General features: G+C 43.3%; 1 long non-coding RNA gene across 1 annotated transcript; it reads left to right on the top strand.

Annotated features, from left to right (window-relative positions):
• Positions 1-7,457: 7,457 nt before the first annotated feature.
• LOC135982175 (uncharacterized) lies at positions 7,458-32,941 on the top strand. The gene is made up of 2 exons (XR_010599383.1): positions 7,458-7,948; positions 32,442-32,941. It is a non-coding gene; the product is annotated as an uncharacterized LOC135982175 (long non-coding RNA).
• Positions 32,942-60,948: the final 28,007 nt, after the last annotated feature.

Genomic DNA, 60,948 nt, shown 5'->3' with positions numbered 1-60,948 from the left:
GAAGTATGGGGAATAAGCAGGGAGAACTCTAAATGCTAGTAAATAAACATAATTATGACATAGTTGGCATCACAGAGACTTGGTGGGATAATACACATGACTGGAATATTGGTATAGAAGGGTAAAGCTTGCGCAGGAAGGACAGGCAGGGAAAAAAGGGAGGAGGTGTTGCCGTATATATTAAAAATGTACACACTTGGACTGAGGTTGAGATGGAAATAGGAGACAGACTTATTGAAAGTCTCTGGGTAAGAATAAAAGGGGTAAAAACCAAGGGTGATGCCATAGTAGGGGTGTACTATAGACCACCTAACCAGGAAGAAGAGGTGGATGAGCCTTTTTTAAAACAACTAACAAAATCATCCAAAGCACAGAACTTGGTGGTGATGGGGGACTTCAGCTACTTAGACATCTGTTGGGAAAATAACACAGCAAGGCACAGGTTATCCAACAAGTTCTTAGAATGTATTGGAGACAATTTTTTATTTCAGAAGGTGGAGAATGCTACTAGGGGAGAGGCTGTTCTAGATTTGATTTTGACAAATAGGGAGGAACTGGTTGAGAATTTGAAAGTGGAAGGCAGGTTGGGTGAAAGTGATCATGAAATGATACACTTGATGATTCTAATGAATGGTAGGAGGGAGAACAGCAAAATAAAGACAATGGATTTCAAGAAGGCAAACTTCAGCAAACTCAGGGAGTTGGTAGGTAAGATCCCATGGGTAGCAAGTCTCAGGGAAAAAACAATTGAAGACAGTTGACAGTTTTTCAAAGAGACATTATTAAGGGCACAAGAGCAAACTATCCCACCGTGTAGGAAAGATAGAAAGTACGACAAGAGACCACCCGAGCTTAACCAGGAGATCTTCAATGATCTAAAAATCAAAAAAGAGTCCTACAAAAAGTGGAAACTAGGTCAAATTACAAAGGATGAATATAAACAAATAACACAAGTCTGTAGGGACAAAATTAGAAAGGCCAAGGCACAAAACGAGACCAAATTAGCTAGAGACATAAAGAGTGACAAGAAAACATTCTACAAATACATTAGAAGCAAGAGGAAGACCAAGAACAGGATAGGCCTGTTAGTGAGCAGGGGAAATAACAACAGAAAATGTGGAAATGGCAGGGGTGCTTAATGACTTCTTTGTGTCAGTTTTCACCAAGAAGGTTGGTGGTGATTGGATATCTAACATAGTGAATGTCAGTGAAAATGAGGTAGGATCAGAGGCTAAAATAGGAAAAGAACAAGTTAAAAATTACTTCAATAAGTTAGATGTCTTCAAGTCACCAGGGCCTGATGAAACGCATCCTCAAAGAGCTGACTGAGGAGATATCTGAGGCATTAGCGATTATCTCTGAAAAGTCATGGAAGACGGGAGAGATTTCAGATGACTGGAAAATGACAAATATACTGCCAATCTATAAAAAGGGAAATAAGGACAACCCGGGGAATTACAGACCAATCAGCTTAACTTCTGTACCCAAAAAGAAAATGGAGCAAATAATTAAGCAATCAATTTACAAACATCTAGAACAGCGGTTCTCAAACTGTGGGTCAGGACCCCAAAGTGGGGGGGACCAAGTGGGACTTGCTGGGACCTAGGGCTGAAGCTGAAGCCCAAACTCCACCCCCACCCAGGGTTGTGGGTCGCAGGCTACAGCCCCTTCTCCCCCACACCTAAGGCAGCGGGGCTCTCTGCCCTCCTCCCGGGGTCTCTGCCCCCTTTCCGGGGTCATGTAGTAACTTTGTTGTCAGAAGGAGGTCGCGGTGCAATGAAGTTTGAGAACCCCTGATCTAGAAGATAATAAGGTGATAAGTAACAGTAAGCATGGATTTGTCAAGAACAAATTGTGTCAAACCAACCTGATAGCTTTCTTTGACAAGCCTTGTGGATGGGGGGGGGGGGGAAGTGGTAGGTGTGGTATATCTTAACTTTAGTAAAGCTTCTGATACTATCTCACATGACAGTTGCAATGGGTTGCAAGTGCTTTGGAGGATAGGATAAAAATTCAAAATGATCTGGACAAACTGCAGAAATGGTCTGAAGTAAATATGATGAAATTCAATAAGGACAAATGCAAAGTACTTCATTTAGGAAGGAACAATCAGTTGCACACAGACAAAATGGGAAATGACTGCCTACGAAGGAGTACTGCGGACAGGGATCTGGGGGTCATAGTGGACCATAAGCTAAATATGCATCAACAGTGTGACACTGTTGCAAAAAAGCGAACATCATTCTGGGATGTATTAGCAGGAGTGAAGACACGAGAAGTAATTCTTCTGCTCTACTCTACTCTGATTAGGCCTCAACTGGAGTATTGTGTCCAGTTCTGGTGCCACATTTCAGGAGAGATCTGGACAAACTGGAGAAAGTTCAGTGAAGAGCAACAAAAATTATTAAAGGTCTAGAAAACATGACCTATGAAGGAAGATTGAAAAAATTGGGTTTGTTTAGTCTGGAAAAGAGAAGACTGAGAGGGGACATGAGAACAGTTTCCAAGTACATAAAAGGTTGTTACAAGGAGGAGGGAGAAAAATTGTTCTTAACCTCTGAGGATAGGACAAGAAGCAATGGGCTTAAATTGCAGCAAGGGAGGTTTAGGTTGGACATTAGGAAAAACTGTCAGGGTTGTTAAGCACTGGAATAAATTGCCTAGGGAGGTTGTGGAATCTCCATCATTGGAGATTTTTAAGAGCAGGTTAGACAAACACCTGTCAGGGATGGTCTAGAGAATACTTAGTCCTGTCATGTGTACAGGGGACTGGACTACATGACCTCTTGAGATTCCTTCCAGTCCTATGATTATATGATTCTATGACAATGACATGTGGAGCAGGTGAATGAAAAACAAATGCATGGGGGTATAGAAGGATGAGATAATAATACATGCATGCATTTGCACAGACCAGCTATGTGCACAGTGTAGCTGTCATAATCAGAGATGGGTCTAGTCTGCAAAATTTGGTGGTGATCTTCTGCAATGTTCAGCATGAGGGTTGGATCTGAGACCTGGCGCCTAATTAAAATGACCAGTTAATGCCTCAACTCTTGCAAATCAGCTCTCTCCACAGCTCCTTATGAGTTACAGAGAGGACACCACATCACTTTTTTTCTGATTGAAGAAGATAAATTAGTTACTGCCCCAGATAACATTATTATAAATAACTTTCGGATCCTGACTTGCAGTAGTTGAAGGTGTTAAATAAAATAAATGAAAGATGTTTTGCTTTCATTTGGTTGAAAAATGCCAAGATTTTAGAATCTTAAAAAATATTCATGCTGATAGCTTCTAAGTTATAAATAGCAAAGCTGAATACATTTGGCTAAAGGTTACATTCCAGTGGGTACTTGTAAGAGAAAGGATCAAGGGAGAATGTTAAACTCACAAAATGTATGGTAACCCATTGGATGGATGTGTTGGTGGATGAGAAGCACAAACTGTATAACACGTGATTGTCAACTAATCTCTCAAAGATTTACTTCTCCAGAAGTCTCTGTCCTGAAAGCAATATATATTTGGATGGCTTTTAAACATATTCTCGGAAGTTTAAGTCTGCCTCGTCATTACTTACTGGAATCTATGTTTTCATTAAAGAGATTGGGAGTAGCTCAAGCTCCCCTTCATATCTTGGGTTTATTTTGACTTAGTATAAAATCTAAAATATTTATTCGTTGCTTCTTTATATGGACCAGGATGAATTTAGGGCCTGAACTCACAGGATTCTTAACAACGCCCTGTGACATCAGTAAATATTATTATCCCCATTTTATAGATGGGGAAATTGGGACAGACAGGCAATGACTTTCCTATGTCATAGAAAGTTGCTATGCTGTGCTGGTATTAGAAATTAAGATTTCTCACTCCCAGGGGCTTGCACTAACTGTTAGAATGTGCTACCATTCCATCTCATGATTTCACATTTACTGACCTTGATGCAAAAGAGGCAGAGTGCAAGAGGTGCTGATTGACAGACTGCAGCTGCTGAGAGTGCCTGTGGAGGTGAGAACGAAGCACAAGTGAGATAAAGTAGAGCTAGAAAAGGCTGTGACTTAAAAACAAAAAGTTAAATCTTACACACAACCCTGGCTAATACTTTGGAACCAGTGGTGGCTGGCCAGAACTGTAACAATAAGCTGCTTGACTTGTGTGTGTGTCAAACAAGAAACTGGGCTTCCATATTCCGAACACCTTGTAACCAGACATACCAAACCCGCGAAAAAAACGCAGAAATTGGGCTTGTTTTTGGCTTAATAGGCTTGTGAGTTGCTTGTTGGCTAGTTTTTGGCTTGTGGCTTGTTGCTTGTTTTGCTTGTAGTAGCTTGTTGCTTCTTTTTTTTTTGATTGGCTATCGGCAAGCAGGTGCAATGGGGGGGCAAGCAGGGGCAAGCAGGTGCAAGGAGCAAGCAGGGGCAAGGGGGGGCAAGCAGGTACAAGGGGAGGAGAGAGTTGGGGTGCACAGCAGGCCCACCAGTCCCAGACTGCATGCCAGGGGGATCTAGTCACATAGAGCGTTGGGGTTCTTAGGGATTGGCTTGTTTTGGCCTTGTTTTGAAATGGTATTAGCTTGATTTTTGGCTTATTGTGAAAGTCGGGGTGCTTATTTACCATGTGAAAGTTGGCAACTGTGCTTGTAACCTCAGGAAGACCATGTAAAGAGGGGAAGGGAAAGGGTACAAGAGTCTCATTTTACAGTGAGAAAAGCATAGATCAAGATTTTGGTGGCCAGTCCTTTTTAGCACTGGTGCATGCAAATGATGATCACCCAATTATTAAGGTGGAATGAACAGCTGAGCTAATCATTGTCCCAAACATTCATTTTCAGCAGTCTGTGGCAGTCTGGCCCAGCAGAGGATGGGGGCATCTTCAGGGCAGCCTGTTTATTCCCTGGGGAAAGGGAGTGCTTCATTTTTCTCTGCACAGAGAGTTTGGGCGTGTCCACACCAGGAAATCACATCATGCTAGAAGACACCCCTGAGCAATCATGGTTACTGACATAATATTAAACACAGTGCAGATGGGAACTGCTATGGTTCACCAGTTGTCAGCTGACACGCTATTAAGCAGTCCCAGCCGGCGGACCGGCTTTGAGAACCGTTGATCTAGACCATCCCTGACAGGTGTTCGTCTAACCTGCTCTTAAAATCTCCAATGATGGAGATTCCACAACCTCCGTAGGCAATTTATTCCAGTGCTTAACCACCCTGACAGTTAGGAAGTTTTTCCTAATGTCCAACCTAAACCACCCTTGCTGCAAGCCCATTGCTTCTTGTCCTATCCTCAGCGGTTAAGAGGAACAATTTTTCTCCCTCCTCCTTGTAACAACCTTTTATTTACTTGAAAATTGTTATCATGTCCCCACTCAGTCTTCTCCGATCATCTAGTCTGACCTCCTGCATTTCACTGGCCAAAGAACCTTGCCCACTAATTTCTGCATCAAGCCCATGACTTCTGTTTGAGCTATCACATATCTTTTAGAATGTGACTTTTCAGACTTTACATTCTGTCCTGATCTAAAGACTTTAAATGATGGAGCATGTAAGGTAAATTGTTCCAGTAAATAATTACTGTCACTGAAATCTACAGTTAATTTCTAGGCTGAATTTGTCTAACTTCACCTTCCCACTATTGGATTTCGTTGCCTTTTTCTCTGCTAGATTAAAGTGCCCTCTGCTATCAGAAATCTCTTCCCCATTTTTCATTAATTCTGGGGGAGGGGCTTTTTCAATGAAAAGCTGAAACCATAAACCAAAAATGCATCACTATTCAAGTGGCATAATGGGAAACAAGAAAAAGGAGGAGGGAAGGAAAAAAGGGAGAGGAAAGAGGGGGGCATAAAACCTGTTTTTTACCATCATTTTTCTTTTCTTTTTTTTAAAAGTGCTGAGCAACTGTATACTGAAAATCAGATCACTCTGAAATGATGGAGGACTAGAAATGAAATGTTTTCATTGAAAACAACCGATTTGCGGTGAAAACATTTCATTTCTAGTCTTGCAACATTTTAGAGGCCCTGTTGAGGACTGCTGGATAGAGCTAATTTCAGTTCTCCTTGCCCAGATTAGTAGATATATTGGCCTAAATTTTTAAAAGTAACCAGTGATCCTGGGTGCTTCCATTTTTGGGACTTGAAACTGCTTTTAGAGGGGTTTGATTTTCAGTGTACGGTTGCTCAGCACTTACTGAGAACCAGGCTCCTTTTAAGTCTCTCAGATTAGCAATCTAAAAATGAAGGCACCCAAAATGGCTAGTTCCTTGTCAAAATGCAGGCCCTTATCAAATTCTATTTTTAAGTGCCAGCCTGTCCACTTCTGAAATCACACTGGTAAGACACCACAGCAAATAACCCTAACTGCCACCTCTGAAGAGAAATTGTTATTAAAGTAGGAGTCACCTGAGTCACCTTGTACAGAACATCTGCCGGACAGTCTGGCTCTGCTACCGCAGGACATATGCTTGCCAGACTGAGACCTTTGCTGTGACATCTAGTTACATACTGGGAGGCAACATTTTCTAAGATGCTTTGGCAACATTTTTCTGCAGAAGTGTCTGAAGGGGTGACATCACATGCTTGGCAGTGGGTCAAATAGAAATAAACAAAGTCAAAAGAAAATCAGAAGATTTGGGGGTTTTAAAAATAAAGTGTCCTTTAAAGAGTTCAGGGCCAACATTTGCAGCATAAACTAGGCACAGCTTCACTGAAGTGAATGCACTTGCATATGTCTCTTGATGTATGACACAACTCCATGTTACTGAACACCAGTTCACAGAAGTTCACAGATAAATGAAACTGAGTTATATCCCCAGATGCTTTACTCAAGTCTGCACTGAGCACCATACAGCACATTTATTTATGTGTGTGTGTGTGTATATAAGAAATATACACAATGTATATATTGCACCTACCAACATCTGTTTAAGTACATGAAGAAAGATGTAAAGATCACACTCAATATGCCAATAATCTAGACTTAACAGAATGAAAATATTACACTAAATGGACCTCCTGTACATCTACTAAAGCCCTTCCCCCTCAACACACTTTTAAAGTATGTAAATAATCCCATCCCTATTCAACAAAGCACTTAAGCATGTGTTTAATGTTAAGTATGTGTTTAAGGCCCACTACACTTGTAAAGAAACCTATTTTATGGAGATTTTAGATGTTTGTTTGTGACAGGGTGTATTCAGCCTTTGCAACTCCCTGGTGGGGGCCCTATGGTCCTACTACACCTGCCCCAAGAAGCAGCGAATGGAGAGGAAAAAAGGCAGAAAAGATGGGTCCTCCAAGCTTGCCTAGAGAGGACTTTCTCTGGAGCAGACATTTTGGAAACCACAGAGGCCTGGTGCTCCAAGAGCTAGAAGGGCTAGCAAAAGCCAATCAGGGCCCTGCTGGCCCAGATAAAAGGAGCTGCCTGGCTTTAGTAAGTCAGATCCTGGTTGGGATCAGAAGGTAAGGCATGATGCTAGTCTCTGGCTAAAGGTGCTTGAGGGCTAGCCAGAGTTTGTTTTCTGAGTGCATGTCGCATAGCTGAGTTTGCAAGGAGGGCTGGTCAGGTGGTGGCCCAGAGAAGCAGCAGCAATGGACTGAAATTGAATAGTATGTGGCTACTGTGTATAGTGTCCTTGGGTTGGAACCTGGGTTAGTGGGTGGGCCTAGGTAAGTGGCATAAACTTCAAGAAGGGGATGGAGCTTATTTAGGAGCCTGAACAAAGGGCTGGTTTTAAATGGGCTGGGGCTGAAGGACCCCAGTGAGGGCAAACAGCCTGTTTGTTTATTGGACTCTTTAATACCTCAGAAGGGATTCATTAGGTCTTTGTGACTTGGCTGGAGGACCACGCCATTGAAGACTCAACAAGCTCAGCTGGCAGCCTGCAAGGGGCACCAGGAGCAAGAAAAGGACTGTGATACTACACCCTGCTGCTTGGAGGTGCTCTAGAGGTGAGTGCCATGGTGCACTGCTACTCTGTAGTGTCCACTCAGTTCGTGAGGTTGTATGTCACCTGCATTGGTAATACTGTGTCAGAAAATAAGGGTTTTAATTCAGTATAAATGGTGTTGGGGGTTTTAGAGGGAGTTGCCCATCCCCACTCTGCATAGATTGTCTTCCTCAAGGAACCAAAGTTAAAATGCGGTAAAGTTTAGACAGCGTTTGCTCTCTTTAAGAGGTGTGTTGTGTTGGGACTTCTCCCTTTGGTAGGATTTCATTCTGGAAATAGCTTTTCATGCACATGCTTGTGGTTGAATCTATAGCTCTCTCTCTCTACTCACCCTGTCATGGTTAGGGACATGATTCAACACTTTGAATAGCTCTTCTGGGAGTGCTTTGGATTCTGCTATGAAGTTGATGTAGGGTACATTGTTACAGCTCTGGGTATAGCTTCATCTCTCTGCTCACTGGCATAGGATACTGCTCTGAAACAAAGCCCAGTTGACATTCAGACATAATGAAAATGAGGTAAGAACAACAGAGAAAGTGAATAGGCACAGCCATTACTGTTAAGGGCCTCCTCTTTGGAGCAGAAACTGTACATCTCCTAGAATGAAGGCACCCCACTCTCCTGAGCACTGATGAAATACTTAAAATGAACTTTCTCTATTATTAAGAGGTATATTTCTGATACCTCCAAGACAGCTACTATTGTACTGTGATTCTGTGGTAGCAAAAAAAACCCAGGCATCTCACTTGTCACTTATTCCACACACCAGGCTTGCATGAACTTCAGTCATCAGCAATGCCAGACTCTTAGAACACACCGGCTTCTAAAACATTTGAGCTTGTATTGTTGGGGCAAGAGGTCCACAGCTCTCTGCATGCTGATGAGTGTGACATCCATGAAGCCATGGGGTGAGGCATAACTTCATAGTCATCAGTTATGCAGCCATGTATTTATTACATTGAGTTCACTTGTCACTGGAGAACTGTTCAAGAAAACCCATAATCCAACACAAAGAACTGCATCAAGGACAGTCTTTTACTCCTTATCCTGTGATGAATGAGCTAGGTGATCAAGAATGGATGGGACTGGTGGCATGAAATAAGCATGTGGGGGTAATGCCTGGAAGTCAGTGGGACTCAGATTCCTAAGTCACTTGAGTGCTTTTGAAAATTTTACCCATGCTCATAAAGATTTCAGTGCTGTCAGTGTCCATACAAGTGCAGCCAAAACAATTGCACTGGTTGAGAAGGACAGAGATTATCACAGTGGATTTTTACTTTTATAAGTATTGCTTCTTTATATTTTGTGTAGCTTTGCCTAGAGGATGAAATTCATCCCTGGCAGACGGCTAACATAAAGACTTTGTACCACTCAGAGCCAATACAAACACCATTTAAAAAGGTCTTAAGAGTGCCTGGTGCTGGCATTCTTCATGGAGTAAATTTTACACAGAATGAATAGCAGTCTACCTTAAAAATTATGGAACAGAAGCGGCTCTTACTGTTCTTTCACTCTAGAACCCAAACAGAAGAGGTATGTTGCTGACCTGCAGTGGATTTGTTCTTAAGTTTCTATGCAAGTAATATGCAATGCTTTTGATTCAAGCTTTGCTTTTTATTAAAGAGAATCAGTATTTCAGTCTTTATCTGTGTTATTGGACTAGCAGATTATTCCTTTCTAAAATCTAACCAACAAAAAATAAATTAAATTAAACACATGTGCACCAGAGAAGTCAGGCTATACATTAGTTATTTATTTGTGTTACCATGGTGCCTTTGAACTCTCCTAATGGAATAGGATCCCATTGTGCTAGGCACTGTACGAACGCAAACTAAAAGACAGTCCTCACCCCAAAGAGCTTATACTTTCAGTATAGAGTGTGTGTGGACCATGCTTTACAAATGTGAGAGGAGCCAAGTTATTTGGGTTCCACCACTGGCGCTTAAACAAGCTCTATGCTGTCATTGGCAATCCATATGCAAGCCAGACAACCCTTCTATTCATTTTAACATAAAATTGGATCCATTACTGAAAATCTCCATGCGTAGTTACTTTCTTTTCTCTTCCATCTTTTAAGTTGAGATATGACAGAGGTAAACAAAAAATGAATGGCACAGGGAAAGTAATTGGAGCATTCCTGTTGACTCTGTCTCTTAATTAAAGAGTAAGCACACATTTTGTGCAAGTGAGGCACCAGTGAATTAAAATCTGACAAAGGTAAATACCTTTTTACCTACCATAATTAATCTGTGGAACTCATTGCCACAATATATCATTGAGGCCAAAAGGTTACCACTATTCAGCAAAGGATTAGACATTTTATAAGAAATAGTATCATATTTAAAGGGTTGGAAATCCTCATAACTGAGGGCAGAAGCCAACTACAACTCTGAGTAAATTATTCCTTGTCTTCTACATTGTTTCTTGCATCTTTCACTACAGCATTTACTCCCAGCCAAGGTCAGAGACTGGCTACTAGATTAGACAGACCAATGGGTCTCATCCAATATGGCAGTTTTTATGTGATTTATCTGTATCCTCCTGTAATCTTGTCAGTGAAGATAAATAGTGATGAAGGTTTCAGCAGCCAATTTGTTTTGGGTAATTAGTTATTTAACTTGTTGTTTATAAAGTACCAAGGCATGAATATACTCCACTTACCTGCATGTATCTGAATGGGGAGGGTTTAGAACAACAAGTATTTTGGCTTTAATGTATGATGAATAGCTATGGAGTTGAGAGATACCTTTGAAAATAAATATAAGGCCTGGTGCTGTCATGACAGCAGTCTCTGTGCTGGTAGCATAGATATATCCATGCATGTTCAATGCCTGGCCTGTAAAAGCAGCACTGTGGTTGGTAGTATGATAACCCACCCTCTTTTCACCTCTGTCTAATATTCCTACATATCAAACCCTATGGAGGAGGTTTATCCGGTAGTGCTATGGTACCAGAGTCTAGAGAAGATAAGTTGCACTATAGATTCAATTCCCACCAAGGACAGAATTTCTTTTATTAAATTCCATTTTGCACCCTTCCATCTCCTTCCAGCAATGAACACTTGGGGGTGTCGGTGGCTGGAAGGAGCAAGACCCAGCTGGCATACTTTCCCCTGTAAATCCTAAAGACAGAAGATCTAGAAGGATGGAACTCTTTAAACATAAGAATGGCCATACTCGGTCAGACCAATGGTCTGTCTAGCCCAGTATCCTGTCTTTGAGAGGAGCAGTTGGCAGTTTAGAGACTTGGAGCGTGGGGTTGTGTCCCTGACTAGCTTGGCTAATAGCCATTGATGGACCTATCCTCCATGAAGTTAGCTAATATTATTTTTTTTTAAACCCAGTTATACCCTTGGTCTTCAGAACATCCCATGGCAATGTGTGTGCTGGGTGAAGTAGTGCTTCTTTTTTGTTTCTTTTAAATCTTCTGCCTATTAATTTAATCAGGTGACCCATAGTTCTTACATTATGTGAAGAGGTAAATAACACTTTTTCCATACCATTCATAATTTTATAGACCTCTATCATAACCTCCTTAGTTGTTTCTTGTCTAAGGTGAACCGTCCCAGTCTTCTTAATCTCTCCTCATATGGAAGCTGTGCCATACCCCTAATCATTTTCCCCCCCCTTCCCTTCTCTGCACTTTTTTCAATTGTTCCTGTGGGTGAGAAGGAGAAAAGCCAACTCTCTCTAGCTTGATTTACATGAACTATAATGTTTACCCATAATTCCACCTACTGCATTTTGTTGCTTTGGTTGGGATTTGCATATGTTTTGATTGTATTTATTATTACTCCTACTCATGAAAGGAGTACAGGGATTGTGCAGGATTTGCCCGAGAGTGAGTGGGTCACCATGAGTGTACAGGTTATGGACTTTGAGTAATGAAACTCAAGCTTCACAGAGAAAGGGAGAATTGGTCCAAGAGTCCTGTTTTTCCTCTGGGTTCTCTACATGGATGGAATCTGTGGGACCAGACCAGTAGCAATAGTGCTGGGACAGAGCTGACTTTGCAGGAAGGCTTAACTGGACTAGCAGTGGCACAGAGCTGGCTTTACAGTGAGTCCACAGATGACAGTGCTGCAGAGGTTAAATCATTGCATCCCATCAGAGCAGGACTTGGTAGAGGTGTGGAGGAGAGATGCCCTTCGAACTACCCCTGAGACTAACTAGATCTGTGAGTGGGGCGTGAGGTGACAGGGTTTGTGGTGGGACTAAGAGTTCTGGACTTCAAGAAGCTGGACAACTATGAATGGAACTATGGGGTTCACTGAATGCACTGATTTAGGTTGCTCATTTTCTTAAATCTAAATATATAGATGGATTTTGTTTCTTTTGATTTTTTCCCCCCCCCTTTTCCCCAAGTAAAATGATCTTTGTATTCCATGTTCCCAAAGACTGAGGGCTTGTGAGCAGGGAAGAGCCAACTGAAAAAATGACTACGGAGGTTTTATTTTAATTTCCTGCAGCCAGAAGTAGGAGTTTAGCATGAGGGAGAGGGTGGGGGCTTAAGCCATAGTTGTATTTCCTTTAGAAAAGGACCCCTAAACAGGCTGCTGCTTTTGGCACCTGACAGAAAAGTTAGAGCCCCAAATCTTTACAGAATCAGCAGTGGAAGAGGACCGAGTTACAGCCAGTGCAGAGACAGAACAGGTCTACATTACAGAGGGATCAATGCTCTGAGATCGATCAATTGGTGGTTGATTTTAGCAGATCTAGTAAAGACCTGCCAAATCAACTGCAGATCGCTCTCCAGTCAACCCCTGTACTCTATCCATGATAAGAGTAAGGTAAGTCAATAAGAGATTTTTCTCCCATTGACGACCCGCCCCCCCCCCCCCCATGGTGTCAACCCCACGGTAACTCGACCTAAGGTATGTCAACTCAGCTATGTTATTCATGTAGCTGGAGTTGCATAGCCTAGGTTGACTTAACACGGTAGTGTAGACCTAGATAAATCCTATCCCCCATATGCAGAGATGGGTGGTAATGGAGAAGTGAGACCTTACAGCCATTCCACGGTATCTGCCATTGGCATCAGGGAAACTTTCTCATGGGACCCAGGATGCTAGCACAGAAGGCAATTTCCCCATTACCTTTAAGCAGGTAGATGCAGCATTTACCTTGCAAGGGTTATTTAGCCATATGGAATTCATGACTCTAGTTTTATTTTACTATACTTCGCTGATGCTACATCACAAACTTGCAGTGTGTGGGCTATATAAAGGCTCGGATTTTTCCTGTCTAGTTATACAGAGGTAACTCCATTGACTTCAATAGTTACTTTTACCACTCTAAAGCAAAACTAAGGGGTGCACAGCTACCATGGGAATGAGGGCAGTATAAGTACCTACCTAGATAGGCAGGTACAAAGAGAAGAGGCCCACTGGGCTGCCTGCATATCATGTGCAAATCTGTTTCTTTGTATGTATATACTGAGGATACATATAGTGAGGGGGCAGGGAGAGGGTGGGGGCTTAAGCCATAATTATATTTCCTTTAGAAAATGGTAAATTTCGTAAACGTCACAGCTTTAGGCCATTTTGTGTATTACACCAAAATTGGCATAGATCCAGTTAATGCATTACATCTTAGTGCAAGGGGTTACATTTCATCAAAGGAAATTTAACACTGGCCTGAAATATGTTCCAAGTGTTTCCACTCAGTGTTCTTTTATGGTGCTAAATCAGCTTTGAACGGGTTCATATGTAATTAAATTGTTGATGAGCTTAAAAATACCTCCACTTACATTTGCTGTTTTCTTATTTTTATTGCTATAGGAGTTCAGAGCCTCATGGTGTGACACTGTACGTGTATATACAGTGTGAGACAGTCCCTGCTCTGGTGCACTGAGCCTTCCCTATAGTGCTGAAAGGGTTAACATTTACAACACCCCTTTATGGGGTGCAGCATAATCCCCATAATTATGAAAACGAATCATAACTAGCCATCTGGCTGTTATCTCCACACACTGTAGCTGGCAATGACACAAAGGACACCCGGTGGATTTGAGATTTTTTTTTTAATTTCATGCGACACTGAATAATTGTAAAGTTTGGTTCGAGTAATAAATGGGGTTGTTCGTTTTCAGTAAAGCTGCCTGACATATTATTCCCTTTATGGCGTGTTCTGCTAAATTCCAGATGTTGCTGTTTATTCAAGGCAAAGTTCATCCAGAAAAGAAAATGGAGTTGTTGATGGCAGAGACTGCATTCACTCCAAGTACAGTCAGTTTTTCTAGGTATTGTTACATAGAGCTTTACTCTGAGAGAAGTTATTGCAACCTTATGAATTGTTTCTAGGTAGTGAAAATAACTGTCAGTTCCTATTCCGTCCATTAACCTCTTTAATGTGATCTTGTAAAACAATGTGTGGCCTGGGGAGACTGAGGAGAAATTAGTGCACTATGAAATAGATTAGAATCGCTTCTGTATGTAATGGTGAAAGAAACAACCCTTTCCTTATGTCAGTCTACTCCTAATGTAACTGTCCTGGTCTGTGCTGAGAGAATGGGACAAATGGGGGGGAGGGGGAAATAATGGTGTTTGTATTGTGATAGCACATAGGAGCATCAGTCATGGACCAAGTCCCCACTGTGCTAAGTGGTGTATGAACACAGGGCACAATGATTGTCTCTGCCTCAAAGACCTGATTATCACTACAAGTTTTTTTTTTCTCCTGATAATTAAGATGAGCTATTGTCAGCCTCTTAAAGTTGGTAGGGGAACTCCCACCTTTTCATGTTCTGTGTGTGTATCTTCACTATGTTCCATTCTATGCATCTGATGAAGTGGGCTGTAGCCCACAAAAGCTTATGCTCAAATAAATTTTAGTCTCTAAGGCTATGGCTACACGGGCGCTTTACAGCGCTGCAACTTTCTCGCTTAGGGGTGTGAAACTTCCCCCCCCCGAGCGCAGCAAGTTACAGCACTGTAAAGCACCAGTGTAAACACTGCCCCAGCACTGGGAGCCGTGCTTCCAGCGCTGTAAGCTAATCCCCCTCAAGGAGGTGGAGTACCTGCAGCGCTGGGAGAGAGCTCTCCCAGTGCTGGCACGCAACAACACTTGAAACTTCAAACTGCTCCGTGGCAGTGCTTTGAAGTTTTGAGTGTAGCCATGGTCTAAGGTGCCACAAGTACACTTTTGTTTTTTAAAGACCTTAGTTTATGTAGAAGGGCTTGTCTACACAGGGATGCTCAGAAAAGTTAATTTGAATTCATTTTTAATGTAGATTAGTTCAACCTCATTAAATCCCTGCGTGGGTGCTCTTACTCAGAATTAGTGCCCTTAATTCGGTTTAGTTTCCATACATCTATCTAAGTAGAATCTCTGTACACTTTGAAAACCGCATCTATGTCCTACAAAATACCTAATCTTAAAAGTGCAGTCTCACCAGGAAAAGGCAAGTCAGGCCATTGAAGAGCACTGCTATGCATCCTTTCTCTAGAAGGAGCAGGAATGGCCAGGTGAACAGAGGAAGGGAGTCCCAAAGTTGATATGGGGTAGATGGTTAACGTAGACATCAAAGGTAATGTTACTACATTGCCCATTGCTTTCAAAGTAAATAGTCTGCCCTGAGGATCTGGCCAATTACCCCTTGTGCAGCCAAGCTAGCATAGCTCTCCCTATGCTACTCATTCCCCTATAATGGGTCTGCTGGATGGGAGGGAGCATGTCCAGAACACTGCACCTCCGTGATCATGGGCTGCTAGAAGAGTTCTTCCAGCCAGTGTGCATTAGAAGGGTATGTCTACACTGCAGTCAGAGGAGTGGCTATAGCATGCGTTCTGTACTTGGGAAACAGTCAGATAATGTAGTCTTATGTTATGATGATGACACTCCTTTCCATACCAGTAGTAACTCATGAGGCTGTTAAACAGCAGCTACTAAAGTTGGACATTTTTAAATCAGCAGGTCCAGATAATTTGTATCCAGCCATTTTAAGAGACCTGGCTGAGGAGCTCACTGGACTGTTAATGTTGATTTTCAAAAGTCTTGGGACTCTGAGGAGTTCTAGAAGACTGGAAGAAAAATAACATTGTGCCAATAGTTCAAAAGGGTAAACAGGATGACCTGGGTAATCATAGGCCTGTCAATCTGACCTTGATTGTGGATAGTAGCTGATATGGGACTTGAATTAAAGGGTAATATAAATAATGCCAATCAATAGGTTTATGGAAAATAGATCATGTCAGTCTAACTAGATATTTTTATGATGAGATTACAAGTTTGATAAAGGTAATAGTGTTGACATAATAGTCTTTGTAAGGCGTTTGACTTGGTACCTCCCCCTCACTCCCAATATTTTGATTAAAAAACTAGAATGATATGAAATGAACATGGCACACACTACATGGATTGAAACTGGCTAACTGATAGGTCTCAAAATGTAATTGTTAGCAGGAAATCATTGAGCAAGTGTGTGGTGTCTTCCCCCCCCCCCCCCCCCCCCCCCCCCCCCCCCCGGGATGTCGCAGATATCAGTTCTTGGCCCTATGCTATCTTAAAATTTATCAATGACCTGGAACAGAAGATAAAATAACTGAGAAAGTTTACAGATAATGCAAAGACTGGGGTGTATGGTAAATAATGAGGAAGACTATTCACAAATACAGAGCAATCATGATCGCTTGGTAAGCTGGATGCAAGCAAACAATGTGTTTTAAATGTGACTAAATGTAAATGTGTACATCTAGGAACAAAGAATGTAGGCCATACTCCTGAGGGCACTCTGCACAAAAAATTAAATTCTGGGCCAAAAAAATCTGCACACAATATTTTAAAATTCTGCATGACCGCTCTTGTGGCTTCCATTTGCTTCCCCGTCAGTCATTTTTCTGTGGGGAAGCAAAGAAATTTGCAGAGAACATAAATTCTGCACATGTGCAGGGACGCAGAATTCCCCAGAAGTAGTGACTAAAGGACTAGAAGACATGATCCAATTGAAGCTCGAAGTTTAAGCTAGACAAATCCAGACTGGAAGTAAAGCATACTTTTTAACAGTGAAGGTAATTAACCATTGGAACAATTTAGCAAGTGTGGTTAGTTCTCAACCCCACACAAATAAAGATTGCCAGTGGATTTTTTTCCCCCCCTGCTCTAGTTCAGGGGTAGGCAACCTATGGCACGCATGCCGAAGGCGACACATGAGCTGATTTTTCAGTGGCACTCACTCTGCCTGGACACTGGTCCGGGGGGCTCTGCATTTTAATTTTTAAATGAAGCTTCTTAAACATTTTAAAAACCTTATTTACTTTACATACAACAATAGCTTAGTTGTATATTAAAGCCTTATAGAAAGAGACCTTCTAAAAATAATGTATTACCAGCACACACAAGCTTAAATTAGAGCGAATAAATGAAGACTCGGCACACCACTTCTGAAAGGTTGCCGACCCCTGCTCTAGTTCAAACAGGAATTAATTCCAGGAAGTTCCCTGGCCTGTGCCATGCAGTGTTGTGTTATGCAGACTAGATCACAATGGTCCCTTCTGGCTTTGGGCTCTATGAATCCCTGAACCAGCTCAAATAACAATAGCAGCGAAGCCACAGCATCCTGGGCTGTACACTCCTGCTTGGGACACTGGGTATGCATTTGCATGGCTAACCCTTACTGCCGTGGCCTCACTGCTATCATTATTCAAGCTAGCTAGATCGAAACTGATTCAGGTAGGTCTACCTGAATGGAGACATACCCTTAATTGGATCAGGAACCAGTTTAGTCCCTGACCAGTCCCTGTCCTGGGAGCAGAGTCAGAATGATGGCTTTGAGCCACATTTGCCTCCGCACCTCAGCTGAGCCAAGCCTGTGGGTTTTGTTCAGACTTCAGCTGTGCATAAAAGAATACGGGGGCACAGTGAGAAATCCCAGAATCCCCAAGCAGTCTATGTTGCAGGAGTAGCACAGGTACAACAGCCACGTGCTACCTGCTATCAATAGCTAGAGGCGATTGCAAGTTAAAATCCTGATTCAGCCCTTCATCCTTGTCAGGTGAATTAACTCAGCCCTGTACAATGGTGTGTTTAGATGCTGAATGGGGAAATGCACTGCCTGCTCGGGGGCATCGCTGTGCTGCCAGTATAAGAAAGGAGTGAGGGAGACAGATTTTTCTAGTCCAGTGTCCCAGAGTTCCTCAAGCTATTGGGAAATCCTAAAGGATTTCTCCTCAGGGAAGGAAGGAGGAGAAGCTGTGCCTGACACCTGGAGAAAGGAGAGGTGACAGATGGCATCACTCTATGGAGCCACCTGCCTTTGGATTGGAGAGGGACAGTAATAACAAATGGACAGGGGCTCAAACCCCCAAACAACATGTAGCACTACTATGCGCAGATCTCCCTTACCTTGGGCAAATACCTGCGCAATCACGCTCTCACTTATACTTTGGCAACACCGCTAGAGATCTTCGGGCCAATACAGTCTCAGGCTACATCTACACTACGGGGGGGTCGATTTAAGATACGCAAATTCAGCTACGCTATATTCGACGTATCGCAGCCAACTTACCCCCCTGTAGGGACGGTGGCAAAATCGACCTCTGCGGCTTCCCGTCGACGGCGCTTACTCCCACCTCCGCTGGTGGAGTAAGAGTGTCGATTCGGGGATCGATTGTTGCGTCCCAACGGGACACGATAAATCGATCTGAGAGGTCGATTTCTACCCGCCGATTCAGGTGGGTAGTGTAGACCCAGCCTCATTGAATTGACCTTGCTCTGTGCAGACATTACAGTTTTGTATTTACACATGTTGGTGAAGCCTCATGCACAGTTCTAGTAGTGCTGTTACTTGTACAGCTGGTTGAAAATCTTACTGACAATGTTTTTCTGTCAGAAAATGCTAATTTGTCAAAATTGAAACATTCTTGGGGAAACTGACCAGTTTCAAAGCATTTTGATAACCCTGAAATTTTCTATTTTGACATGGGAATGGAATGTTTCACTTTATTTCAAAAATTCTTTAGAATGTTTTAAGGTAAATATAAAAAAAATTAAAAGGTTAAAATTGAAACAAAAAACTAACAAACCAAAAGAACCCACAGTTCAATTGACCTGATATAAAGTTTTCTTGGGGCGGGGGGGGGGGGGGGGAATTGGGAAAATCTTTGTTTTCTTTCCAATTGGGAACCCGAAAAAAAAACCACACACCAAAAAAAAACAGCAAAAAAAAAAAAATGCTGGCAAAAATGCATATCAAAATGCTTTGAAATTGGTCCGTTTCCCCAAGAATGCTAACTTGTCAAAACTGAAACATTTTCTGACAGAAAAACATTGTCAGTAAGATTTTTCAACCAGCTGTACAAGTACCACAGCACTACTAGAACTGTGCATGAGGCTTCACCAACATGTGTAAATACAAGGTCCTAGACCCCAAGGGACCATCTGCCACCATTTAAATTAGAGTAGTTTCATATGAAGTATAGGAAAAGGCATGACTCACATTAAAGCAATGAGTGATGGATGCCAGGAACCTTGTTAGGTCTGAGGTGGGTATGAGAGCAGGGGTACATTGTTGGCAGGCAAAGCCTATCTGAAAGTGATGAGTTAGTCTTTCATCATGAACCAGCCATTACAGGATTCTCCCATCAATTAACACAATCTAAATTTAGACCATAAAACCAGACCATTATTGTTGACCTATATTCAGTAATTTGTTTGAAAATAACTTTATTTAAATCATAGAAACTATACAATTGGAAACAGGGGATATGACTGCCCTCTCCAAATACCCAAGGGAGGCAAACACCAGGCAGCCTGAAGAGCTATTAAAACTGAAGGGCACAAGAACAAATGGGTATAAATTGGCTATGGATAATTTTAGACTGGAAATTCTAACCAGCAGAGGAGTAAGGTGGTTTGCCCCCACTACTTCTATTGGGAAGCTGTTCTAGAACCTAACTGGTTTAGATGGGGCCTGATACATTTTTGAGTAGGATTATAGGGCAAAGGTGCCTGTGATGCAAGGAGACTAAACTCAATGACCCAGGAGATCTCTTCCAGCCATTTTGACCACCTTTTTTCCCCCTTCAGTGTATCTTTTAATTCTTATTAGTCATGTTTGTTATGGTAGTGCCTAAGGGCCAACCAAGAACAGGACCCCACTGTGTGTGCCGTGCCGTGCCCTGAGCAGAGTGAACACTCTCATGGCAGCAAGTGGCCTTTTAATTCCACAATAGCTTTTGTTTTTATTTTGGAGGGCAAGGGCAGAGAGGGGTTTAGTTAGGAGCAGGGATTTCCCTAGTTAGGAGCAGGGATTTCCCTACACTCCCCTGAATTTCCCCAACAGTCTCCTCTCCTTTCTTCCCACCCCTCTAGTTTTGTGAACTAGTTATATGCAGTGTTGTCAATTTAGTGATTGTTTGGAAATTTGAATTGAAATTTAAAAGCATATAAAGTATGTATTCATGTTTCAAGTGTATGAAAATATGTGAATCTGAAAGTATAATAGACTAGCTTCCTTATACAGCTGTTTTTATGACAATGTCAGTGCATTCATTTTGGTGATGTTGGCCAAATTAATAATTTCAAATTATGATTTTTAAGCAAAGTCTAAATGAGCTCTCCCTGACAGCTAGTGATGGGCTGGTCAGAAAGGCTTCAGGACCAGATTGTATTTACATTCACACCTAATCTACTTAGGTATCCAGCAAACAGAGCTGTGTTGCCCAAGTGATGGGGGGTGTGTGGTTTTTTGCTGGGGTTGGGTTACAAATCACTTGAATGCAGGGTGGGAGGTAATGTGGTGTTCTTGTATGAGAAAAGGGCAGTAGAACTGTACTTAGCCTGTGCTGATTGAGGGCATCAAGAGAGGGTGGGGGGGACTGGTATTTTGCTTGATGGTCTGCCTGAGTCACAAGTACTACTTGAGCTGCCCCTCTCCACTGTTTAAAGACAGAGCTGATTAGGCTCCATAGATAGTCTTTTGGTTTTTTTTTTAAGTGACCACTACAGCTGAAGTCACTGATAATCAGGTCTAAGTGCTTAGACCTGCTGTGGGACATTGTTTCTGTGGAAGAGATGCCCAGTCTCCACTAGCAGCGAGGTTCCCACACAAAGCTCAGCTGAAATCACTGTGAGCTGGATGGAACCTCAAGAGACCAACTTGCAGAGGTCACAGTGGCAGCAGAAGGTGACGGCGCAGGGCCATTGGCAACAGAAGGATGGAGTGAATGGTGGCACAATGAACAGTGAGCAGTTGGAGGAACGAGCAAGGTGCCTTCTTGCCCCACACCTGGGAGGTGAACTCATGTGAAAGCACCTCTGAACTCTGAGTCTCCACTGACCAAGGACAACACCAGCGAGTGTTAATGAGGCTGTTAAGAATGCTGGAGACACCATAGTTCATGCAAACAAACACGGCTGTGGCATCATATTTTCTATTTAAGCAAGATACCACACACTACAAACTGGAGGCCAATGTTAAGTTCACTGTAACTTGTTCATCCTGAAGTTGAACACTGGTTCTGAACAAGACCAGCAAATGCTCACTATCTTTCTGCAAGAAACTCAACTGACTGGCTAGAAGCATGCAGTGCAACAGTGAAAGACTCAACAGTTGAAAAAGTGAAGAACTCTCTCTCCACGTTCAAAAAAAATTGCTACATTGCTGATGAATGCACTGATGCAAATGGGCATAAAATATTAAGTCATTGGGTACGTTATCTTGATGTCAGTGGTAGGCCAGTAGATGCATTTCTAGATGTTCAAGTTATAGAAGACACATGGGCTGCATCTGTGACAATCAACATCTTAGAATTAAATGCTTGCCAATTGGACCCAAACAGATGGCTGCTTGTGCTTTTGACAGAGCTGCAAACTTCTCTGGAAGACATGGTGGAGTACACGCTTTGCTCAGAGAAAAGTGTAACCCTAATCTCTCCTATACATACTGCAGAGACCATCTACTCCAACTAGCACTAGTATTAGCTGCAGACTCTTTTAAAGATTTTTAAAAAGCTTTAAATTTAATATCTTCATTATATTCTTTTCAGAAGGGGTCCAATTAGACTGATTATCTTGGAAAATATGCACTGGGACTGAAGTTCAAATTTTTCCAACCTGGGAAAACCCTCTGGCTTTCAATCATGAGCGATTCTTGGCTGTTTTTAAAATTACTGCAGCCATTATTACTGGCTTTGGAAAGTATCCACCAAGATGGGATGGATCTAAGTAGTGAGGCCAATGGATTACTTTTGCTACTAAGTTCAGAGAAGAATTTTGCCATTCTTTCTTGTAAGTCTACTGTTGAAACCACTTGAGTCATTAAACAATGCCATCTAGGCATCTGCTACAGCAGTAGTAGATCTTTGTCCAGCAATAGAAGCTACCAGGGCCGGCTTTAGCAAGAGCGGAGCCCGATTCCTGGGGGCGGGGCTTGCTGCAAGCCCCACCCCCAGGAATCGAGCCGCACCGCGGGGGGGATGGGGGGGGGGAGCCGCACCGCGCCGCAGGGGGGACGGGACCCGAGCCGTGCCGCGGGGACCGGGCCAGAGCCGCTGGGGCCTGCGGGAACGGGCCGCGCCTCCCCGGAGCCCTTCTCGCGCCCCCACCCCCACCCCAGCTTACCTTGTGCTGCTGGCCCGCCCCTGCTTCTTTTCAGACTTCCCGCGAATCTCTGATTCGCGGGAAGCAGGGGAGGGGGCAGGGCGTTCAGGGGAGGGGAGGAGGGGCCGGGGAAGCGAGCTGGGGGCGGGGTTGATAGCTGCAGCGCGGGGCCCTCTTGGCGCGGGGCCCAATTCAGCCGAATCGGCTGAATCAGCCTAAAGCCGGCCCTGGAAGCTACGTTTGGATCAATCAGAGCTATCCATTTGGAAAAAGTACTGGAAGAAACAAAGACTTCAGTCTAGAAGTTGACTAATGAAGGCATTTATATTGAATCCTTAAGTGAAGAGGATAAGTGTTTTAAGACAACTGAAAAAGTACAGACTTGATTCTTAAAAATCTACAACAGCAACTTCTAGATTCTACTCAACCTCTACATAGCTTTTACAGATCCCTGTCTTATAAAATACCAACAATTGAGTGGAGTGAGTCCCTACCAGCAAGGGGGCTGCCATGTGCTCAGGACAGAATAGAGAATTTGAACAGAGTGGAATATCATGTCAAATCTTCATTCATTCATCTTCAACCTCTTTATCATCACTAGTGGCTTGACCTAATCTTTGTGCTATGTTTCCTGGGATGAAAGAAGTAGAAATTCATCTCTTGCTACTCCCAGTCACAACAGCTACAGCAGAGTGTTCTTTTTTCATCATTGAATAGAATTTTGTGTTCTGAAGGAAGTCGCCTTCTGCCTGATCATGTGAATGAACTAATGAGCATATCAATTGAAGGAATGGAAGTACCAGACACACGAGAAGCCACCAAAGCTGAATGCATTGCATTTAAGAAGTTCATTAACAGAGTTGTGCAAAATTATAACAAGAAATCAAGAAGGAAGTAGATGTAGTGATTCATAGAAGGCTTGAATAGCCAACTTTAATTTGTGTGGTGGTGGTGATTTTAAAACATGCATTAAATCTAATAAAATGGTCATGAAACATTTTTTCAGTTTCTACTATGGTGCCATACAGCCCACCTGCACCGTCAGTCTTACCTCATCAGCCCTGACTTCCCCTACCCCTCCTCCCCCCAACTTCAGTTCTTGGGGAAAACACTGGTTAGGAGGGGATTCCCTAAATGGAAGGGACAAGAGGGACAGGGCAGGAGAGAAGAGCGTAAAAAGGGGAAGTGAGAAGAGACACTGAGGAAGGGTGAGGGACAGGGTTGGAGCAAATAGCACAGAGCAGAAAGTCCAGTCAACTGTAGGAAATTCTCTGATGTCATGGAAGTGCTGTGTCTGTGCACTTGAGTCAAGTGCTGGGGGCTCTCACCACTTCTCTTATTCCATAGTCATTCTGGATAGTTACTGTCCACTGCTGATAGTGTGAGAGGAAGTGATACTTAATAGAATTGCTCATCTACTGGACTTGACTGCCACTTGATCTTGCCTTGTAGAGAACAGTAATGTGGAGGTGCTGAATAACTATCTAGTGTGGGCATAAGACAATGTTCTACTTCAGTTGCTAAAACTAGAGGTAGGGGAATAGTTTGGCTCTGTGGGATAAGGGAGAGGCTGAAACGTCTACACAGAACTAAACATGAGCAGTAGGAGATGTGGCCGAACAGCTGAAGAAAACAGAATGGTAGCAACCTGTATGGTTGCTCTGTACACATGATCACCCTGCTAGACAATTATCCAGGTGTGAGATCAGCAGCCATCTAGCTAGCACGCGCACACACACACCCACACACACACCCTGCACTCATGAGGTAAATCCCCACCAGTGAGAATGCTCTCATTGCTGGTGGTTTGCAATTAAATCCAGAATGCTCTTTTTCAGGTGCTATCATTTCAGACCATCTGTTGGTTTGGAACACTGCCCACTTCTTGCAGATAAATATATCTTTGGGTCTTTCCCCACCACAGTCACTGCTAAGGCCTTGGCGATCTTAACTGTTTTTTCCTTTTTTTATCTATTTGCAAAAACAATAAAATTCCAGAGGAAACAGTGAGTGAACTGTTAACAAGGCTTTTTTCCCCCTCCTTTGTACCTGAATTGTTTTTCATCTGAATATTATTTTAACAAATCCTTTGAGAAATTTGGGGGGGGAGACACTTGCCAAATGACAGTTACAGTATGAGAATAACTGAAAACTGCACTCTGCTTTTTATTTATTTATTAGTGCAGGTGAGACAAGTTCAATTCCTTGCTCTACCATCTTCTTGTGTAACCAAAGGTGAGTCCCTTAGTCTGTCTCTGCTTCAATTTCCCATATAAATCCAGGATAATAGCCCTGCCCTGTGATGTGAGGCTAAATGCCTTGAAGATGGTGCAGTGCTTAGATACCCCACTGATGGACTGTATGGCAGGGCTATAGAGATTCCCTATTCATGCCCACTAGTCAACAGGAGTTACATCCCCACTCTTGTCAAAAAGAGTCGAACAAAATAAAATGATTACTGACTGTATTACTGGGGCCTCTACTGGCCCCCAAGTCAAACTGCAGAGTTCTATTGTACTGTACACACAGAATGAAAAGACTGTCCTTTCCCAAAGAGCTTACTCTCTAAGTAAACGGTTATCCACAGACTGTTTTAAAGGTTAGCCTCCATTGTGAGGAATGGCTACCTGGGTGCCACAGATAGTCTCTCTAGAATCCCCCCTCTCCTCCCACTCTCACTTCAACTTATTTACAGTCCTAAATGTAAATTTGAAACACCCAACTTTAGGCACCCAAGTTTATAAGAGTTGGCTTCATTTTCTGTCTGAGTGAACTCAAGCAATGTACTTGCCTCAGAACAGCATTGTGAGCCCTAACTAAACACCTGTGAAATACAGAATGAAGTATTAAGGCTACCAGTGGCAGAGGTGGGAAGCAACTGCTGGTATTTCTAAGGCTGTGTCTGCTGGCAACTGAACGACAAACTTTTGTCGTTCAGAGGTGTTAAAAAACACTCTCCCCCAAAAGACAAAAGTTTTGCCGATGAAAAGCGCCGGTGTGAACAGCGCTTTGTCAGCAGGAGCACTATCCCGTCGACAGTGCTAACACCGCTCTTTGGGGGTGGAAGTTGTTTTTGCCGGCAGGAGAGAGCTCTCCCACCGACAAAAAATGGCTAAAAGGCGCACCTTTTAGCAGCACGGCTGTAGCGAGACAGCCATGTCACAAAAAGGTGCATAGTGTAGACACAGCCTAATTCCTAGCTCTGCGCTCATTCCTCTAGATCACATAAACTGCAGGGGGCTACCATCAACACCACCACTCCCTGACAATTAACTTCAAGCTACAGGTTCACACGCTTCTGAACTCTCAAACAGTCATGTTTTTATTGAACAATCTTCTGCGTCACCAGCTCTAGCATAAAACTATTTGAACAGAGAATTTTCTCTTCAGTTGTGATGATGACCCTTTATTAATTAGTCTGGGTGGAATGGCCCCTCAGTAAAATAAAAGTTGAGCGCAGGAAATATAGGAGTCTTTCGTCTTCATTTACTAAGAAAATTGAATCTTGCCCTTATTTTCCCAATTCCACTATCCTTCCCACTTAACCTCAGACGATTCCAAACATCCATGGCATTCAAGGAAATAACTGTGATGTCAATTAATGCAAGGTCGGAGGAAGGAGAACAGAGGCATCAGAATGTTTGATTGCCCCCCCCCCCCCAAACAAATATACACTGTGTGCAGCTATTATGTTTTGGTTAAAAAGGGATCCTCATGAGCTCATTCTCTCCTTAAAATCCCCAGATGGAATTTGAGGAAGGACTGAAAAGCACAAGGTTAATCATTTAACCTGTATGAGTAATCGTGAGATATGGGGTTTCCTGCATTCAAAAAGAAAACTAGACATGTCGTAGCTCTTTGTAACAGATGGGAACAAAACATTAACTCAACCCAAAAGTACAATCCATGTGCTTCAGGATGCATCTGAGCAGAACGCCCAGCCTCGCTACAATAGTTAATACCTTACCCTTTAATAAAAAAAAACCTTTCTGCAGTTTCTGCAATACACATTCTCAGAGAGACTTTACAGGCTCTCAACCCAGCACTGAGCCCAAATTTCTCACATTGATATAAATAAGAAAAGTTAATGGAAATCAATGGGCAAGATTCTCAGCAGGTATAAGACAACATAGCTCAACGGAAATTAACAGTGCTATGATCTTCCCCAACTGAGAATCTAGCATGATATTAGTGAAATTATGCTGGTATAAAGCTGGTGTAAATAAGAGGAGAATCAGACCCACTCTCTATTGTTCACAATAGCAGCCAACAACATATGGTCAAAGCAATCAATTCCAGCATGGCTTGAAATTTCAAGCTATGTAAATATCTTAGCACCTGCTCACTTCATAAAAGAACTTCCACTAAATATTATGTGTGTGGAAGAAGCTGTAAGTGAAGACCCACTGCCATTTGTGGACCATGTTAGTATTCAGGAAAGATCTCAGCTAGTGGAGTGCATGACTTACTGTTTGCTCTGAAGTGTGGTATATGGACGGGATAAAATATTGGCCCAAACTGTGCTCAGTTACACCAGTTGAAACCCAGAGTATTTTCACTGATGTCAATGGAGTTACTCATGATTTACACAGAGCAGACCTTGGTGCAAAATTGCATGTCATTGTATACTTTTAGGGTGGGATTTTCAAAAATCCTGTTGGCCTAACCCTTCTCCCATTGAAATTAATGATACAACTCCTAATGACTTCAATAGGAGAGGAATTAGACCAACACTGAGCACACTTGAAAATTCCATCCATATCTACTGCATGCAGATCTAAAACATGGTGGCCTAAGACACGTATTTAGGTTGCTTTACGTGAGAGGAAGCAATTCCACACACTCTGTAATCTTATATCTAATTACTTGGGAAGTTCCATAGCGTCTAGGTCTCGAGGTCACTGTATAAAATGAAACAATGCAGAGAAAATCACAAGTAATCCTCTGGAAAACTAATCATTCTCACCAAAAAACAAACAGAACGCTGAACCAGAAAACAATTCCTTTATATCGAGTGTCTGATCAATATGGCTGCAAACTCATCTCAGTTATAACACCCCAACTTCACACAAGTAGTAACACGCTCACTAGAAAGGAAGGATTATCTTGTGGTGAAGGCACCAGACTGGGACCTGGGAGAGCTAGATTCGATTCCTGGTCCCACCACAGCCTTCCTGTGTAATTTGGGACGATTCACTTTGTGTGCATGTGAAGCTGATGCTGATAAATGGTGATAGCACTGCAGTTGGTCGTTACCTGCAAATAACCAGCAGAGGTGCACATTTACCTACATTGCCCTACCAATGTGTTTCAGATCTGACCTGGAAGGGGCATTTCCTGGGGTGAGAGTGTAATTCAGTCTCCCTGCCCATTCAGTTCATAACTGCTTTGCTTAGACTCTCAATACGTACTGACTATGGTGTGGACACTTGTCCACCGGGAGCTGGACTGAGACCATAGGAGTAAACCACAGAATCATTAGCTCTGGAAAAGACCTATTAGATTGTCTACTCTGTCAGTGAAGGGTCATTCCTTACAATCTATTTTCTAGTGACTTCATATATTTCTCATTTCTTCTTCCATCATTTTTCTTGGGAGATTATTCCAGGGTCACGAATTTCCTTCTGTTATTTTGCCTAAACTTTCCTTTTTCTCAATTTCATCTGATTACTCTGTATAATAGAAATATAAATAACATACAATCGCATTGTACTGTACTAAATGTGCCTCCTTGCTGTCTGCCTTCTCCAATGTCTTGGAGTAGTACTTTTCTGTGAAACTACAAGTCATCTCTATTTATAAACAAATAAAGGCGAAACTATTAAGCTATGTTACATCATTATGCTATTTTTGAGAGACTTCAGTAGTTGTGTTATTGCTGAACTAACTTTACATTGTTAGTCTGGCTCTAACAATATCCTGTTCTGTTGGCTCCATTACTAGCAGATGTCCTGAACAATCTGTTCCTCCATTGTTTTGTTTGGTGTTTCCCTTGGGCAGGAGAAGGTGATTGGCAGCTGAGATTTAGCTGTTTCTGGTTAGTCTTTGTAGACCAAAATGTTGATGCACCATGCAGTTAGGTCAGAGGGCAAGCTGCATTGCATTATGGGAAATGTAATCCTCTAGGGAGCTGGATCAGAGGAGAGAATGGAACTCCAAACTACACCACCAACAGGCAATGAACTGATTACAAAATAATTAAGCTTACTGTTTTGTTTACCTGATTTGCAACTAAATGTTCTGGATTAGTTCAAAAAACTAAATATTCTGATTCAGGTTGCACTGATCTGAAAGAAAGGTTTGATTTTTTTTCCCAATAGAAAAATCAAACATTTCATGCAAAATCAAAATTTTCCCACATAAACTGCATTTTCATTTGAGAAATCATTCTGATGGAAAATTCCTGACCAGCTCTCCTTGTACGCTCTTCAGGGCAGGGACTATCTTTTACTATGTGAATGTACATCTCTGAGCACAATGGAGCCCTGATCTCTGTTCGGGTCCCTAGACACTAACCTGGCATAAGTGATAACGATAACTCATAGACTTTAAGGTCAGACGGAACCATCGTGATCATCTGACCTCCTGCACATCGCAGGCCACAGAACCTCACCCATCCACTGCTGTAATAGAACCCTACCCTCTGGTTGAGTAACTGAAGTCCTCAAATCATGATTTAAAAACTTGAAGTTACAGAGAATCCACCATTTACACTAATTTAAACCTTCAAGTTGACCCATACCTCATGCTGCAGAGGAAGGCGAAAACCCCTCTGGGTTTCTGCCAATGTGACCTGGGGGAAAATTCCTTCTTGACCCCAAATATAGCAGTCAGACCCTGAGCATATGGGCAAGACCCACCAGCCAGACACCTGGGAAAGAATTCTCTGTAGTAACTCAGAACCTTCCCCCCTCTAGTGTCCCATCACCAGCCACTGGAAATATCAAAACTTTCCAAAACATTCACCTTTTCCAGTGAAATACTTCATATTTAGATTCTGCTGGAAGTGAAACTTTTTTGGCGAATTTCGGTAAAATCTCTTTAGCCATATTTTTTGAGTTCAATGAAATAATAGAATTTTGGCAAATTGCAAAAGTGTAACAATTTAATTTTAGAGCTAGCTTTAATAAAAGTCTGACATTTGAAACCTATTGTCTCCTAATTGTGGTCATGTGGCTTTGTCTGGCATGGAATAAGTTGATTTTGATTTGCCAGACCTGATCCACAGTCCATTGGAGACATTAGTCTTTGGATCAAGCTCTTAGATTTGTAGTTCCACCATATTTTTGGAGAGAAAGTTTAATGGATACATACCTCTCTGCTGTTCAGGTCTCTCATATAGACAACAAAAATGTCACCAACAATACTGGTTACAAAGAGGGACTTTAGTCATGTTAAAAGCTTGGAGACTAGCCTTGACATAAGTTTTTTGTTCTGGTTGTTGCTCTTGCCTCATTTATTATAAAAGGACCTGACCCTGAAAAATCTTACTAGCAGTCCATTGACATCCTCAAAACCACTGCTCGGCTATTGCCTAACCCTCTAGGTGCCTTAAGGCAACTAGGCACCTTTAAGTTTTTGCCAGCAGGCACGGGCAAAGCCACCTAAGTTGTGACGCCGCCCCCAGCTCATGAGCTGCTTGCTGGCCCTGCTCCTGCCTAAGCCCCAGCGGGATTCTCAAATTGGGCATTCCCCTGCCGCTCACCTGTGGGGCCCTGAGTATTTCTATGCGGTTGCATCTTGCACAAAAGACCACCGGGGACAAGCAGGATGGGAATTTTGTGTGCATGTTTGTGGCCGAGCATGGATTTGAATCTGGATCTTCCACATCCCAGTTGAGTGTCCTGACTACTTGGCTATAACAGGGTCTCTCCTCTCTTGCTTTTCATGAGATCTGCTTGACCTGGCTTAGGCGCTAAATGCCAGGAGAGGATTCACGGCTGGCAATCTGGAGCAAAGATAGGCACTTAAATACCTTTGTGAACCTGGGCACTAAGCCTGCTCCTTTCCCCTGCACTGCACTCCTGCCTAGTGTAGGTGGCTCCCCACTGAGCTTGCTGGCTTTTGAGGATGCTTTTTGTAGGTGCCTAACTCTCCCCATATGTTGTATGTCCCCAGCTGTGAATTCCACTGGGCAGCAGGTCACCCTAGGAGTCAGGAGTTGCAGATCTTGTCCTTAGTGTCTTTCTCCCTCAGATGTTTCTAGGTCAGAGAGCCCTATTCAAGTCTGCTTGCAAAGCTACCTCCCTCCATATTCAAATCCCTCCCAGAACTCACTTGTGCTGCAAAACCAACCAGAGGACGTGAAGAGGGGAGTAGGTAAATGAGGGGAAAGGGTAAGCTAACCAACAAGTTATAATTTAAAAAAAAAGGAACTGAACCACCAAGGAGAGCCTTAAGAGTGTCTTATGAAGTAACCACTGATCTTATGATAGTCACCCTTTAACTTCCTCTCCCCTTCACTTCCCCTCTCTCATCTATAAATGTCCCTCACATTTAGTTTCATATCTATTCCAGGTTGTCAGCACTTTGGGGGTAGGGACTTTTCTTTACTTGTTCAGGAAGTCCCTAGCACATTTTTGGATGATCAGATGATGATGATGATGATGAGATGATTGATGATACTGATTAGATGGTAAATCAGGCTCTACGCCAGGGGTCAGCAATCTTTCAGAAGTGGTGTGCCGAGTCTTCATTTATTCACTCTAATTTAAGGTTTCACGTGCCAGTAATACATTTTAACATTTTTAGAAGGTCTCTTTCTATAAGTCTATAATATATAACTACATACAACAATAGTTTATGTATTAAAGTAAATAAGGTTATTAAAATGTTTAAGGAGCTTCATTTAAAATTTAATTAAAATGCAGAGCCCGCCGGACCGGTGGCCAGGACCCGGGCAGTGTGAGTGCCACTGAAAATCAGCTCACGTGCTGCCTTTGGCACGTGTCCCATAGGTTGCCTACCCCTGCTCTATGCCCATTTTATTTTTGGTCTCTCTGCTTGACATTACTAACAAAATTCCAATTATTCTGAATTGTGAGAATGGATTATTTGATGTACAGCAGTCACCTAGCCACCAGTAGCAGGATATCTCAAACTCCTGTCACATAGGCCTCCAAACAGCTGTCAGATGGATCAGGCCTGAAACGATGACCTGGAGGTAAAATGCCTTGAATCCCATTACAAATTTCTTGAGCTGTCAGGTAGGCATTTGTTTGCTTTCTGACACTGAAGGATCTAATTATTAGGGATTTATCACTTTTCAGATCACCTCTAATTATTGTTCAGCATTGGTTTGGAGAACAATTCCCAAGAGCTCCTTTCTCTTTTTAGTGTCAGTGTTTCTCTTCATGTCAAATTTCTTTATTATTATTATTATTATTTTGCTTTATTGCTCCAGGAATAAAATCTAGCCACCCACAACTAGAATAATCTTCCTTAATAGAAAATTGTACCTTCTAAATGTAACAGAGCAGATTTAGATAAAAAATAAATATCACATCAACACAGTTCCTAAAAGCAAGACACAAATAATAAAAATAAGCAAAAACAGAATAATTCTGTACCTTCGTCTCAAACATGCATATTCCATTAACAGTATTTCTTTGTTGTTGAATGGGAGATTTATTCTTAAAGATATATCCAATGTACAATTAATCTACCCTCGCTCCAAATCTCTGGGGCCAGATTCTCCTGTTACTTGCACTGTTGTAAGGAGAGCCCCCATTGAAATCACTGATGTAAAGCCAGTACAAGAAAGAAGAATCAGCTCCCGAAGCTTTATAAAATCCTTCAACATATTACCTCTCTAGGCAACAGGTTAAGATCCTACATAGTCTGCATTTATGCTCATGTAACTGATCAGAATTGGACTATTGTCGGTTCAATGTTCATCATAGATGTAGCCACTCGGTACCGATAGCATTTTGTGACTGTTACCATTTGGCCTTACAGGTCCCAAGGCTGGAGTGCAGATGGGAAGTGAAAAGGGCCTAATATAAACATCGATCAGAACTTTAATCCAAAAATGACCAAGTGGTGGGCAAAGGAACAAGCAACAGTTAGCAGGAAATAAATGTAACACAACATATTTCCACCAGGCAAATCTAGGTCAAAAGGCCTCCGATTATTTCATCATGTTAACAATTAATGTTCCAACCAGACTAAGGAATTATGAAAGAATGCAATTCTTGAACTGTGTGCAGTCAAACAGCCATGTTATGAATGGAAAGGGGCATATGTCAACATCAAAGGAATAGCAAAAAAATCATTCAACCAGCCCATTTGGGTTTATCAAATTAGGGGCTCAATTAATTTCAGTAGCCTTTAGTCAAGGCCTTAGATAACCTAATTAAAAGCTTAAACCCTTCTCCCCAGTGTTGAAAATACTCTGGGAGGGGAAAAATTAAAAAAAAAAAAAAAAACCCTCAGCAAAGTCCAGGTAGCCGTGGTTTCTGCACATGGTCTAGGGGGAGGAATTGGAGGCCTTTTGGAACAGACCTTTGTGGACCTGGGCCTCAGCGCTTAAGGTCTTTTGCAAGAGATCTGCCTAATTCTGTGTCTCCTTCCACCTGTTTGTGATGCTCCTGCTTTTATGCACAGTGTCCTGCCCAGGATCTCTGTCTAGGAAGCTCAGCCCTTTAAAGGCACTGTCTCCAATACCACATGGGGAGCTAGATCCTAAAAAGCCAAAATAAAATGCAGCTGCCAGAACATCTCCATGGGGATACAGTCCCCTCTCCAACCTACAGGTGCTATGGTCCCCTTCAACTTTATACTTGTCTCGGTGCACAGTAGGAGTTGAAAGAAGAACAGGAGTACTTGTGGCACCTTAGAGACTAACAAATTTATTAGAGCATAAGCTTTCGTGGACTACAGCCCACTTCTTCGGATGCATATAGAATGGAACATATATTGAGGAGATATATATACACACATACAGAGAGCATAAACAGGTGGGAGTTGTCTTACCAACTCTGAGAGGCCAATTAATTAAGAGGAAAAAAAAGTAGGAGTTGAAGCACCATCATCTCTCACATGGATACTGCTAGTTATTAATTGTCTCCAGGGTAGCAGGCCACACAGACTCAGTCCCAGCCCTGTCAGACCCTCTCAACTTCTGAAGCACAAAACCTGTGGTGTTGCAAGGGAGTAACCATAGCAGGCTTGGGGGTGGGGGTCAGAAGGAAACACACTGCGGAACCCCTTTACGCCAGCTTCTGCTCAACTCTGTAGGAGAGGTGTGGAGGAATACAAGTTCCTGTATTTTGGGGGTGATGTGGCTAATGGGATGTTTTGATGATGGGCACAGTGAGCCTTAGTGACTGGAGCTCCTACTCACTACTTCCATGCATTTTCCCATTGTGGCACTGTGACATTATCTAATTAAAGTATGACCATGCAAATCATTGTTACTACCACTGTTATATAATTGCAACTAATCTTATACAAAGTGTGATGCATGGCTATAAAGGGTTAAGTATCCTGCAGGATAAACAACCCAGATTCAATCTTTAGAGACATTAGAAAAATATGCGAATGGTAATTAGGGCCATTCCATGCTAGATAGGCTAGAACTTTGAAGTGCAAGAGCCTGTACTGTTAGAGAATTAGAGTTGCTGCTAGTTGTATGTGTTTACTTATATCTTGTTAGATGCTAGCCATGTAAACAGACAGTTCCTGTCTGTTACTATAGCTATTGATTCAGAGATCAAAAGAGAATATTAACATTTTAGATTAATCTTAGGTGTAATAATGTCATTGTCTATACGTCTCTTTAAAGTTTGTGATAGACTCCCTAATGGATAAATTGCCTTATGTTAATTTGTGTAGCTAATGCTTAGGAAATAGGTCTACTTCAAGGCTCCATAATTGCCTATTGTTTCCCTAAGAACTCCGAGCTGTCAAAGAAGACCTGGAGCTGTATAAAAACCCCTTTGGTCCTGATCCTCTTTATCTCAGATCCACTTGATGCTTCATGTAGGGGAAGCTTAAACCATAAATCTGAGATCTCCAGTCCTAATCTGGAACCACCCTGAATATGAACATTGGACTGTAACCTATGGATTAAATCTAAGAGAACTCTTTGCAACTACAACTATCACCCTGATCTCTACTATGAATTTAATCTCAAGAACCGTACTCATGTCTGTATGTATATTGATCTTTTAATCAATACTCTCTCTCTTCTTTTTTTAATAAATTTTAGTTTAGTTAATAAGAATTGGCTGTAAGCGTGTGTTTGGGTAAGATCTGGAATATTCATTAACCTTGGAGGTAATGTGTCCAATCCTTTGGGATTGGTAGAACTTTTTTATATGATTAAGATTTTTCAGTAATCCTCATCATATTTGACTTGGGTATCTGGTGGAAGCCTATGGCTGGGCTACTTTAAGGGAACTGTGTGGTTGGCTTCTGGGAAACCAGTAAGGTATTATAGAAGCTGTTTTGTGCTGGTTGCCTGGGACTGACAGTTTGAGGCGTCCCACATGTGGCTCGCCTGAGCCCCTTCTTCCTACTGTGGGGCTCACCTGAGCTCCACCAGTCTGGGCTGGGTCTGCCTGCCCAAGGTCCAGCATTTGCTGTCGAAGCTCCCCCCCACCCTGCAAACATTCCTCTGCACCCTCCCTCCCCCCCCCCCCCCAAAACTGGTCATTTTGTCCCATTTGATCATGCCAAGTGATGATCAGTTGGCAAGAGCAAACAGAACAAATGCCTAGTTTTGCCCAAGAAAAGTCAGGACATCCAAGACAAGGTTTAAAAAGGGGACAGCCCCAGACAAAACAGGACTTTGGTCACCCTAGTATTACAATATGTGAACACTGACTCCTTACTATTCCCAGAAGCCCCTTTGCTTTACCACATACTCAACAGTTAGATAAAAATCACAGGAAAGATATGGATCATTATGCAATTGCAACCCACGTACCTTCTGTGTGTGGTGTTCTGTCCCCTCTAGTGGCACTGAGACCACTTAGAGAGAGAGAGAGCCAGTTGGCTTTTAGCTCATGCGGTAGGCTCACGCACTAAACTCCAGAGGTCCCCCGTTCAATCCCGCCTGCCAACAACTGGGGGTCTGTCGGCGTTACACAATGTCAGAGCATGAGACACTAGACAGCTATTTAGAAATATATAGGAAGCACTAAAAGTGAAATATCCCTCACAGGTATGGGAAGCATCAGAGGAACCTGTTTCTCTCTGGCCTCTGACTACTGTGTTTCTGCTCCAGGTAAGTCAGCATGACATCTCTGCCAATCCTATAGGCTTCATTGCCACTCCAGCCACTATACATAATTGTCCCCTTTAGATAGAGCACTTCCTGCCATTAGGGTGACCAGATAGCAAGTGTAAAAAAAAATCAGGACGGGGTGGGGGGGTGGTAATAGGAGCCTATATAAGAAAAAGCCCCCAGAATCGGGACTGTCCCTATAAAATCAGGTCATCTGGTCACCCTACCTGCCACTTGTGGACAAGATCTGCCACTTCATACAGTGGGGCCAAGCCAAGGAATGTGCAGTGGAGCAGCAGGCAGATTAGCAGAGGCCTTGTTTGCTTTGGCAGGAGTAGAAATAGGAGTCTACTTGGGATCAACAATGGATAATACTTTGCACTTATGTAGCATCAACAGCCTCAAAGCAATTTGAGACACCACCATCAAACAACCCTGGGATGTGGGCATTACAGCAACTATACCAATGAGTGAACTCCAGTACAATGAGGTTAAGGCCATTTGTAGTGTATGTGGACTGATTTTCAGAGGCACTGAGAAAACACTCCATATGGCAGATTCCAGCAGCAGAATTCAATAGGATTAAATTTATGGGGTTCTATAGATATTTAAGAGAAAAAAAAATCAATAGCAATTTATAGAGTTCCACATCCTTTCCATTGGTTTTTTTTTAAACTACCTTATAGCACATATATAATTTTCTATTAATTAAATTCTATAGAATAGTCCAAAAACACCTATAGAAATGTTATACCTTTCTATTAAGTTCTCTGGAACTTTTCCATTAGTCACAACTCCCATTGGAATCAAAGGAATCACTTTTGGGGCCCCCAATCTAATATTTTTAATTGATGCAGAAACAACAAAGATCTGTTGAAGAAGAAATTAGATTTGCAACAAGTGTTATGCCTGGAGGCATTCAACATCATGGTAAAACCTGTGCTTGTCTAAACCCAGCCAAAAGCACATGACCCTTCTAGCTCCGAGCTAGCTGGCAAACACTGGCGTACACAACTAGGTACCAGGCAGGTACAAATGTGAGTCATCTGAAGCACAAGAAGGTGAATAAGTAGGAGATGGTTTCAGCCCAGAAAGGGCACAAACACCACATTTAAGGAAATATGGGTTTACACATAGCTAAACTTTTATCTACTCTCCTTTTCAAGTTTCTTTTTATTTGCCAGTTACACTTTTATTTTTTAGCTGGGCAGAAGTATTGAGTGAAGGCAATACGTAAGCCAGACCCAGGCAGGTCTTTGAGGCTTTGTTGGATCAGGCATATTACTAGGGAGCATTTCAGCTGACCCTCTCGTAGTGGATCACCTGTTGGTATGAGTTATCCATTTACTAATAGAGGCCCTGATGAGTGTCAGTTACACTAAAGCCCCATTTAGCCCATTCTGGCAACAAGCAGGAGCCTTAGTCCTCGTCTTCACTAGGAAAAACAGATGTAATTTGTGTTGAAATCCTAGCGTAGGCAAGGCCGGTTGTAGTTTTAACATGTTAGCTGGTTTGAGATAAATTCTAGGCTCCTCCCTAGTTCACCTCAGCCAGCCAACATGTGTTAAAACTACAACCACCTTGTCTGCCTTAGGCTTTTAAGACAGTTTTTTCTAAGGTGGACATGGTCTTTAAAAAAACAGTCCCCTGAGCTCCAGCGAGCATGGCCCTTCTCCCTATCCGACATACCGTACAGATGTCTCATCATGTGTGGGAATGGGTGTGGGAGGGAGGTGGTGCACCATGAGTAGGAGAGGGCATGATGATAACATGCTGCTTTATAGCTATTCTCTGCTTCCTGAGGGACAATAGCTCCAGGGCTGCTGTAACTTACACCAGGAGCTGGTCAAGTTGTTGCCCATTCTTGCAATTTTATACATTTGGTGTTTTTCTTAAGCCGCCAGCTCTTGGAGTCATGTGATTAGGTGAGAATCTCAGCTTTCACTTACAAAAATTTAAGTTTCTAGAGCTGTGGCTGTAGAGAGAGCTTGAAAACATGAACTCTAAAAGACTCCAAACCCAGAAGACCAATGAAAAGAACCCAATATAATTATTCATGATTATGAGCCAATATAATGATTATGAAAGATTGGGGCTGGCAATACTGAGTGTATGGAGGTGGCTTAAATCAAACTTTCTTCCCCCTAAAACCTCTGTTCTTGCCCCAAACTCAAGAACAAAGTACCTAAGAATTGGGTCCTCGGCATTCATATGTAATCTGACTGCACAGACTACATTCCAAGAGGTCCAATCACTTAAATGACTAGCCGTCCCGGTTCTAAGCAGGATAATTAGCTCTTTCTCCTAGTGTCTGCTGATAGCTACCTGATGCATTCCACTCAAAAATGTGCTGATTGTTTGTATGCTATGCATGGAGTAACAGTTTATGAAGAGAAAGTCCATCAACATCCTTAGCCAGCAGTATGAAGCAGCAATTACAATGTAGTCAGACAGCACGGAGCCTGAGCTTTTAATGCAATTAATTCTGTCATGGCTTAATAAATTCAGTGCCTTGGAGTAGTCAAGACTGAAGTTTAACAAGCACAGCACTGAGAGTTTTGAACATAGTTACCTTCATATTTTTAAGAGAAATCTGCCCTAAGCTGAGGCCTCTGATAAATTGCAAAGAGCAGCAGCCATAAAAGACATTTTTTTTTAATCTGGTATTTCTAGTTTCTCATTTTGTACATGCCTCACAAAAATCTGAGTTTTAAAAAACAAACCAAAATTACATACCATGTCCATGGCGTTTAAGGGATAAAATGTACAGCCCTGCTTTTCCTATGGGAGGTGTATGTGGAGGTGCTGGGAGGACAATGGCTTGGGGTCCTTTACCACTTTTTAGGGCGGGGAGGGATAAGAGATGCCAATACAGCGTCATCATCCTGCTGATGGATGCTGCCCTTTTTCAGTTTTGTGGGATGGGAACACTGGCCAGCTCTGGGGCCTTTGTTGGGAGTGGAGGGACCATTCAGGCAGTTGTGTCATTTCCACACTTAATGGGGTCTGCTAATTCCACAGCACCCCTGTGAGCTACAGAGGGTAATTTTCCCCTTAATTTTACAGATGGGGAAAGTTTGGCAGAGAAATTAAGTGACACGCACAAGGCCATAAGGTGTCATTATCAGAGCAAGGGTTAGAGCTCAGGATACTCCCAGTCCAGAACATTAGACTGCAGCTCTTTGTTGTAACATACAAGATTTTATGAATGTGAACAATTAAAAATCCTTCCCTTCCCACAATGTATGCAAGCCAACTTCATTTTTGCAAAGTTTTTCTGTTATGGGAGATATGGGGGGCATAAAAGTTTCCTGACAACATCACCTTGTGATCCGAACCAAGCTCAGATATCTAGGTGCACTTTTTTAGTTGATTAAATGTATACGGCTACCAATCTCACTGTACAGAGACCTTCCATACCAGAGGATCCCAGAGAACTTTATTAACTATTTGCAATATAGGAATCTGTTGACTCCAGCGGTGCAAGTAGAAATTATTTCTTGCCAGTACTGCATTCATGGGAGGGACACAAGGGAGGGCACATGACCTCCCCATGTGACCCTCCATGTGACTCCTCCCTGCCCCAGCCCAGGGCCCCCACACTCTCCCCATCCCCTCTGACACCCTCCTTTGTATATACAAATGTCAACATGAGTAACTACTTACATTCCCCCTAAATATATAGTCTGTTTATATGGAATATGGGAGTCGGGTGAGGAGCCATTTCAGCATATGTATGACTTATTAAAAGACAAATTTTAAGTAAAACTGTATCCTAAACTGCTTTATGGTATTGTACCCAAACATTGCATTTCAATGGGGGATTCAACTTCCTTTATAGGAAAGGACTCCTGAAACTTTTACCAGCCCACAAAAGTGGTCCATAGTCATGCAAATAGTCCCATTGTCTTCAATGGGATGATCAAATGATTAAGGGTTTACAGGATTAGGTTCCAAGTTTGTAAATTGTTCTGGATGAAACTGACAATGCCTGAGCTGTCAGATCAGAAGGGGCTTCTTTCGAATAATGGTGGGCAAATGCGTGATAAGTCTTAGCTCCGTTGCTAAGATAAGGAAAATATTTTCAGCAAAGTTCTTGGCAGATTCCTGAGGCAGATGGCTGGTTTAAGGCTGTTAGTGTCTGGTATTATAATCTTCACTTATAGTTCTCTCACCCACAAAGCTAGAAAATGAGGCATTTGTTTTCTTTGTTTTGCTGCTCAGTTCCAGTTAACAAAACTCATGTTAGACTAATTTGCCTGCAAAAATGAATTCTAGGTACACTGGGGACAACACCTGATTCCTGTCAGGCTGCAGAACTGGGCTGACATCAGAATCCAAACATCCTCTGGTCAGTGCAAGCAGAAGCATTCCTCTAATGATTTGGACTTGATGTGATGCAGTATGGATGTCATGGATAATTCAGACCAATGGGGAGAAACAGAATAAAAAACACTGTGTTTAAACACCTTTCGTGCCCCCCACCCCTTCCCTCTTGAGGACTCCTGACCAATGTAACAGCACAATATATATGCTAACAAACTTAAACAAAGCCTTTGTTTAAGTCTGTTAGCATATGTATTGTGCTGGTAAAGCCATATAAAGAATGAATGTCCTCCCTAGCCTCATTCTACTCCTTTAAGGAGCAGAGTGCAGCACACACACACCCCGGGGGGGGGGGGGGGGGGGATGGAGGAATAGCCCCAAGTCTTTCCGGTACCCAGTACCTGCTAAAAATCTCTTGCCGGTACTGCATACTGGAGGGTACTGCCCTACTTGCACCCTTGGTTAATTCACAAGTGAAATGTAGCTACTCACAGTATTCTGTGTATGCAGCCGCTGTCTAGCAATACACAGCACCACACAGCTGTTTAAGGCAGGAAGTGAACAAGAATTCCATAGCCAGTTGAAACTGCAGAGAGAATTTAGACCCAGAATTTGGCACTTGAATTAACAGTGCTGCTCGTGAGAAAAGTGTCCTGCAATCTTTAATAACAGCGAATGGTCAGGACCTCAATGCGTATGTCCAATCCCAAAGACGAGGATATTGATTTCTCTAGGGAATTAGGTTATACCAAAGCTGTGCATTTCCCTCAGGCTCAAAGCCTCTGCAGAAAATGACTGCTGAGAGATTTGAAATGGGTATGTCTCATTGATATATTGCCGAAGAAAGCTTATTTGCTGGCAAGCCAGTGCAAACTGGTTTGACTTGACCAGACTTCAGAAGTTAGAAAATGTAGTTTCCTCAGTAAACTTTGACACATGAGACCTCAAATCGTTAGGAACTGCTAAATAACAAAAAACAAATGTCTTTCCTTCTGCCAAATGGCTTTTGCTATATGAATGCCGTGGAAAAAGATACTCTTTTTATGCTACTATATTTCACTTGCCATCTCTAGAATGATAGACCTTATATAGGTAAATGGAAAATAGCGTGCCAAAGATTTATCTTGCTCTAAAGACACGAGGAGTTGAGATAAATCCTCATCAAGCCGAGCTCACATAAGATTAAATGCAATAGAAATAACCAAAAGTTTTCTAATTATGTGGAGATGACAGAGCTGCTTCTGATACACAAATATGTATGAGAACATACATGTTATATACCCTTCTGTGCTGGTACATACCGAAAAAAAAATCTGTTAATTCTAATTCTATTGCCAGGTAACACTGGCAGCACACGTCTGGTGCCAGGCTGAGGCTGTCTTTTTTACATATGCATAAGTGTGAAAAGTGCTACCGAGAAACAGAATAATGGGAGAAATTGTGTCCCATTCATAAGAACATAAGAACCGCCATATTGGGTCAAACCATGTATGGAACTCCTGCCTCCCATGTTCTATAGTTTTTCTGAGGCTGGAGCAACAGATGGGGCATTCTCAGTGTGTGAAACTCTTAGTGATAGTATGTGCAATGCCTAATCCAATATAGGCTTAGCTACAGTCCTACCAAGTTTAAGAGCATTTTGGGCCTGAGGGCCATTTCTACAACCTGGAGGGATGTAACCACCTTTTAGTTAATGGAGTTTGATTAATATGTGAATATTAGAGCTGTTGATTAATCGCAGTTAACTCACGCAATTAATTTTTTAAAATTAATCGCGATAAAAAACATTAAGCGTGATTAATTGCAGTTTTAAATGCACTATTAAACAATAGAATGCTAATTGAAATTTATTAAATATTTTGGATGTTTTTCTACATTTTCATATATATTGTTTTCTGTGTTGCAATTGAAATCAAAGTGTATATTATTTTTATTACAAATATTTGTACTGTAAAATGATAAACAAAAGAAATAGTATTTTTCAATTCACCTCATACAAGTACTGTCGTGCAATCTCTTTGTCGTGAAAGTGCAACTTACAAATGTAGATTTTTGTTGTTGTTATATAACTGCACTCAAAAACAAAACAATGTAAAACTTGAGAGCCTCCAAGTCCATTCAGTCCTACTTCTTGTTCAGGCAATCACTAAGATAAACAAATTTGTTTACATTTACAGGAGATAATGCTGCCCTCTTCTTATTTACAGTGTCACCAGAAAGTGAGAACAGGCATTTCCATGGCACTTTTGTACTGGCATTGCAAGTTATTTATGTGGCAGATATTAGGGTTACCATATTTCAGCAAGCAAAAAAGAGGACGGGAGGAGCCCCGCCCCTGTCCTGCCCTAGCCCCGCCCCTGCCCCACCCACTTCCCGCCCCCCTCACAACCCCCAACCCTCCCCCCCCGCTCTTTGTCCCCTGACTGCCCCCTCCTGGGACCTCTGCCCCTAACTGCCCCCCCAAGACTTCACCCCCTACCTAAGCCTCCCTGCTCCTTGTCCCCTGACTGCCCCCTCCTGAGACCCTCTCCCCAATCCTAACTGGCCACCTAGGACCCTACCCCCTACCTGTGCCCTGATTGCCCCAACCCTTATCCACACCCCCAGACAGAGCCCTGGGACTCCCACACCCCATCCAACCACTCCCCACCCCCTGACAGCCCCCCCCAGAACTCCCGACCCATCTAAACCCCTCTGCTCCCTGTCCCCGGACTGCTCCGATCCCTCTCCCCACCCCTGCCCCCTGACAGCCCCCCCCCAACTCCCAAACACCCCCCCCGCTCCTTGTCCCCTGACTGCCCCCTCCTGGGACCCCTGCTCCTAACTGCCCTCCCGAACCCCACCCCCTACCTAAGCCTCCCTGTGCATTGTCCCCTAACTGCCCCCTCCTAAGACCCCCCCCAAACTGCCCCCCAGGACCCTACCCCCTACCTGTACCCTGACTGCCCAAAACCTTACCCACACCTCCCAGAAAGCCCCCCCCCGAACTCCCGATCCCCCCCTTGACTGCCCCCTCCAGAACCTCCCTGCCCCTTCTCCTGCCCCCTGGCTCCCTTGTCGTTGGCCTTCGGTTCGCCTAAGGGCTCTCTGGGAGCTTGCTGAGTCTGAGCCGTTCTCCCGGCACGCTGGCCAGCAGCGGGGGAGGAGCTCCAGCCTGCCGGAGGCGAATGCAGGGAGGGAGGGAGGGAGGGAGGGAGTGAGCTATGCTGCAGGGGGGGGGGAGGGGGAAGTGGAGGAGGGACTCTCTCTCGCTGTCGGAGCCCCATGTAAGTAGCACCATCCGGCTGCCCTGTTAGCCGCCAGTGCTCTGCATGGGGGGGAGGGAGGGAAGTCCGGACATTAACAAATTCCCCCCGGACGCTATTTTTAGTTCAAAAATCCGGACATGTCCGGGGGAATCCGGACGAATGGTAACCCTAGCAGATATGCTAAACATTCTTATGCCCCTTCATGCTTCAGCCACCATTCCAGAGGATGACGCTCATTAAAAAAAGTGTTAATTAAATTTGTGACTGAACTCCTTAGGGGAGAATGTATGTCCCCTGCTCTGTTTTACCTGCATTCTGCCATATATTTCATGTTATAGCAGTCTCAGATGATGACCCAGCACGTGTTGTTCATTTTAAGAACACTTTCACTGCAGACCTGACAAAACGCAAAGAAGGCACCAATGTGAGATTTCTAAAGATTGCTACAGCACTCAACCCAAGGTTTAAGAATCTGAAGTGCCTTCCAAAATCTGAGAGGGACGAGGAGTAGCACATGCTTTTAGAAGTCTTAAAAGAGCAACACTCCGATGTGGAAACTACAGAACCCGAACCACTAAAAGAGAAAATCAACCTTCTGCTGGTGGCATCTGACTCAGATAATGAAAATGAACATGCATTGGTCCATACTGCTTTGGATTGTTATCAAGCAGAACCTGTCATCAGTATAGACACATGTCCCCTGGAATGGTGGCTGAAGCATGAATAATGCTGCACCAAAGATGTGCAGTAGGCCCTATCAGCAAAATGGCCAAATCCTATTCTGCTTGCACAGCCAAAATTCACACTGTAGGCTACAGGAATTTTTCCTGTTTAAGGAGCACAGAATAACTCTCTAGAGCTTATAACCATTTCCAAACAGACTGGCTCACCTGGAACTTGCTATTAGGAGGTACTAGGATGGTGGTTGGCCACAGTATGGTTTGGGCTAGCAAGGCTCCCATTAAAATAACAAACAAACAAAACAACACTCTGCACAGGCCAGAGAACCCATGGTAGAACTGTGATTGCAACAGGCAAAACAGTTGTCAAGCACAGATGAGGTACATCCATGCTTGACAGCTGGTATGAAACTCCGGTGTTACTAGCAGGCTTCCAGCTGTAGTGAGGACAGATGTGCTGTGCCTACAGGACCCTGTGCATTTCCCTTTTTTGATATGTATCATGAAATAATACACTGCAAAATATAAAATGTCAGTATCGATCCAAGTGTGCTGCATGGGTTGTCCCAATTAGGAAAGGTCACAGAAGGAAGCCCTGCTTGAAGTGAGCTCTTAGCAAGTTTAGCAAATGAGCTGACTGTGTAAAAGGAATTTGCCCACAACAAGAAAAGGAATCATATTGCACATTCTTTGGTGCTGATTCACTGAGAGCAGAAGAAGCAGGCTGCTGACCCATGCCCCCAGATTCAGCTCTGGGCAGTTTTTTCTGTTACTTTAGTTGAAGAGCGATTATCAAAGAGAAGTGATGAAAAGGAAACATCTAAGTCTGTACAACTCAATTCTTTTAATGAAACCCCAGCTCTTTGTGTGTGTTTGGGGGTAGACTGAATAGAAGATATTTTACAAAGGGAGCTCTTCTTCCCTTCTCTTTGCACAGTGTAGGGGGTGGAGTCCCCCAAAATTATGAACATTCTGCAGGAAATTTGCCCAGTGATAGCATGGCAGACAAAGGTAATGGGTCACACTTTGTTAAAGTTCCATTTAAAAGTACTCTATGAAGGGCTAATACATGATCAATAGATAATTAAGTAGATATTAAAACAATTCTTAGAGATGGTTAATGTCCAGCAGGTCCATAGATTGCTTATAGCTAGGTCAGGTCAAAATGTTTCCACTGAACCTTTTTTTAAGGTGAAAAATTGGGTTTTCAATTGAACAAATATTTTTGCAGCAAGTGCCTGGTAGTTTTCAGATTTTTTTTTTATCAGAACCCAACTTTTTTAACCAAAAACTGAACATTTTCATGGGTGGAATTTTTCAAAGACAATTCAAAATTTTCCATGAGGCAGGAAAGGGGCTCTTTTCTGACCAGCTCTACTTATAAACATCTTTAACACTTCCTTCTGATGTCCTTATAACTCACTATCAAACATACTACTCTTGTCTGGTAATAACATGAGAGAGACAAGGTGGGTGAGGTAATATCATTTGTTGGACCAACTTCTGTTGGTGGAAGGCACAAGCTTTTGAGCTTCACAAAGTTATTCCTGAGGTCCTGTGAAGTTCAAAAGCTTGCTGTGATGTTGTGCAGTCTATATGGTTTTATAAAAATATGATAATAAGTGACTATAATGTAACTGGGATATGCTTCATGCAAAAGGTCTCTTGTAAGGTATCATTACAAAGCTTATAATCTATTGAGTGTGATCATCCTATTTGTATAAATGTACCACTCTTGTATCTAAAACTAGAAATATAAAATATAACTCTGAGGGCCTATTGTAATTATGCAAAGTGTGGGCCATTAATGGTGGTTTGGAATCTTGATGACTCCCATTAACCAGGACCATTGTCTGCAGATGGCTGTGTTTTACCTGTGAGTCTTCCTCTATATGTGTGTGCTGGCAAGTGGGCAATGAAGTCTTGCTGTGACATGTGATCATGTCACCTGAACTGGAATCCATCTTTAATCTGGTGCTTTTCCAGTGAGGGGGGGGTGGAAACCCAGAGGGACAAAGGGTTCCCGCCTTATGCAAAAGTATATAAAGGGGTGGAACAGAACAAAGAGAGAGAGGAGAGCCATCATGAAGAATGCCCTCGCTACCACCTAAGCTGGAACAAGAGCTGTACCAGGGGAAAGGATTTTGCCCAGGCCTGGAAGGTGTCCAGTCTGAGGAAAAAACTTACTTAAGCATCTCTAAGGGTGAGATTATCTGTATTTAGTTTGATTAGACATAGATGTGCGCATTTTATTTTATTTTGCTTGGTGACTTACTTTGTTCTGTCTGTTACTACTTGGAACCATGTAAATCCTACTTTCTGTATTTAATAAAATCACTTTTTACTTATTAATTAACTCAGAGTATGTATTAATACCTGGGGGAGCAAACAACTGTGCATATCTCTCTATCAGTGTTATAGAGGGCGAACAATTTATGAGTTTACCCTGCATAAGCTTTATACAGGGTAAAATGGATTTATTTGGGTTTAGACCCCATTGGGAGTTGGGCATCTGAGTGCTAAAGACAAGCACACTTCTGTGAGCTTGTAGTGAGTCGGTGTGGCTCCCCTCCTGCCCAGAAGAGGGAGCCCACGTGCAGACCCCAGAGTGGGTGGGACCACCACCGCCTGTCCCCGCCCCCCGGAAGTCAAGGGGCGGGACAGGAAGTATAAAGGCCGGCCGCCAGAGCTCAGTCTGCGGCCAGCCACCACAGGGAGCAGACGTGCGGCCGGGAGCTCCCGGCCAGGAGACCGTCGAAGACCGAGGCCTGGACCCTAGCTGGCCTGAGCTACCCCGGGCACGCTACGAGGAGGAGCCGCCGGAGCCCGTTCACGCCCGCCACTGGGAGAATCCCTGGGAACCCCATCCCACCAACCCGGAGGGCGAGACTGCACCCGAACCCCTCCGCCCCTGTTGTTACCCAGAGGAGCCGCCCGAGGACCGTTGGCCTGACTTCCCGGCAGAGCTACCGGACCTGCCACCGAGCCCTGGCCAAGAGGAGCCCATGCAGATGGACTGGTACGAGCCCGGCGCGACGAACGAGGTAGGCTCTGAGGGGGATCACGGAAGTGGCCCGGGGGTAGCCGACCCCGGTCCGGCTGCAACTGAGTGTGAGCCAATGTCAGTTTGTTGCGGTCTGGATACCCCACTGACCAGCAGCGGCAGCAACCGCTGCTAGGGCCCTGGGCTGGAACGCAGTGGAGTGGGTGGGCCTGCGTTCCCCCCTGCCACCCTCCGCTCACGGGTGGCAGGGTTCCCCCTCAGCCAACGTTCGGCTACAGCAGCCTAGGCATATCCTGTGCTTCTGAACTATTTGCTCACTCAGCCCTGCAAACAAGGGCCTGAGCTAAACTGTGTTTGCCCCGCCCTGATCCAGGGCCTGGGCTCTGAACTGTCTGCTCGCTCAGCCCCTGCAAACAAGGGCCTGAGCTAAACTGTGTTTGCCCCGCCCTGATCCAGGGCCTGGGCTCTGAACTGTTTGCTCGCTCAGTCCCCTGCAAACCAGGGCCTGAGCTTAACTGTGTTTGCCCCGCCCTGATCCAGGGCCTGGGCTCTGAACTGTTTGACCGCTCAGCCCCTCCAGTCAAGGGCCTGAGCTTTACTGTGTTTGCTCCGCCCCTGCAGTCAAGGGCCTGAGCTTTAACTGTGGTTGCTCCGGCCCTGCACCAAAGAGCCGGAGTTTCGGGACTAACTGACTGCTTGTTCCCACAGTAGTGAGTCGTTGTGGCTCCCCTACTGCCCGGAAGGGTCGAGCCCCGGCTAGGACCTATTACAGAGCTGTTTTCAGGTAAACCTGCAGCTTTGGGGCAAGTAATTCAGCAAGACTGGCTCAGCAAGACAGAGTGCTGGAGTCCTGAGCTGGCAGGGAAAACCGGGATAGAAGTAGTCTTGGCACATCATGTGGCAGTTCCCAAGGGGTTTCTGTGATCCAACCTGTCACACTTGCCCCTTCCCCAACAGAAGTTGGTCCAGTAGAGGATATTACCTCACCCACCTTGTCTCTCTTATATCCTGGGACCAGCACAGCTACATGCTCATAATAAAGTAATAACATGCTTATATGTGTTAATAATTCATTAACTCTTCATAAAAGATTTATAAATTAAACCTTACTATAAAGTATCCAGTACATCTCTCTGAGTGTGGTGTCCTGTGGCACATTTCCCTCAGGTCCCCTTTTTATCTGCTTTCTATCTAATCTGGATGAATTTTCAGAAGTGCTCCGTGTTACCCTAGCTCTGTTTCTCTTCAGTGGGACTTTTACCATCAATTTCCATGGAAGCCAAGTTAGGCCAATGTTGAACACATCTGAAAACCCCACAATCTAGTAGCTCTGTTTGTAAAGCACCCTGGAAATTTACAGTAATATGTGCAGTACCTTATTAATGACTTAAACTTTTATACATTAAATCAATACTGTCAAACTCATTGCCACAGAATGTCACCATGGCCAGAATTGAGCAGGATTGAAAGAGCAATGGCTATATGGATAACAATAACCTCCAAAGTTATAATAGTTCATGTGAACTATTTCAGGGCTGTAAACTAATCTCCATGCTTTAGGAGTTAGGATGCCACTTTCATGGGGGAACAGATTATCCCACACCTGCCAACTGTGGGGCTCTCCCACTTCCTCTGAAGTATCTGGTGCTGCTAGGGTGACCAGACAGCAAATGTGAAAAATCGGGACGGGGTGGGGGGTAATAGGAGCCTATATAAGAAAAAGACCCAAAAATCGGGACTGTCCCTATAAAATTGGGACATCTGGTCACCCTAGGTGCTGCCCAGGGTTGGAGGCAGGTTACTGGGCTAGATCAGTGTCTCTCAACCTTTCCAGACTACTGTCCCCCTTTCAAGAGTCTGATTTGTCTTGCGAACCCCAAGTTTCAACTCACTTAAAAAGCTACTTGCTTACAAAATCAGACCTAAAAATACAAAAGTGTCCCAGCCACACTATTCCTGACTATGGCTTACTTTCTCATTTTTACCATTTAATTACAAAATAAATCAATTGAAATATAAATATTGTACTTACATTTCAGTGTATAGTCTATAGAGCAGTATAAACAAGTCATTGTCTGTATGAAATTTTAGTTGGTACTGACTTTCCTAGTGCTTTTTCTGTAGCTTATTGTAAAACTAGGCAAATATCTAGATGAGTTGATGTACCCTGGAAGACCTCTGCATACTCCAGGGGTACACATACCCCTGGTTGAGAACCACTGTGCTAGATGGACCTCAGGTCTGATCCAGTCTGGCAGATTCTACATTCATTTATTTTTCCATGCACCCATCCATCCCAGAGCCTGTAGGACTCATTTCCATAACAGCTAAGCATTGAGGGAAAATGCACTACAAGAGGAGATACAGTATGTCCTTCTCCCTCTCATCCATCCAAATTCCTGCTTTGCATCTGTGCAGCAAGGGCCAATAACCCATGGTATCACAGCAGGCTGACCCATTCATCGGGAATTTGTTAAGTCTCTCAGCCATTTTCCCCCTCTGCCCCCTCCCTGTACTATGTAGAGGATTGATCCAATGCCCTCTGGAGTTAATGGAAAAACTTCTATTGACTTCAGTGGGTGGTCCTGGGTCAAGAAGCAGTAAAGCAAGGGAGGTGGAGAAAGGTGTCCATAATAACGCTCTGGGTTCACCCTGAGAGGAAGCACCCAAGCTATTTCAAGGAATTGTATTTACCTTTGCAGCCTCTTGGAGTGAGAACAAAGGTATTTGGGTCCTGATCCTGCAGAGTGCTGAATACCTCCTAGCATCCCATCAGATCATGGGAGCTTAAGGAGTTCAGAACCTTGCCATACCAGGCCACTGGTGATTGATGGTACCAAGCACTGCAGAGACACCAGCCGGATGAGCCCGACCTCATTCCGTGTGATCTGTGAGAGTAGATATGGAAGGAGGAGTCCAGCCTTATTCAACATACAAATTTCACACTCAGGGCTCCATTTGCCTCCTGTTGAAGTCCATGGGAGTCTTTCCAATGACCTTAGTGCAGCTAGACCTGGTCCTTAATGTACATCTCGCATAAGACAGCATTCCAGTGCTCCCTAGGAAATAGTCACCGATTACAGAATGTCTTGGCTCTATCATTTTTCTTTTTTAAAAAAAACCTAGTAAATTTAATTGAAAGCCCCTCTATTTTAAACAAGTATTAAAGTTGCAAAGAGAGAGACTGAAAATCAGCAACTGCCAAAGTGAAGACTGCTCTTGTGCTTATGTTTTATTGTTGAGTCTTTGATTACAAGATCAGATACTGCCTCTTTTCCAAAGGACCCTGCCTGATTCAGGGCATGTGTTAGACATTTTGAGTGAATGTGGCAGGGATATTTAGTGATTGAGGCATCAGGGAACTATTCACTTGCTCAAAGTCAGGCACATGCTCAAGTACTTTTCTGAGGTGAGCCTGGGTGCACAGCACCAGGTAGGATTGAGCCCTGATTAATAATCAGACTCATTAGGAAAAAAACAGACAATTTAATTTGAATGCTGAATGGGCTTTTTGGATTAAGGGATGTAGTTATGTAGCTATTCTTTCGATAAGAAGGAAATTATTACAAGAAGTTTTTGTCCTTCCCAAATAGTCTAAAAGGATATCCTTGTCTCGGAACAGAATCAAGCCATATTCCAGATGCTGAAAGCAAAGTGCATTTTAAGAGGATGTTTATTAAATGACCTACGGACTACAGATAGACTAGATGAAGACAACTATTTAACTACCATTCAGTTGTTAACTCTTGGATGCCAGGAGTTTGGATAGCCAAAATCATCATGCAGATGCAAAATGTTCAGGCTAACATGGGAGCTTCAGGGCTGTTGATTTATTCATTTTTTAAAAGATAGTATTCTGGAGGGGGAAAAGATTTGTAAATGAAAATTGTTTGAATGTCACAGAAGTGAAATAAATCTCGCTGGGAGGTGGGGGTGGGTGGGAAGTGTGTTCTCCAGTATGTGCAACCTAGTGAATTATAAAGATAAATAAAAATATATTCTCAAAAGATTGTTGCCATAGTACAGAATGAAAGGGGTAACTTATCACTCCACCATAACAACCTTTACCAAGAGGAGACAACAAAGGATTATTGTTTTCTTACACTCTATTTTTCCAGTAATCATTTCTTCAGCTATGATGCCTGAGATTTATACGTTTATAGAAATATTTTCATTGGCTCAAAATCCATCTGAAAGCTGCAGACACAATAAAAAAAACACCTTCCTCAGCCCAACTTGTGTCCCTAGAAACGTCCCCATCTAACACAAATAAGATCCTCCCCACTCAAACTCAATAAAATCCATACTCCACACACTGAGTAAGATCACCGCCCCCAAACACAATCCTGCTTGAAAGGCTGTGGCTTATCTAAGCTTTGGTGCATGCCGTTAAAGTCAATGTTCCAGTGTCAAGGACCCTTTGCTGAAAGCACCCTCTGCCAGCCCACAGCTGTTTAAGCTGTGTCAGCCCACGGGCTACAGCTGGCTACAACTGTCACTGGCTTAAGCTCATCGAAACCCGCAGCAAACTGTTCATTTCTTTCCATCTTCCCATAAAGAGAGTCCAAAGGAGAAGTAAGCAACTAAGAGATCCAGCACCACCATTAGTAAAGGTAAGATTCCCCTTCACTAAAGTGCATAGGATTCCAGAGACTAGTGTTAACTTTAGAGTTATCAGTGACCTGCCTTTGACTCTTGCAGCAATTCAGAAGCATGTATTGTCCACACAAACACTATGTTAAAAGGACATTACTAAAGTTGCAAAGTCAAACCCTCAAAAGTTAGGAAATGCCAGAATTAAGGTTCCATTCCAGACTCTGTAGGGTAATAAGCACAGACTCTTTTGCCTTTTCCTCCCAAGCATGACCCCTTGGGCCCCATTCCCTTCAACCTGTCCCTGTCTGGTCTCTTACCCATCCTTGATTCCTGGTCCCAGTCCCATTCTCCTTACCAGCCAGTCCCAGGTTCCCCGCTTCTGGATCTTCATCCAATCTGTTTTCTTCCCCTACCCTGGCCTCCAATCATGTCCCCATCCTTTATACTCCAGGGCAGATATGGTCTCTTACTATGTGTAGGTACAGTGCATAGTGGGCTCTGATCTTGCTTGGGGCCTGTAGGTGCTACTGTAACACAAATAAATAATAGTAATAATAAAACAAACAACAATATCACTTGGTATATATATATATATGCACGCACACACACAAACACACACACCCTGCATCCAAAGAGAACCCTTGAGTAGTTCCCCGTGTTGTTCTGGTCATAAAGTGTTAACAACTCTCTGTATCCTGGACATGGGTTTACTCAAAGCCAAACTGGCAGGAATTTATAGTCAGGATGCTTGTAAATTATGCGCGTTTGAAAAGAAATAACAAATGGAAAAAATATATACTGACAAAAATGTGTGTCATGTGGGAAAGCACAAAGAACAAGATTTATTTGGAAGAACTGCCTTTCTGAGCCCTCTTTAAATTCATCTGAAAAACACTTCCCTAAATCAGCTAACCATTTGTATCATTTACCTAATGTTTTACAGCCTCCCTGATAAAACTGCAGGCAGCTGGAATTCCACTGCATTTGCAAACTTTCCCATAGATTCACCTGATCATGCAATCATTCCTGCCCAGGCTTTTAAGTCATCTATAAGGAACCAATTTCACATTCAAGTCAAATAGTGGGGAAGGGATTGTTGTTTCACTAGAGGCCAAGTTATCTAGACTGTTTGTGCAGCCCTAGTTAAAGGTCCTCCAGCAAACAAGCGAGTTTGTTTGGAAGCTCGCCCGGGCTGACCCAAGTTATCTTCAATATTTTCCCAAGAGAAAGCACTAAGTGTTACAATTGGTTGACACGAGTTAACACTCCTGCTTAGTGCAAGGAGATATCACACACATTCATATTTCATCTGGCGCTAGGTATGAAAATAATTCAGGTCCCTGTTGCAAACAGTGTCCTGCTGTTCCCATGCTTTGGTAAAGCTGCTACCTTAAGATTAAAAGGTGTAGCTAATCTCTTCCAATTACTGTATTAATAATTCTCTTATTAGAAATCACCTGAGCTGGCTGGATATTTGAATTAATTCTTGCACTGACCGAGGGGGATCAGAAGTCCCAACAAGAAGTAGCAGTGCTGGGAGAATGGTGTTTTGCTGCTATTTAAACTAAAAAAAAGGCCTTTTGTTCCATATCAAATGCAGCAAAGACATGACAAATTTTACCAAAATGTTGTCATTTTATCATGGCATTCTGAAATCTGGAAAACATGACACACGGCCCTGCCCCATAAGCTTACCATCTAAGTGGGAAAAAGCCAAGCACAGGATGGGGACTGGGACACAACAAAAATAGCTGCCCAATGGGCATATCTGGTTTCCCCTTCCATCCGAGGTGTTGATTAGCTCAGCTAGAACTAGTGTCAGTTGTAAGAGTGGCTCTCAAACTCTGGCCTCATGTGATACCCTCATTGCTGCTCCCTTTGTAGATACTATGGTGGCTTAACAGTGGGTTCTGGGAATTGAAACAGCTTTAAAAAGTCAACTTTTACCTCAGTTTATTACTTAGAATCAAATAACAGTACTGCTGTTATTCCTTAAGTAAAAGGAAAGACGGCAACAGCTGAACGAAACCTGTAGGAACTGAATAAATACGCCAGGAGGGAAGAGATTCCTGGCTGGTGTGACAGCTCCGTTGATTTCAGTGGAGCTATGCTGAGTCACCTGACTCTGACCCCTGTATGATTGAGGTAAAAGTGTTACTTGTTCTCAACAGTCTACACACCAGGAACCAGCCAACTAAGCTCTTGGTGTGGTGTGCAGTCTTGAGCAAGGGTAAAAGACACTGTTGGTGCCACCAGAACTGCCCTCAACTGATTCAAGTAATACCTTGAAAACGTTGGCATTAGCTCTTAGGATTCGTGGAAAGCCTTGGACTGACTGCTTTGGGAAGTGACAGTTCAAGCTACATGCCACGACCCACCAATGTATTTCAACACTGTTCCAGCAGACGCAGCTCTCGTGGTGTGAGGGAAGTTTGGTTTCCAGGCCTGGTTAGTCAATGGCCACTTTGCTGTAACCATTCACTAGAAGCTAAAGTTTGGGGGTTTAGGTTCTATCATTTCCTTATTGGGTTTTCTGTTTGTTGCATACACTTAAAGCTGTGTAAACCCAGACATCATGGTTTTGAGGAGCTTATAAAGCTTCCACTTTGGCTGGCTGGCCTTGGAAAAAGATTGTAATCTCTACAGGCTTCTAAATGAACAATAAATATTTGGAAATGGAATTGGAGAAGCTGTGTGTGATACAGCAAAGCTGCTAATCCAGAGCCTGCCAGTTGTCAAGAAAGATTTTGTTTCCTTATGAGGTTAAAGGAAAATCTTTTATTTAATGAAAAACAACCCTGAACATTTACAAGCTCCTTAATAGCATCTGACCAAGTCTGTAATTAATTCCCTTCTGGACCCTGAAAGACATGCAAAATGAAAGGGTCACTGACATGACCTTGGAGATGCGGTTAATCTGGCAAAACACCCCTTGATGCATACGTCAGGCCATAAAAGATTATTTTCCCTGCCAGGACCTTTCAGCCTTGAGATAGCAGCCTAGAGCAAATTCAGATAGGGGCATCATTCTTTTCATCAGATTACCCGCACTTTAGTTAGGAAAGAAACACAATGAAGTGGTTGAACAAATATCTTTCAATCCATGCGATCTCTGAAACCCAAGCAATCATTTCAAAAGGATAGCACAGCAAGGCTGTCCATGTTTACATGTGCGCTCTCTCTCTCTCTCTCTCTATATATATATATCTCCATACTTATCTATCTGGGGAAGGTCAGAGAGAAATGAGATATTGCCAGGCTGACTTCACCAGCTTATTTTCCTCTAAAATAAAAGTAAACAAAAAGCTCCACGGTGGGTTTATTCTATAGATTTAAAAAATATACAGAGAAGTAAAGTCGCAAGCTAATCTCAACCAGCTTGTATATGCACTGGTAAGTATTAACAAGGCAAAAAGGATCCTACTGATCATACCTCGATATCCAAAAAAGAATTTGAGAAACAGTTAGCCAAAGACTCAAAAAGTAATAGCAAATCTTTTTTTAAGTACATCAGAAGCAGGTGTGATGGGTTGGGTCAAAGAAACCCCCTTGGGACTGCCACCTGATGTGCTGAGACTACCTCTGAGCCTGTTTTCCCTGGCAGCTTGGGCCTTCAGTACCCTGTCTTGTTGAGCAAGACATGCTAGCCTGCTGCAAACACAGACCCAGGTCTGAACCACGTCCCGCAAAAGCTGCAGACTTAACCGAAAACAGCTTAAGAAGTGCTCCTGTCTCTAGCACCCAGACACCCAGTTCCCAATGGGATCCAAACCCCAAATAAATCCGTTTTACTCTGTATAAAGCTTATACAGGGTAAACTCATAAATTGTCCACCCTCTATGACACTGATAGAGAGAGATGCACAGCTGTTTGCTCCCCCAGGAATTAATTACTTACTCTGGGTTAATTTATAAGCAAAACATGATTTTATTAAGTATAAAAAGTAGGATTTAAGTGGTTCCAAGTAATGACAGACCGAACAAAGTAAATTACCAAGCAAAATAAAACAAAAACACATAAGTCTAAGCCTAATACAGTAGGAAACTAAATACAGGTAAATCTCACCCTCAGAGATGTTCCAATAAGCTTCTTTCACAGACTAGACTCCTTTCTAGTCTGGGCCCAATATTTTCCCCTGGTACAGTCCTTGTTCCAGCTCAAGTGGTAGCTAGGGGATTTCTCATGACTGCCACCTCTTTGTTCTGTTCCACCCCCTTTTATTACCTTTTGCACAAGGCAGGAACCTTTTGTCTCTTTGGGTCCCCACCTCTCCTTCTAAATGGGAAAGCACCAGGTTTAAGATGGATTCCAATACCAGGTGACATGGTCACATGTCCTGTGAGACCCCAAGCTTTCATTCTTCCTGGCCTGACTCACAGGAAGGCTTCCAAGTAAACAGAGCCATCTACAGTCAATTGTCCTGGTTAATGGGAGCCATCAAGATTCCCAACCATGATTAATGGCCCACACTTTGCATAATTACAATAGGACCTCAGAGTTATATTTCATATTTAAATTTTGTAATGATACCTTACAAGAGACCTTTTGTATGATGCATATTCCAGTTACATTATATTCACACTTATTAGCATATTTTCATAAAATCATCTGGAGTGCAATGTCACAGCAGGAAGCCTGCTAAACAACCAGTGGGGTCACTGGACGATCGAGGTGCTAAAGGAGCACTCAAGGACGATAAGGCTATTGAGGAGAAACTAAATTAATTCTTTGCATCAGTCTTCACGGCTGAGGATGTGAGGGAGATTCCCAAACCTGAGCCATTCTTTTTAGTTGACAGATCTGAGGAACTGTCCCAGATTGAGGTATCATTAGAGGAAGTTTTGGAACAAATTGATGAACTAAATAGTAATAAGTCACCAGGACCAGATGGTATTCACTCAAGAGTTCTGAACGAACTCAAATGTGAAATTGCAGAACTACTCACTGTAGTCTGTAACCTATCATTTAAATCAGCTTCTGTACCAGATGAATGGAGGATAGCTAATGTGATGTCAATTTTTAAAAAGGGCTCCAGAGGTGATCCCAGCAATTACAGGCCTGTAAGCCTCACTTCAGTACCAGGCAAACTGGTTGAAACTATAATAAAGAACAATATTGTCAGATATATAAATGAACATAATTTGTTGAGGAAGAGTCAACATGGTTTTGGTAAAGGGAAATCATGCCTCACCAATCTACTAGAATTCTTTGAGGGGGTCAACAAGCATGTGGACCAAGGGGATCCAGTGGATATAGTGTACTTAGATTTTCAGAAAGCCTTTGACAAGGTCCCTCACCAAAGGCTCTTACGCAAAGTAAGCTGCCACGGAATAAGAGGGAAGGTGATCTCATGGATTGGTAACTGGTTAAAAAATAGGAAACCAAAGGGTAGGTATAAATGGTCAGTTTTCAGAATGGAGAGTGGTGTCCCCCAGGGGTCTGTTCTCAGACCAGTCCTATTAACATATTCATAAATGATCTGGAAAAAGGATGGGCAGGAATGGTGTCCCTAGCCTCTGTTTGCCAGAAGCTGGGAATGGTGACAGGGGGATGGATCACTTGATGATTACCTGTTCTGTTCATTCCCTCTGGGGCACCTGGCACTGGCCACTGTCGGAAGACAGGATACTGGGCTAGATGGCCCCTTGGGCTGACCCAGTAGGGCCATTCTTATGTTCTTATCCTTTATAAGGACACGAAATATCATCAGAAGGGATAATATTGCAATAATAATCATACTGTTTTAAACATACCTGCCATTTGAGGGACCGAAAGCACTTCACAAAAATAAATGGATTTAGCCTCACAAGTCACAACCTCCATGTGTGCTAGTATTAACTCTGTTTCAGATTTACCATTTTATGCCTCCAGGAGCTCCTGCTGGAATGGTGTTGCTATGCGCAGCTGTCTTCTGAGACCTGTGACTTAAATGTTTAGCACCAGTACAACATTGTACCTGTTCCTATTGAGCTCTTACATAGCCCTACATTTCAAAAGCATTATGCAGGGTTTATGCTGTGCAGCTCCTGTTAAGGTCACTGGGAGTCATAATGTTAATTCTCATGCATTACACTGAAAATGTGAAGCACTCAGTGGGTTTGTCCTGTGATACTTAACGTTCAATCACAGTGGCTCATCTTTCAAGGTATGCAGTGATACTTGCTGCATAAAACAAGTGGGATTCAGTACTGAGCTCCAAATGATTTTTGATCAGTTTGTAAGCATCTTGAGGCCACACGCATTGAAGCATCAGGTCCGATTTGACATTGAATTTGTTGAGCCACATTTACTTACATTTCTGCTCTAGCAGGTTTTGTTAACTGAGAGGGCTGCTACCACAGTTGCCAACTTTCACGCGGTAAATAAGCACCCCGACTTTCACAATAAGCCAAAAATCAAGCTAATCCCATTTCAAAACAAGGCCAAAACAAGCCAGTCCCTAAGACCCCCAATGCTCTATGTGACTAGATCCCCGTGGCATGCAGTCTGGGACTGTGGTGGGTTCGCTGTGAACCCCTGACTCTCTCCCCCCATTGCCCCTGCTTGCCAGGAGCCAATCAAAAAAAAAGAAGCTACAAGCAACAAGCTACAAGCCAAACAAGCTACAAGCCAAAAACTAGCCAACAAGCAACTCACAAGCCAATTAAGTCAAAAACAAACCCAATTTCTGGTTTTTTTTCCATGGGTTTGGCATGACTGGCTGCTACACTGTAATGAATCATAGTGTTTCCTACCCAACTATTTCTCTCACTCTGTATTTATAATCCTTTCTCTCATTTACTTCAAAACCAGGACAACTTGCCACTATAGTTGCCCCACCATGGCAATATCAGTCTCTATAATGCAGGATCACCAAATGTACTTGTGAGATGAGTTGACAGCTTGGGCAGCTGATGGAGGGCTATGCACATTCCAGGTGATAGAATTTTAGTTTGATTATAATGTATAATCAATAATCATTTGGTGACCCCTAGTTCTTGTGTTATGAGAAGAAGTAAATAAGACTTCCTTATTTACTTTCTCCACACCGGTCATGATTTCATAGACCTCTATCATATCCCCCCTTAGTTATCTCTTTTCCAAGCTGAAAAGTCCCAGTCTTATTAATCTCTCCTCATATGGCAGGCGTTCCATACCCCTAATAATTTTTTTTGCCCTTTTCTGAACCTTTTCCAATTCCAATATATCTTTTTTGGCATGGGGCGACCACATCTGCACGCAGTATTCAAGATGTGGGCGTACCATGAATTTATATAGAAGCAATATATTTTCTGTCTTATTATCTATCCCTTCCTTAATGATTCCCACCATTTTGTTTGCTTTTTTGACTGTCACTGCACATTGAGTGGATGTTTTCTGAGAACTATCCACAATGACTCCAAGATCTCTTTCTTGAGTGCTAACAACTAATTTAGACCCCATTATTGTATATATATAGTTGGGATTATGTTTTCCAACGTGCATTACTTTGCATTTATCAACATTGAATTTCATCCGCCATTTTGTTGCCCAGTCATCCAGTTTTGTGAGATCCTTTTGTAGCTCTTAGCAGTCTGCTTGGGACTTAACTATTTTAAGTAATTTTGTATCATCTGCAAATTTTGCCACCTCACTGTTTACCCCTTTTTCCAGATCATTTATGAATATGTTGAGTAGGACTGGTCCCAGTACAAACTCCTGGGGGGCACCTCTATTTACCTCTCTCCATTCTCCATTCTCATACTGGAAAAGGTTAATATATGCAGAAGGAAGATTTGAAAATTAAAAGCTATAGCCAATTTTTTCAAACTTCAGTGGCTAAACCTAGGAATCTAAATCTATATTTAAATACCTAAACTACTACCTGACTTTCATACGTGAAATTCCCAATGCTTTCCATGGGAACAGCAGGTCCTCAGAACCTGGGATAGTCTCTCCCTTGACCCCACCTGCCGCCCCTGGGCACTCCCCACTCAGGGGCCCCGGCAGCGCAGAGCTGAGAGGCATCTGCCTGCTCGCTCCAGTGGCTGCCGGCCCCTCCCTGTGGCCCTTCGTGGGGCTGTGCCTCCGCGCACTGCCCCCGCCCCAACGCACCTGTGGCCAATGGGACACTGCGGGGGCGGTGCCAGGGGGAAGAAGCGTGCGGAGGCCCCCCTGCCCACCCCACCTTGGAGCCCCAGGTAAGCTCCACACCCCCGATCCCCTCCCAGAGCCTAAACCCCCACCCCCTCCCCACATACTCCCTCCTGCCCCAACTTTCTCCCAGAGCCTGCACCCCCTTCCCTCACATCCCCTCCCAACCCCAAACTCCCTCCCAGAGCCTGCACCCTGTCCCCACACCTCCCCCACCCCTCAAACTCCCTCTCAGAGCCTGCACCTGGTCCCCACACCCCCTCCCACCCCAAACTCCCTCCTAGAGCCTGCACCCCCTTCCCACATACCTCCAGCCCCCAAACTCCCTCCCAGAGCCTACACCCCCTTCCCACACACCCCCTCCCACCCCCAAACTCCCTCACAGAGTCTGCACCCCATCCCCACACCTCCTCCAGCCCCCAGACTCCCTCCCTGAGCCTGCACCCCTTCCCCACACATTCCCCAGCCCCTAAACTCCATCCCAGAGTCTGCACCCCAGACCCCCTCCCCAAACCCCCCTCCCAGAGCCCAACCTCTCACCCTTTCTACACCCAAACTCCCTCCAAGAGCCTGCATCCCAATCGCCTACCCCAGACCTCCTCTCCCACCCAAACTCCATCCCAGAGCCTTAGGCAGGTGGGGGGTGGAGTTTTTGGGGGGCGGGTTCTGGGCGACATGAGTGACATTGGCCTGCTGGGAGGATTTGAGGACTGGCACTGGCCCTAAGGTAAATTGAGTTTGAGACCCTTGATTTAGATGGTGAAGTATGGATTTAGGGCCCAATCCAAAGTCTACTGAAGCCAGTAAGTGTCTTTCTATTAATTTCAATAGGCTTTAGGTGTTTATATTTAGGCACCCAAGTTTGAAAAATGTGGCCTACACTCCTACTCCACTATTGTTTTGCTTTAGAGATACATGCCTTTAAAAAAAGCAGGCAGAGCTTATGTGTCCTGACAATATTTGCTTCGCCTCCTCCCCACTCTCCTCTCTTACAGTCACTTGGAATAGACCGCAACATTAGGTGCAGATGATGCATTAAGTAATGCTTTGTTAAGAGGCACCTTTACCACCCTTCGCCTCTTCTCAAGACAGCACACAGAGCGATGGACCTGATTCAAAGCCCAATGAAGTAAATGCAAGTCTTCCTATTGACTTCAGTGGACTTTGTATCAGGCCCTAGGTGGGATATTTTGTCTTCAACCAGGAGCTGTTCCTTTCTTCCATAAACTGTTAATGTCACATCAATGAAACATCCCGGCTCCTCCAA

Source organism: Chrysemys picta, chromosome 3 (assembly GCF_011386835.1).
Source record: "Chrysemys picta bellii isolate R12L10 chromosome 3, ASM1138683v2, whole genome shotgun sequence".
Classification (NCBI taxonomy): Eukaryota; Metazoa; Chordata; order Testudines; family Emydidae; genus Chrysemys; species Chrysemys picta.
The sequence above is the reverse complement of the archived record's forward strand: the minus strand, read 5'-3'. Positions and strand labels throughout refer to the sequence as shown.